At 38.7% G+C, this 69,577-nt stretch overlaps 12 protein-coding genes and 1 pseudogene across 13 annotated transcripts; 2 read left to right on the forward strand and 11 right to left on the reverse strand.

The window, feature by feature from the left end:
- Positions 1-6,354: 6,354 nt before the first annotated feature.
- LOC147320796 (uncharacterized) lies at positions 6,355-9,465 on the reverse strand. Its single transcript, XM_086307362.1, has 4 exons — positions 9,062-9,465; positions 7,749-7,851; positions 6,738-6,901; positions 6,355-6,375 (listed from the first exon to the last, which is right to left on the reverse strand). Exons 1-4 carry the CDS (start codon positions 9,263-9,265, stop codon positions 6,355-6,357), a joined length of 492 nt encoding a protein of 163 aa, XP_086163488.1. The 5' UTR covers positions 9,266-9,465.
- A 2,378-nt stretch (positions 9,466-11,843) lies between these two features.
- On the reverse strand, positions 11,844-13,469 carry LOC147320797 (claudin-4-like). Its single transcript, XM_086308997.1, has one exon. It carries the CDS (start codon positions 13,446-13,448, stop codon positions 12,843-12,845), a length of 606 nt encoding a protein of 201 aa, XP_086165123.1. The 5' UTR covers positions 13,449-13,469; the 3' UTR covers positions 11,844-12,842.
- A 5,329-nt stretch (positions 13,470-18,798) lies between these two features.
- On the reverse strand, positions 18,799-19,512 carry LOC147320798 (claudin-4-like). The gene has a single exon (XM_086307510.1). The coding sequence runs from the start codon at positions 19,510-19,512 to the stop codon at positions 18,943-18,945; it is 570 nt and encodes a 189-aa protein (XP_086163636.1). The 3' UTR covers positions 18,799-18,942.
- Positions 19,513-21,341: 1,829 nt separating this feature from the next.
- LOC147320799 (claudin-4-like) lies at positions 21,342-22,645 on the reverse strand. The gene has a single exon (XM_086307509.1). The coding sequence runs from the start codon at positions 22,608-22,610 to the stop codon at positions 22,035-22,037; it is 576 nt and encodes a 191-aa protein (XP_086163635.1). The 5' UTR covers positions 22,611-22,645; the 3' UTR covers positions 21,342-22,034.
- A 3,301-nt stretch (positions 22,646-25,946) lies between these two features.
- Positions 25,947-26,541, reverse strand: LOC147320800 (claudin-4-like). The gene is made up of 2 exons (XM_086307363.1): positions 26,285-26,541; positions 25,947-26,242 (listed from the first exon to the last, which is right to left on the reverse strand). The coding sequence occupies exons 1-2, from the start codon at positions 26,539-26,541 to the stop codon at positions 26,131-26,133; spliced, it is 369 nt and encodes a 122-aa protein (XP_086163489.1). The 3' UTR covers positions 25,947-26,130.
- Positions 26,542-27,127: 586 nt separating this feature from the next.
- LOC147320801 (claudin-4-like) lies at positions 27,128-27,933 on the reverse strand. Its single transcript, XM_086307511.1, has one exon. It carries the CDS (start codon positions 27,916-27,918, stop codon positions 27,340-27,342), a length of 579 nt encoding a protein of 192 aa, XP_086163637.1. The 5' UTR covers positions 27,919-27,933; the 3' UTR covers positions 27,128-27,339.
- Positions 27,934-33,706: 5,773 nt separating this feature from the next.
- On the reverse strand, positions 33,707-37,681 carry LOC147320802 (uncharacterized; annotated as a pseudogene).
- A 1,068-nt stretch (positions 37,682-38,749) lies between these two features.
- Positions 38,750-43,425, forward strand: LOC147320803 (pyruvate dehydrogenase E1 component subunit alpha, mitochondrial-like). 2 transcript variants are annotated; one of them, XM_086307512.1, is made up of 11 exons: positions 38,750-38,850; positions 39,240-39,308; positions 39,382-39,555; positions 39,753-39,879; positions 40,261-40,352; positions 40,475-40,567; positions 40,745-40,900; positions 41,403-41,474; positions 41,550-41,617; positions 41,993-42,101; positions 42,365-43,425. In XM_086307512.1, exons 1-11 carry the CDS (start codon positions 38,803-38,805, stop codon positions 42,527-42,529), a joined length of 1,173 nt encoding a protein of 390 aa, XP_086163638.1. In that variant the 5' UTR covers positions 38,750-38,802; the 3' UTR covers positions 42,530-43,425. The 2 variants fall into 2 exon arrangements, with proteins under 2 accessions (XP_086163638.1, XP_086163639.1); XM_086307513.1 differs by having other exon boundaries at positions 38,782-38,854; positions 42,365-43,424.
- An 11,868-nt stretch (positions 43,426-55,293) lies between these two features.
- Positions 55,294-56,655, reverse strand: LOC147320804 (claudin-4-like). Its single transcript, XM_086308999.1, has one exon. It carries the CDS (start codon positions 56,533-56,535, stop codon positions 55,969-55,971), a length of 567 nt encoding a protein of 188 aa, XP_086165125.1. The 5' UTR covers positions 56,536-56,655; the 3' UTR covers positions 55,294-55,968.
- A 1,002-nt stretch (positions 56,656-57,657) lies between these two features.
- LOC147320805 (claudin-like protein ZF-A89) lies at positions 57,658-58,466 on the reverse strand. The gene has a single exon (XM_086308998.1). The coding sequence runs from the start codon at positions 58,415-58,417 to the stop codon at positions 57,785-57,787; it is 633 nt and encodes a 210-aa protein (XP_086165124.1). The 5' UTR covers positions 58,418-58,466; the 3' UTR covers positions 57,658-57,784.
- A 600-nt stretch (positions 58,467-59,066) lies between these two features.
- On the forward strand, positions 59,067-60,428 carry cldn29 (claudin 29). The gene is made up of 2 exons (XM_086309003.1): positions 59,067-59,130; positions 59,360-60,428. The coding sequence occupies exon 2, from the start codon at positions 59,556-59,558 to the stop codon at positions 60,186-60,188; it is 633 nt and encodes a 210-aa protein (XP_086165129.1). The 5' UTR covers positions 59,067-59,130; positions 59,360-59,555; the 3' UTR covers positions 60,189-60,428.
- A 1,052-nt stretch (positions 60,429-61,480) lies between these two features.
- LOC147320807 (claudin-4-like) lies at positions 61,481-62,590 on the reverse strand. Its single transcript, XM_086309001.1, has one exon. The coding sequence runs from the start codon at positions 62,392-62,394 to the stop codon at positions 61,756-61,758; it is 639 nt and encodes a 212-aa protein (XP_086165127.1). The 5' UTR covers positions 62,395-62,590; the 3' UTR covers positions 61,481-61,755.
- A 1,919-nt stretch (positions 62,591-64,509) lies between these two features.
- Positions 64,510-65,663, reverse strand: LOC147320808 (claudin-4-like). The gene has a single exon (XM_086309000.1). The coding sequence runs from the start codon at positions 65,520-65,522 to the stop codon at positions 64,875-64,877; it is 648 nt and encodes a 215-aa protein (XP_086165126.1). The 5' UTR covers positions 65,523-65,663; the 3' UTR covers positions 64,510-64,874.
- Between the last annotated feature and the right edge of the window lie 3,914 nt (positions 65,664-69,577).

The following is a 69,577-nucleotide window of genomic DNA, read 5'->3' on the forward strand; positions in this document are numbered from 1 at the left end:
AGAGCACAAATGCCTGCAGAAAATGAAAGACTTCATATGTCAGTCACAGCAAGTGGTATGATAACTCAACTTTGGGTTTCAAGCCAAGCTGTTCTTTCTGCCAAGTTTCTCTTTTACATCACAGTGGGTTCTAAGGAAATTTGAGGATGTGTCTTATCTAACACGTCCTTTAGTTTCCATAGAACTGAAGAATGTTTAAAGAGGTTTTTATCTCAGTAAACCTGTGTGAAGTGTGTTATTCAATAGGCTGTATTTGACTTTTGATGGTGTTTTTGCACATGCCTGGATTACTTTACTAATGTTTTGAATTTAGTTTTTTTTATTGACTTTTTTTCCTATTTGGATTAGGATCTTCTTGTCTGTTTGTTTTTAGTTCCCTTGGTCTTTTCTATTTAGTTTTCACACACTGTTGCTGGTATTTTGGCTCACTCCTCCAGATCTCCTCTAGAGCAGTGATGTTTTGGGGCTGTTGCTGGACAACATGGACTTTCAACTCCCTCCAAAGATTTTCTAAGGGGTTGAGATCTGGAGATTGGTTAGGCCACTCCACTCCACCCTAAAATGCTTCTTATGAAGCCACTCCTACGTTACCCAGGCGGTGTGTTTGGGATCATTGTCATGCTGAAAGACCCAGCCATGTTTTATTTTCAGTGCCCTTGCTGATGGAAGTTTTCACTTAAACTCTCATGATGCATGGCCCCAGTCATTCTTTCCTTTACACATCAGTCATCCTGGTCCCATTGCAGAAAAACAGCCCCAAAGCATGATGTTTCCACCCCCATGCTACAAAGTAGATATGGTGTTCTTTGGATGCAACTCAGCATTCTTTCTCCTCCTACCACGGCAAGTAGAGTTTTGGCCAAAGCGTTCTATTTTGATTTCATTTGACCATATGACATTCTCCCAAGCCTCTTCTGAATCATCCAAATGCTCTTTAGCAGACGGGCTTGAACATGTACTGGCTTAAGCAGGGGGACACGTCTGGCACTGCAGGATTTGAGTCCCTGGCGGTGTATTGTGTTATTGGTAACCTTGGTTACTTTGGTCCCAGCTCTCTGTAGGTCATTCACTGTGTGGTTCTGGGATTTTTGCTCACCATTCTTGTGATCTTTTTGACCCTCTGGGGTGAGATCTTGTGTGGAGCCCCAGATTGAGGAAATTATCAGTTGTCTTGTACGTCTTCCACTTTTTAATAATTGCTCCCAGAGTTTACCTATTGCAGATTCAGTCTTCCCAGCCTCTACAATTTAGTTTCTTGTGTCCTTCGACAGCTCTTTGGTCTTGGCCATAGTGGAGTTTGGAGTGTGACTAAGCTTGTGGACAGGTGTCTTTTATACTGATAACGAGTTCAAACAGGTGCCATTAATACAGGTAACGAGTGAGCTGGACGACATGGAAGTGAAGTTGGACTTGATTGATTTGTTTCGCACGACCTCTGTAAGTGGAAGTTATCGGGCTGTTTTTTGGTTTTTAAGGCAGACCCTTTTTTTTTTTTTTGTCATTTCGGTCCGCACTCCATACCAGTTGGTGGCGGTAATGCACCATTTTGCTGTTTGCCAACCGCCAGTAAACCCTATACAGAAGAAGAAGAAGGTAAGGCGTGGAGGACAGAGGATCCTCTAACAGAAGAAGTTACAGGTCTGTGAGAGCCAGAAATCTTGCTTGTTTGTAAGTGGCCAAATACTTATTTTACACCATAATTTGCAAATAAATTCTTTAAAAATCAGACAATGTGATTTTCTTGATTGTGATTTACAGGCCTCTCTCATCTTTTTTTTTTTTTTCCCAATTTTTATTTTTCAAATGCCAGACAGTCATAAAGCACATAGGTACACATAGAAAAGATAGTCTCTCCTTTCTCTCTCTTTTTTTTTTATAACATTCAGAAACATAAATAACATGAATACCCCCCACTCCCTCATAATAATTTAAAGATGAATATGTTACAGAAAGATGGATTAACCCATTCAAAAAACAAACAAACAAACAAACAAAAACAAAACAAACAACAACAAAAATCAACAATAAAGTGCTAATAAAGTGCTAGTACTTATCCTTATAGATTAATATTACCATTAATCAACATTAGTTAATATTAATATTGGTGACTGCATGCTCCTCGGTCAAAGCAAATTAATAATGCTGGTATATCTTAAATGAAGTACTCTTATGAGGTGGTACTGCCAGCAATAGCAGGAAAATTTGTGCACGGTCATGTGTTGGACTACAAAAAGATTTCTCGTGCTGGTAACTTTTCTAAGTATTTAAGTAATGGTTTCCAGTAAGTAAAAAATCTATCCGACGAGCGTCTGAGGGAGAATTGTTTGTATCTTCTCCAATTTTAGAAGTCCAGACTTTGTTTAACGGTGGCTGAGATGATTTCCACAACAACAAAATTCTTTTTCGGGCAATAAGAGAAGCAAAGGCAATAAGGTTATTTTGGATAGCTGTGATACGAAGGTTATTTGGTGGTTTGCCAAAAATACCAATATGTTGAGTCGGAGTTAGATTTATACCTAATATATCTGAAATTGTTTTGAAGAATTGATGCCAAAATTCATACAGCCTGGGGAACGCTCAAAACATGTGAGTAAGGTTGCAAGGTGTCTGTGAGCATCTATTACATTTATCATCACATTTATCTGGATATAATTTTAACATTTTTTCTTTACTGTAGTGTAGTAGGTGGAAAACTTTAAATTGTATTAATGAAAGTCTGGCACAACTAAAAGACGAATTAATGGCCCCTACAGCTTCCTCTCAGAAAGACGCACGTGGAGTTGTGACTCCCATTTCATCTTGGTCCTATGGAAAAGAGATTCGCTAGGTGGAGAAACTAGTTTGTAAAGGTAGGAAATATGGCCCTTTGACAAAGTCATCTCTCTCACATCTTTTTAAGTGGGAGAACTTGCACAATTGGTGGCTGACTAAATACTTTTTTGCCCCATTGTATCTATAGAGTAACTTCTTATTATACTCATAGATTTAAATTACTCAAGTATTATAAGTTGTTATAAAGTATTATAAGTCGTTATGCCAGAGTGCCAAGCATGTTTCAGAGAAATTCTAACAGTTGCATCCTTCCAGTTCCACAAAATGCCATTACCATGGTGATTCACAGCTACGCAATTGAAACAGCTGGGAAGAACTGATAGTTAACAGCCTACTCTCTGGGATTTTGACAATGGATATACAGTATGGGATATACAAACATGCCAATATTTTTGAGCCAATTATCTGTGTTTCAGCAAACTGGCATACACCTTTGGTTAAATTTATAAGGCACACTTATGTGGCTAATAAAGTGGCCGCCCATTTTATTAAGTATGCCATTGTGCCTAGCCACTACAGCTGCTAACCTGTGTACCCAGCCAAATTATTAGGTACACCCATGGACAATTTATCAGGTACAGGCCTTGCTACTTTTTAAGTGCCAATTCTCCTCAGCTTTTTTAGCTAACCTATTTACTTTCAACCTTTTAACATAGTAACAAACCCATTGCAGTTTCTCCAGAAATTGCATTGAGTAATATTTCTGCTTTTGTATGTACACACAGTTGTGGAAGGAATGTTTACCAGTGGCTTTACTAGAATCAATTAGTGAAAATCCAAGTAAACATAGTCCACAAAATCACAGTATCAAAGTGAAATGTTGCGAGGCCATAGTATAGGCTGTCTGTTGACTGCCCACACTAAGCAGATCTAGCCCCACAGTGGGTCCAACAGTGCAGGGCATGGATGTGCCCTACATTTCACATCGGTACCAAGGCCCAGAATGTTGTTAAAAAATAAAAACAAACCAACTAAAAAACAAGAAGAGCTACTTTCAGCTATTCCCTCATTCACAAGGGGTTACAACAGGTAAGCCATTAGGTAACCCAGCTGCCTGCACATTTTCTTTGAAGTATACTATTTCTTGCACAACCCCCCAAGGGTTTTATGTCTGCTTCCAGGGAAAGAGACTTCAAAGGGTTCTTTCACATATTATGCAAGGTTCTATACCACTGCGCCATGAGCTCACTATTAAAAACAAACAACAAATTTTAAAAAACAGCCGTCATATCTTATCAAACGAGTTTGTCTTAGTAAGTGGAATGCAGTCTGATAACTTTATCTTAAGTTCTTTTACAGTATATCATAAGTATCCAGGTTAACTTCCTTTTACTAATGTTTTGAATCAGCTCCCTTTGCTCAGCTTCATATTCCAGGAAATATAGTGATGGGGTTTGGTGTGTTTTCAATTTCTCTAGTCAACTTCATTTGGCCAATAGCAGTTTTTCCCCTTTCAGGGCCCTATGAGGGTTTTCTGTGAGCAAGCCCTCTATGGGTTGCACATAGAAAACCCTCATGGAGACCCAAGTGGTAGAAATATCATCTTCTAACCCACAGAGGGCCCTATGAGGGTTTTCTGTGAGCAAGCCCTCTATCGGTTGCCCACAGAAAACCCTCATGGGTAAGTTGTGAACTGCTGTTTTTCTTTTGACTAGTGATTTGAGTTTTATATATATATATATATATATTTGTGGAATAATGTAGTAAATTACCAGGGAAAAAATATGAATATCTGATTCCTCATGCTCCCCAGCAAATGTTAATCCCATCCCATTCATTTTAATTTTACTTTCTCTGTGTCATGGTCCGGGGTCTGTGATCCAGTGAGTTGAATTGTTTATTATTTATTTGCCACATTATTGCTGTCGGTGTTTTGGTTTTGAATTTCTAGGTCCTAAGTTTTTCTTCCCTTTGCCCCCTCATGTTACTCTGTGCTCCCTCTGTTCTGTGCCTAGTCTACCCTGCCTGTGTGTTCCTTCTGTTCCAGTGTAGTCAGGTCTCTGTACAAAGTCCATGTCTCTGAGTCTGTCTCTTTGCATGTGTGTTCAGTTTCCTGTTTTATTGTGAAGGTCTGTGTCTTATGTTAGTGTGTGTTGTTTCCTTCTGCTTGTTGTTGGTTCGTCTGTATTGTCTCCGCGAGTCTCCCTGTTTCCTCTGCGTTCCTTCCTGTGTTCCTCTGCATGTCATTCCGTGAGTTTTGGCTTCAGTTTCATTTGTTAGGTTTTTCCAGTTTAGGTTATTTCTTAGTTCCTTTCCTCGCCATCTCCACTTTTGTCAGTAGTTTCTTCACTCATAATTAAAAGCTCACTCATCCCATCAATGTCAGTGCCTGCATCTTGGGTCCTGATTTTCACACCCCACATGGCTTGCCCTGGCAAACCGTGAAACTGTAAATGTTAGATTGCCTAAATACCCCCCTGTCTGCTAGATGATGCAACAACACTAGCAACTGTCAGTACGATTTAATCAGCAGCCACATCCATTAACATTCGCTCCCCCCGAATGATCTATGGTTTGCCAGGTTTTACTTTTGTGGCCTGGAAAATAGGCCCCAGAACCCTGAAATGATGTTAGTACTCATTCACAAGTTTTACCTTTACTTTTAAGAAAAGAACCCAAAAGAAGGAACATTCATAAAATTAACTTTAATTGCAGATAAGCTTGTTTAATCAAGCAACAGTAGCTGGAGTAAAACAAACAGCTCAAAAAGATAATAACAATGAAAACATCTTAATCATCTTAAAATGTATAAAAGATTATGAAATTTAAAAATAATCAAGTTTAAAATGTTGCTAAATATCTACTACTGGTCTTGATGTTGTTGTAGAAGAGAAGAGAGAGAACACCTTAGCAACAGATGGAGTCTCTTCCTTACCAGGCAGATTGATGCACATTCAAAGAACTCTGTACAAAATTCCCAAAACTTCCTCGAAGTTCCAATCCAACATGGTGGCAGTGAGCAGAGTAAATCCCCAAAATAGTCAATCCAATTTATAATCCATGGTGGTTTGGAAAAAGAAGGTGAAATCTTCTGGGTTTCTTGCAAAAAATCCTAACTGTGAATTCCAAGGTCTTCTAATTCTCCACTCAACAACACTCTGCAACAAAAAACAACTTCTTCCATCTGCATGGGATTTTTATACATGTTGTTCTCATCTCCGTTTCCCCTCTTTAACCCCACCATCAGCCCACATGACATTCACATTGTCCCAAAGATAAGCCACACCCTTTTGTTCTCTCTATAACCTTTCAGACAGATTAACTAAAGAAAAGTTCAATCATTCATTAAAATGGTTACATTTTCTCATACATATACTGTATTTCGTTGTACATTTATATGACATGAATGAATATGTTCTTCATCATGTCTCATTCAGTTTATATGCTGTTTTACTTCAACATGATTTCTCAATAGCTCAATCACATATAAACATACTTTTTCTCTTTATGACTGTGTTATGACTGTGTCTTTGACAATCTTACACACTCACTCACAAAGAAAGAGCCAAGGATGCACTATAGTCATAACAATGCTCCCACAATCTAGGTGAAAAAGCAAGGCATCAAAATTATTTCATTACTCAAACAACATAATCTTACTCCTCATATTGATTAGATTTATTCTTGATTATACTATGATTAGAATTAAGCATGATTAACTATTAGCAAAAACACAAGTAAATAAACTCAGTTTTAACACTTTTCCGTTACAAAGGCCGAATGTTGCGTCCTTCTATTCACTTTTTGGGTAAAGATAAGCTGGGGGATTTCAATCTTTCAGTCAATTTTTTTGGCTGCTCTTCTTTTTTTTTCAATTTTATTTCCCCCTTCAACTTTGGCCAGGATTTCAACTTGCTCCTCCAGGCCAACAATTTTCCCGACCAGCCTGGAAGCAAGCAAGTCACCATGACTCTCAGCAGCTTTAGCATGAGTCTCAGCAGCCGTACGAGCAACCAACCAATCAACTGGAAGGCATGAGAAATTAAGCAGTACCAAAAAATAACCTTGAGAAGCCACTGTGCAATAAAGATCAGTCCTTCTGGGGTGACTTTGCTGATGGGGAGATTAACTGTGGACAACAAACACAAGCAATGACATTTAATATAATAATCCTTTATTGTGTGTTTATTAATAGCTTTCCTATAAAGCACATCACTCTATGATTTGAATTGAATCAATTATTTATTGGGAATAATCATCTGAATGCGAGTCTGGTAGGTCCGATCAGCAGGTGGAGTGAAACACCAAGATTTTTCTTTAGTTTTACATTGAACAGAACATCTTACTATAGATCAGTTTCTACATTTAATATTACTTTTTTTGTTGTTTGCTTATGATTTGTTTTGAGACTCATTCTTACATCCTCACCCCCTGCTGACGTTCACCCGCACCAGTTTGAATATCGAGCATACAGAGGATGCAGTCATCACAGCTCTCCATCAGCTCTTACAAAACTAGACCAGAAAAAACATCCAAGTGAGAATGTTGTTTGTAGATTTGAGCCTAACCCAACAATCTGGGCTCAGTCAATTTGCTGTGCATTGGGATACTGGGTTTGAATCTTGAATCTTTTCTTTTTATAAAAAAGTAAGGCTCCAAAACAGCAAAGAAAATTCAGTACTGCAGCAACAGGCCTAAATGATTGTTAAAGGCTGTGGGGACACAGTCCTTCCTCTGCCAGTCACAATAGCAGTGCTATTTCTGAAATGTCTAAATTACCCTTTTGTGCAGAAGGAACAAGTCTTCCATCTTTACATACAGCCTATGCTTTCTTGGTGCTATCTAAGCATCTGCTCCCCAGAGCCTGGTGAGTGTAAATGGTAGGTGAAGGGCAATGCCACTTTTTGAGCATGTCTAAAATTAAAACTTCATTGTAGTTTTCTAGTCACTGGCCCATCAGAAAAAAACATCCTTACCTTGAATTTCATTAGCCTTCAGGAATTGTAAGATGTACTGTAGTACTGCATTTAGATGATTAGCCACACTTTCAGCAACCACACCTATAACCTGAAGGAAATCCTGGAAGGTGGGGAAACAGGGGTTAATAGAAGTAAAAAGAAAAAAAGAAGGGGGTGGACAGATGGAGACATTGTAAGTAACAGCCTAGATTTACCTCATTTATACCTCATATTGCTTGCATTTACTCAGTGTATCAAACAGCATCTACTCATGTGAATTGTCAGTTTGATCTTGTTAGACATATACAGTAACTGTGGGCCAAAACAAACACACAGTTATCTATGAAGAGGGGTTACTGATATTCCATTTAGGAATGTCCATAGTCATTAAATCTATATATACACACCATGCATTAGCAGTGGGGTCACAGTTTGCCTCTGCTTTTTTCCACTGAGACACTGATAAAACAGGAATGGAAATTTCTTAAAAACCATGTTGTCTTTTCACATCTTTATATAAACTGGTGATTTTGGCAAAGTATAATTTTTTCTCTCCAGCACACATTATGTTTGCAGTGTTCCATTTACAACTCCCTTCAGCCAACATGGCCCTGCTCAGTGACTCCAGGTAAGCTAAACATGCCAGAGCAGGGAGTAGGAGTCAGAGCAAAGTGAGAAATCCTACCTGAATGATGGCCCTTTGTTTGTTTAAAAAAGTGTGTGGGCTTAATGTCGACATTGATAAACTTTTATTATCCTTACTTTTTTTTTTCTCAATTTTATTATCCTTACTAATCCAAAATAAACTGGATGAATGACTCAATCAATTGAAAAACAATCCAAGGCCTTTTTGTTTCCATTCTTGGACCCAAACAGCAACATTCAAGGTAAACTAGAAGGCAGCTGTATTGCTCAGTAAAGTAACAATGCAGGTCAAAACAACAAAATTTTAAACTATAACTCTTCTTAGAAAAGCACACGAGGGACACAGTACATGTCAAAGTGCAAGTGAACACTCTGCTGAAGTTGCTTATTAGCACAAAGCACCAGAGACAAAAGACGGCCAAAATAAAACAGGAAGAAGCAACACGCTGGAACAGACACGAAGAGGGAAAGATAAACAAACACAGAGACAAATCAAAACTTGATTCTCAGAATAAAGAATTAAACACAAAAATAATTCCAACTACAATGAGAAAAAAATAATACAGAATCATAGCCTGAAGAAAAACTATACAAAATGAATGAATGAATGAATAAATAAATAAATCAATGAATATATAGAGATAGTTTTTCTTTAAGATAGATAGATATAGAAAGATAGCAGCTACCTTCTCCACCGACAGCAAAGTCTGCTCCCCTACTAGCCTGCCCAGGTAGGTCCTTCCCTGCCAGGCCAAATCAGCCACGGTTGCCCGAATCTCCCGCATCTTCTGGGGTCGACCCTCAAACTCTGTTGCTTCCAAAACTGCAAGCACGAAGAAAACCAACGCAAAAAGTCTGCTAAAATGCCCTCGTAGGCAACAGAAGAACATTGTCGATATTGGCTTTATCGCTGACAGCTAGTAAATAAAATACACCTCTTAATAAAAAAGTATGCGATGCGCCACACTGACGTTAAGGCACCGTTCTGACTGTAAAGCACTTTGAGGTACAACACAGGTGTTTGGAAACCCTCCTCCTAACTGTAAAAAAAACCTCTGAATGCCCGCCTCTTTTTTTATCTTCATTTTCCATGAGTGTAATCACCTAACGTTTATTCAACCAATTTGAGTTAAGAGAGATATCTGCCATCTGCTGGACCGAGTCTGAAACTACCTTTTGTTTCTCTTACACACACACACACACACACACACACACACACACACACACACACACACACACACACACACACATATATAGATCTATATATAGATATATATAGATATATATATGCAAAAGTAAAAACTTAGATTAAACATTTGTACTGCAAACATGGCTGCTTATTTGAATCATGTTACTTTCCTGATTGACAGAAAATGATGTGATTTCTGCTGCAATACAATTTTCCTAAGCGTACAAATAAAATATCTAATTTGTTGTTTTACCCGGGGCACACAAAGGAGGTGAAAATCTTTTTTCTTGTTCTCAATAGCGGGTTGTGCATTTAAAGTAGGACTTGCACAGGGCAGCTGTTGGAGTACCTAACCTCACAGTCATTGTCATTCATACGAGGACGGGAGCTGCAGAGGAGGCCTCCTCCCAGGAACAGCAGTCCTGCAGAGCCCCAGCCGATGTGTGTTCTTGAGAGCTGCAGTAATTTATCTGCATGAAAGGAGTCAGGCAGGAAGTGGTTTTTTAGGTGCTTGTAATAATTAAAGGAGAAGTTGACTGCGTCTTCACTTCATGGTTACGTAGAAACCCTGAAAGCACTGAAAGTAGGTTGAAATATAAAGAACAGCTTAGAGATAACCGCAGTCCAAACAGCAAATGCCACAAACGTTTGTAGCAATGGTTTGATGCTCACTTTACTTTTTCATTTCAAGCTATGCCTAGAAGAGAAGAGTAATGAAAAAGTAACAAAGAAAATAAGACGTCTTACTTTGGCTTTTCTTTTATTCGATTTTTGATTTGAGGATTTATCATTAAAGGATGATTGTGTGTCTTTAATAGACTAATAATCAGACCTGGCACTAAATTATATTCTAAACTGGAAAAGAAGTGGCCTCATAGTGGTTCCTGTATTTCCCCCCACTTGCGAGGCTTCACCTTGCAGATATTCTGTGTCATTGCTATTATTCTTCTTCTTATTATTATTACTACTTTTTAAATTTTCATTTCATTTCATTTGTACATAATGTGAATTCCTAAAAATATTGTTAGTTAAAATAACTACAAACTAACATATGATTAAAAGCCCAAAGCTAATTTTAGCAAATTAAGTGTTTAATCAAGCCCTTCCCCATATCATTATAATGAAAGTAAAAGTTTTGGAATTGAAATCACCCACTACACCAAGGGTCTCAAACTTAAATGAGCCATTGGCCACTGCTGGAGCTGTCGCTTTAGTGTTCAATTAGAACAAAAACAAAACAAACAAACAAGAAAACACCAACACATAATTCCTAAAATGTGGTGTTTGTGTGTGTGTTTTTTTAAAATATAACAAGGCAAAACTGCAAACATGAACGCTGATTCTTTTCCTCCCTCCTAACTAACTGACGCCTTTCATTGAACTACCAAATAAACACACTGGTACTCTCTTTCTGGTCAGACTGCGTCAGTGCTGTTGGGGGTGGGGGTGGGGGGGTGTAATACATATATATATATATATATATATATATATATATATATATATCGGATAAAATAAGTTAAATGTCACCGTTATTACTGTCCGGCCGGAAACAGCGGGGGTGTCCAAATTCAGAGGCTGCATCCTCCTGAGGACCCGGCCTTTGCGCTCTAATTGGGCCGGGTCCACTGTTCCCCTCTGTGTGAGTTTGGACCTTTCTGGCTTACTTTGCAGGCTGTGTGTTTTTCTAAATTTTTACTTTCCTCATTTGTTCTTTTCCAGTCATCACTGCCATCTGATTAAGTTTATATGTTCCGATAATTGCTTTCGTTTCTTCGTTTAATCACCACTGGTTTTTGGTTCCATCTCCTTTGTATCACACATCAAAAGAAATAAAAATGACTGTGTGTTTGACTTTATTCAGGGTGATAAAATTTACCAGAACTGTAAAAAGTGTTGGACATTTGGACCCATTTTAAATTGAGTAGTTTTAACCAAAGATTTGAACCATTATTCTAACCCTATAAAACCTGAACCATGACATAATTGGTAGAATTTTTTAATGCTGAGTCTCTTCAACTTTGTGACAGAATTTAAAAAAAAGAAATTTCATAAATTGCATTAAGTTCGATAGATGCTGAACACGAAACAAAATGACTAAGTATGTTCTAATAAAACTTGGAAATAAGAGCTAAGTGTGGTAGCGTTGTCTTTCATCTTTCATCTCATTCTTGAATAAAAAAAGTCTACAAAACTCATTAGTCTTTCAAAAAGGGAGAAGTCTATAAACACAGACTTGTTTGCTCATTTTATTTCACCTTTTGACAAAACCCCCCACCATGATAAAAAACAACAACACATGAAATCACCTGCTTGTAAAAATGCTTGATAATTTTTGCTGCATATGCAATACAACAAACACAAAACAAATACAATCTGAAAACTATTCAGCTAGAAAATGCAAATCTGTGACATGATCATTAATATTGAACCAGTTAATTACAGAAAGACTAAAATTCATGTACTACAAACAAACCAATAAAAACACAGAATATATTTTTAAACTGATTTCAATTTAATTCGCATCTAGTCCCATAAATATAAGAAATACTCCATAAACTGAAAACACGAATTACTTTTTACTCTGTTTATTATACTCTTGAAAAAAAAAAGAGTGGCTATGCTAAGATTAAAAAAGCAAACACATGATCTTACATGCTTCTAATGTTTACCTTAATTTCATATTACATATACATTATAAGAAAGACACAAAAAACAGAAGAAAACTATTCAACAAAAAAAGAAAGACCAGTCAAAGATGAGGCCTAGACTTCTAGACTTTAATCACTGACTACACAGTCAGATTTCATGGCAGTTTCTAATGCACATCCTTTGAATTTCCTAAAGAGCCCAGAAAAAAAACTCAGTGAGAATAACCTATATAATATATATTACACAGCATGAACAACAAAGAAATGTGAACTAAATCTCTATCATGGTGTAAAATATCTTAGAAAATGTATTGTAATTTGCTGTATTTGAATCTCTTTAAGCACACAAAGAGATTCAAAACACTGAACTGTGTTCCCTCAATATATTCTGGATGCAAGTAAAAAGTAAGAAGTAAAAACTTCAGTAAAGTTAAACACTTGTACTGCAAACATTGCTGCTTATTTGAATCATGTTACTTTCCTAATTGACGGAAGTACGATGTGATTTCTGCTGCAATACAGTTTTCCTAAAGCGTACAAATAAAATATCTAATTTGTTGTTTTACTCAGGAGAAAAACAGGAGATGAAACTTTTCTTGTTCTCATTAGTTTTGTATTTAAATGTAGGACTTAAACAGCACGATGGTTGGAGTACCTAACCTCACAGTCAGTGTCATTCATACGAGGACGGGAGCTGCAGAGGAGGCCTCCTCCCAGGAACAGCAGTCCTGCAGAGCCCCAGCCGATGTAAAGCGATGATCCCAGCTCCCTCTTCAGAGAAGCGGACCAGAGTGGGTTGTAGAAATCCTTAATCATAGCGTGGGCTGTCCAAGTTACAGGGATTAGGAGCAAGACACCTGCAATGATGACGATAACCCCAGAAGCTATAGTCACATTGCTATTTTGTCTTTGATGCATTATACAGTTACTGCACCTGTACCCAACTACAGCAAACAGGATCCCAAAGAACCCTAACAGGATGGCGATGATGATGAGCGCTCGGGCAGCCTGCAAATCTTGAGATAAGGCCAACTCCGAATCATAGACCTTACACTGCTTCTGGCTCGTACTCTGGACCACACAGCTCATCCACAAGCCCTCATGGGTTACTTGAGCTGTGACGATGTTGGTACCAATGAAGGCTGTCACTCTCCACATGGGGAGCACGCAGGTGATGATGCTCCCCAAAAAGCCGATGATAGCCAAGACCAAACCCAGAAGCTTACAGTCAGCCATCGTGATGAGATCTGCTGATCTCTTCAAAGAGGAAAGATGGTGTGTTCTTGAGAGCTGCAGTAATTTATCTGCATGAAAGTCAGGCAGGAAGTGGTTTTTAGGTGCTTGTAATAATTAAAGGAGAAGTTGACTGCGTCTTCACTGATGCATGCAAAGTTACATATAAAGACCAATCACTCCCCAAAAGAACATTTCATACAGAAAATCTGTATGTTAGATATTAGCAGATTTAAAAAATCAATCAATCAATCATTTGAAAAAGATATGGAGTTATTTATTGGATGACCCACACAGACTTTTCAAGAAATCTGTGAAATGGTAAGCGGACTGATTCTTCTTTTCTACTTTCCCAGAGCACTCAAAGCGCTTCAGACAACATGCCTCTTTCACTCATTCACACAAGCACTTTTTTCTGTTCTTAAGTGCTTTCTAACAGTCACACACATTCAAAAGTGCAATGGATGCATCCCCTTGCGTTAGATAACTTTCTGGCATTACTCCATAACTCTGAGCGCTGTTCCCAACATCAATCATTTTAATTGGGTCCTTTTGACAGTTTTAAGGGCAAAAGTCAGATATCAAACATACTGCAGACAGAAAAAAATGAATCCTCCTGACAGCTTTGTCAGGTTTGCTGCCAGGGGTGGGCTACTATATCTGTTAAAGAAGGGTTTTTCACAACTTTGGCAACTGGAGACAGGCAAAAAGTGTCCCCGGTGCACTCTCAGGTGGTCAAAATTTCTTTACTTCATGGGTTAGAGATGGGTGGTTCACCACCTTCTGGCAGCGGATAGGCTCCCAGGTGCAGCTTAGTGGGACCAAGTTTATTTAACTCTTTGTTTGGACTAGTTACCACTGGCCATAATACAATCAAAGGTTACTTTTTGTTCCTAATCACTACACTTCAGACAGTATTGATCACATATGCTCATTCAACAAGTGGCACAAACTTCATTAATATACTTGTGAATAATATTTGATCTAAAAGTGTGGGTCTAAACATCCAAGTGTAGGTATGTATACAGTGTATACGAGTACATATGGTGACATAGTACATATGTGAGTATATGTTCAGTGTAAACAGGTATATATGTCATGGTTGATTTCCATCCTCTACACCGAGAGTACACTGTTTATACTGTCTTTATATTGGACACTCTAAAGTTGGTATGAAGGTGGAATTCAGTGAATGGATCTCAGCATCATCACCTAAAATTCATATGAATATCTGCTGCACTTGATGTAACACAACTCTGACCCAACTCTCCGCACAGGTGATGATGCTCCCCAGAAAACCGATGATAGCCAAGACCAAACCTAGAATCCGCCTACAGCCAGCTGTCATGATGAAGCTAAGCTGATGGTTTTTCTTGAAAGCTGCAGAAAAGACTTCTGCAGGAAGTGGCTGAATCTGGGTTCCTCACTTAAGCATTACATTTTTTACTTTATACTCTGAACCACATCTCTGTATAACCAACCTGAGTGCCTTCTTGGTAATTACCATAGTGTTAAACTACAGATTATCTGTTTCAAATTATCAGTGTGACGTTGTTGGGTTGTTCAACTTCACAACTCTATAATTGTGAAGCTTTCAGACTCCCAATCACCACACCACTGCCTTTGTGTTTGTAACATCATCATTTGTTCCCTTTTCTCTTTTTGCCTCACCTCACCCTTTTCCTCGCCTTGCACTGCCACAATGTCTTTGCTTCAGTTTCACTGAAATGTGAGATTTATTGACAGCAGATGGTAATGTTAAGTTCCTGGAAAGGACATATGGCACACATGGACTGACATGTTGGTGGTTTGAATGATATCAGGTTTATCTTTATCTCGGGAAGCCCTCTTTGCAATTTGTTGCTCCGTTCCCTGTTCAGCTTGTGATCATTTTGTTTTAGCATGAGATAGCATACAACTATTACTCACTTTACTGAATTGTAGAGGGGGACATCCAAATGCTCTGTGACTTGTGTCAAAGTTATTTGATGAGTACATTAGTTTCAAATTAGTATATAAAATATGTGAACACTACTTTTCTGCATTTACAGTACAAAACAAAAAGTATAGCAAAAACAAAAATCCTAAACAGCCACATTAGCAAATGCAGACCTTGAATAATAAACAAATTTAAAAAACAAATAAATAAGCAAAAAAGAAAAATATTTTCAGAAACAGACAATCAGATAAGACCGTGCAACTAAAGATAAATATGTGTATTATAAAATATTGTGTATTGTTATGACTGTTTGTTTTTTCTTTGCTAAAGAAAGGCATAGTTAAACCTGCTCCACTGTATCTTTTTGATGCTTACACTTACACATCCAACTGCTACTACATCATTTTAATATTGAAAATGATCTATACCAAAATGTGTGTGTTTCCTTCCACCCCTATAAACAAAACATCAAAATAGTAAAAAAAAAAAAAAAAAAGGTAAACTTTCTTTGGAAACAGACAAACAGCAATAAACAAATTAGATCAGTCAGTCTTCACATGTAAATGCTGGGTTTGATTCTAATCTGTTGAAGCGTGAAACATTTAGCAGAGGAAATAAGCACTGAAAGTAGGCTGAACTATATAAAGAACAACTTAGAGATAACCGCAGTCTAGTGATGGGATTTCTGGCTCTTTTTAGAGAGCCGGCTCTTTCGGCTCCGAACCGGCTCCGAACCGGCTCTTCTGGTTTTTTTGTTGCTTTAATTAATTTCTTATTAACAATAATATAAAATTATGCACAATAGGAATTACTAATGTAAAAAAAAGGGGTTTTATTTATATATGTTTATATATAAATATTTATGGTGGCCTCTTGAGACAAAACACGTACAAACTCCAAAACACATTTCTAGCGTTAACTGAACTTCCAAAACAGAGCTACCCAGATCACTCAAATTACACAATTGAAAGCATATGTGTATTGTTTGTGTATTTATACACAAGCACTGTATATATTCAAATAATTTAAAAAAGAAAATGTTCATTTACCTGTTACTACCACACACCAAATCGGGTCGTTGGTACTTCCTGGCTTGTGTAGCCACTAGGTAACAAAAGCTCAACACTGCCCCTAGCATCCTGGAGCACTTCTGTTGTGATTTGTACGTGCTTTGGAGTTTGCACATGCTTTGTCTCTAGGGGCCACCGTAAATATACTTTTATTTATTCACTCCACATTAAAATAAATAAATCATATAAGACAAAAACTAACTATTCACAGTTCAACTTTTAACTAATTAAATTTTCAGCTTTTTCCTTTTAAACTAATTTAAAGTGAAACAACACAAAACGCTGCAAACCACAACACAATTAAATATAAATTAAAATATGAAAACAAAAAGAAGATGCACATTCTCTGTCATATGGGCCTGCATGAATAAACTTTCTGAATCCTTTATCATCCGCAACTGAAAATAGTTGTGGATGATTACTATACCTTTCTAATGTGACCCTGGCTCTCTTTCTCTCTTGCTCTGTTCCTGTGCTACTGCGAGTGTAACTACCGCCCCTCCCCCCCTCTTCCCAGCGTAAAGTACAAGGCTCGCGTGCAGAGTGAAGCGGAAAAAAAGTGCGAGAGAGAGGGTGAGAGAAAGAAAAAAAAAACAGCTCGCGATAAGGAGCCGGCTCGCGTCGTCCACGTCAAAGATCTGGCTCTAAGAGCCATTTTGGACTGCCACATCAAACAGCAAAAGCCACAAACGTTTGTAGCAATGGTTTGATGCTCACTTAACTTTTTTTTTATTTCAAGCTATGCCTAGAAGAGTAATGAAAAAATAATAAAGCAAAGAAAAACATCTTACTTCAACTTTTATTTGATTTTTGATTTGCGGTTTTCTCATTAAAGGATGATTGTGTCTTTAATAGACTAATAATCAGACCTGTTTGGCACTAAATTATATTCTAAACTGAAAAAGAAGTGGCCTCATGGTGGTTCCTGTATTTCCCCCCACTTGTGAGGCTTTGCCTCGTAGATATTCTGTGTCAACAATATTATTATTATTATTATTATTATTATTATTATTATTATTATTATTATTATTATTATTATTATTATTACTTTTTGGCTTTTCATTTCATTTGTACATAATGTGAATTCCTAAAAACATTTTTGGTGATTAAATCACTACAAGCTAACATATGATTAAAAGTCCAAAGCTAATTTTAGCAGTTTCAGTGTTTAATCAAGCCCTTCCCGGTGTCATTATGAGGACTGTGAAAGTTTTGCTTTTTAAATCACCCACTACACTAAGGGTTTCAAACTGAAATGAGCCGTGGGCCACGGCTGGTACCGTCATCTCATTGGAGGGCCACTTTAGTGTTCAAGAAGCATAAAAACAAACAAACGCCCACAAATATTTCTGAAAACGTCGTGTTTTGTTTGTTCTTTTAAATTTTGATTATTGTATAACAAAACAAAACTGCAAACATGAACACAATTTCTTTTTCTCACTCTTAACTAACCGAAGCCTTTCATTGAACTACCAAATAAACACATTGGCGCTCTCATTCTGGTCAGATACGTGGCAACACTTCTGCTATAATTTTGTTTGTATTTAACAAAATAAAAATGCAGACATAAATGTACACGTTAGTTTTTGACTGTAGTGAAAATTGTTTTCTTTAGAAATAAGTCTCTCACTACTGAACTAACACTGTGAATCCCTCAACAGGTTTGTGCTCTCTGCTCATATTGCATTCATATTAATTTTTTTTCTTTTTAAGAACTTATTTTAACATTGCACTCAACAACAAACAAACTCTCGTAACAAAAAAAGTAACTTCAAGTACCAAACTGCATTATATTTCGTCACGTCGATATATGGGCTGCAAGTACGGGTGACGTGTGCCACAAGTGGCCCCCGGGCCACATGTTTGAGGTCCCCGTATTATACTGTATTCCATTATCAGACTATTTGTAAACAAAAAACATGAAATACGTCTTTATGAGGGCACACACTACTGTTGGCTATACTATTATTGTAGCACAAAGTACCTTGAGGTACCTGCATAAATAAATACAACTGAACTGAATTGAATATTTCTCTCTCCCTTGACCCACTCTTTATGCAATAATATACACAACTCCTTAGTATCTTATAAATGAAGACATAAACACAAATTGTAATCAGACTCTTTATTTAGATGTTTGAAAATAAAGAGCCACTGCCATCAGATGCAACGAAGAAATGTCTGCTCTCACATGCTTGTGAGTAAATTTAATGTACATTTTAATGGTACATGCTCACACATTAAACAGACAAGCAAAAACCAAATATAAAAAGAAGTATTTAAAAACAGCAAGTAAGACAATAATCCAAATCACTATCAATATTGAACCAGTTTAATAAATCATAGATTTAAACTTGTGGCTGCTCAGTCAGATTTTACAGAAAGTTTAAATACACAAACTTTACTACTCATCCAAATCACACATTTAAGTTTCAAAGAGCTTTTACTCTTTCTAATTAACTGCTTTTTCTTTTTACAAGACCCTGATTTACACAGAGGGAGGTTGGGAGTACTTAACATCATAGCTAGTCTCCTTTTTGAGTGGCCAGGAGCTGCAAAGGAGACTTCCACCCAGTATCAGCAGCCCTACAGACACCCACCCGATGTGGAGCGCAGCTCCCATTCTGTATTCTTCATTGTAGGATTCATGAGCTATGGTGATTGTGGTCCAGCAGACTGGTATGAGCACCAAGACACCTGCAATGATGAAGGCAATTCCAGAAACAAAGGCCTCTTTAGTCTTTTGCCTTTCATCCTGATCATTGGTGGTGCAGTTGCCCCCTACCACACCAAGCATGATGCCAAAAACATTGATGATGATGGCCATGATGGTGAGCACTCTGGCAGCCTTCAGTTCTTGAGGTACATCCAGAGAAATATAAGCTTCACATGCTGTCCTGTAGTAATAGTAATAGTCCTGACTCTCACAGTACTTCCACAAACCCAGCCCATTATTCCGAGCAAATTTCCAAGTGGAGCCGATGCAGATGGCCATGCATCCAAGAGAGCCGAAGATGGCAAAGACCAAACCCAGAAGCTGCCTTCCACTAGCCTTCATTATAATGATTTCTTGGCGTATTCTTGAGAGCTGCAGTAGCTTATATGTGAGCAAAGAGCTGAGTGGGAAGTGGTTTGTAGGTGGTTTTTATAACCAGAGATGTCTGTAGCTTCCTCAATGAGTATTCACATATTTAAAGTTTGCTGATTATTTAGTACTACCCTTTAGCTAAAAAACTGTTTCTAAATGAAACATAGTGTTACAGAGATGCATGTACCAAAAGAGGCACAAAGATATAATTGCTTATTTTATCATTTGAAATATTTTGAAAAAGCTCTTTTTTTAGTCGAATGATACTAACTGTTCTAAATGAACTGCTATATGTCCCCAACAGATAATAGTGGAAAAAATAACACTACTTCAGGGGTACTTTAGTTTCACTGTCAACTTTTCATTTATTAAGATTGAAGGTGATAAAACACAACCAAAATCAAATATTTTTCACTGAAAAGTGTGAAATTTATTCACAGCAGATGCTAAAGTAGAGTTTGAAGGAAGAACAGGTGATTTTCAGAGTGACTTCACTGTCTCTCTGGACTGGCATGTAGCCATGTGTGTGTGTGTGTGTGTGTGTGTGTGTGTGTGTGTGTGTGCGTGTGTGTGTGTGTGTGTGTGTGTGTGTGTGTAACGATCTGGAAGCAAATCATGTGTGGCGAGTTAAGGACCCAGGAGCAGGCGACACAGGAAGACAGGAACTTAATGAAAAGTGAAAACATGTGCCAGGAGTAGAAATAACTCAGCAGGAAAAACCACGACTAAACTAAGTAACAGAAAACTAAAACATAACAATACAACAGAAAGAAATCATAAACTTAAAATGCTGGGTCGAATGACCCAGAACCATGACAGTGTGAATATCAGTCTTCTTTAAAGAGAAAATGAAAACACTAATGGATTCTCACACAAACACTTTCCTCGTGTTTGACAGGTAAACACACTCACATTATAGACATTGTAGACTTCTAAGTATTTATAAAAAGTAACCAATCTAATGTGGTAATATATGCTACTATATGTATGATTTCCACCGATGTACGATCTACAGTAATTTCTTTATTTTTGTACAAGTTTTCCCAAGCTTCTCCAATCCTGCTTTAAAACTGGAAATGCCACATTTCCCTGTGGGTAAACTAATAATAACAGTGTTGGTATAATTGAATATATTATAGGATAAGAAAATGTTATAATTTAATTGTTAAATATGAATTAAACATTTCACAACACATTTATTTAGAAAAAGACAAACAGACCATCCAGTGTCTTTTTTTCTATGTTTGCATTCAGAGGTGAAAAAACACCAGCATCTCACACACTGAGGTTATAATTTGGCATGCAAAGGCAAACTACTACATGTTTTTAAAGTGGAAAAAAAATATCTACACAAGAATTTTTGTGTTTCCCCTCACAACTAGAACAAAACATTAGCATTAAACAAATGTTATCAGTCTTCACATGTGAATGCTGGGTTTGATACTAACATGTTATTTCATTTCATTTAGCGCAGAAAATGTGTGCAGAAAGTAGGTTGAACTATTTATAGGACAACTTGGAGATAGCAGCTCAATGTTCTGTGGCAGTGGTTTGCTATTTAATGTCAGTTTAGTTTAGCTTTGCCTAGGAGCACTTTCAAAGTAATAAAGAAAATCAAAACTGACTCTTCTTTCATATGATTTTTAATTTGTGGTTTAATGTATTACAAAATAACTTTCTTTAATGTTGAACTAGACTGCATATGCAACTACATTTATTAACTATGATGAACATGTGTTTCCTGCAGTACATGTAGCCTGTTGCTTGAATGATAAAGCGTAACCACAGACCGACACACACGTATACAGACACTAATTGCTTGGTTTTTACAACAAATATTTTACACTGTAAATTAGAAATGCAAAAAATGAAGCTCAACAGTGTTGTCTTTATTAAAAATATTTTCCTCTCCTCTTGATCTTCAATGAAAAAAAACCTTAATTCTCATTAGTCTTTTAAATCATGAGAGATCTACATAAACACAAATACATTCTGATTATGTTTATTAAACCTTCACAGAAAAAGATCCATCATGATCAGATAAAAAAAGTAAATATACACCATCACTTATAAAATTTTACTGGCATGCAATCTTACATAAAGAAGGAAAAGAAAAGAAAAATGAGGACACTATTCACACCGTGGATACAAATCAGTGACAGCAGTTCAGTGATGAAAGAGTAATCACAGACCTGACCTACACTTAAAACATTGGTTTCCCTGTCAGACTTTTTTGAAAGTTGAAATGAAGAAGACTACCTAGAAAAACCCCTGTTTCTATACCTATGATATAATATAAAAAGAGACTAAAAGAAATATTTGTTTTACACAATTACACTGCAAACATTTTTGCCTGTTTTGGTCACATTCCATGCTTTATTTTTTTACTCAGTCAAGAAAAATACAGTAAAGCTTTTCTAAAACATTTCTCTTGATCCCTAGAGACTGTATACATTTAAATTTATTTAGTTTATAGAAGTATTTATATATTTTTACACAGAGCTAGGTTTGGAGTATTCATTCTCATTACTGCGTGAACAAAAGAAGCAGAGGAGGCTTCCTCCCAGTAACAGCAGCCCTGCAGATGCCCAGCCGATGTAGAGTGAGGCTCCCATCCATGGAGGTCCGTAGTAAGACGTTTTCACCATGGTGAGAGTTGTGATGGTGCTCCAGCAGATTGGAATGATCACCAGGACACCTGATATGATGAAGATAATTCCAGAAGATATAGCCACTTTGCTATTTTTCCTCTTATTTGACACCAAGTTGGTGCAGTTGCCCCCGACAACACCAACTATGACTCCAAAGATCCCGACAATGATGGCGAAGACGATGAGCACTCTGGCAGCCTGCAGGTCTTGAGGTAAGGCCAGCAGAGAATCATAAGATTTGCACTCTGTTGTTGGTCGTGGATAGTAATGATAATCAAAGTTACAGGACTTCCACAAACCCTCTGATTTCCTCCACTCAGGGGATCTCCATGTGGGGAGAGCACAGCTTATGATGCTCCCCAGGACTCCGAAAATGGCCAAGACCAAACCTAGAAGCTGTCTCCCGCCAGGTTTCATGATGAAGTTTTCTTGAGCTCTTCAAAGAGGAAAGACAGTGTGTTCTTGAGAGTTGCAGTAATTTAGAAAAGAGCTGGGCAGGAAGTGGTTTTTATGTGTTTTTCATGATCAGAGGAGCTGACTAGTTTCCAACTCACTAATCATGCTGTTAAAGGAAAAGACATATTGTTGCCTTTAAGCTGAAAATGTTCTCTGAAGGAAACCCAGACTCTCAGAGAGAGTAAAAAGTATAATTAGAAAAAGGTTGCAAAGGAAATCGCAATTTTTTGTTAATTAAATCTAAAGAAAATTACAATTGGATTATATTTTTTTAAAATGGTCTGTGGCAATCCTGGTTTAAGTTAATTACATTAAAGTATTTAATGATTCAGCATTTTGTGACTAAATACAAACAAAATCAAACATTATTGTTTCCTCATGAATAGAGGAATATAAATTCCTTCATTCTCACTGAAATGTGAGATTTACTCATAGCAGATACTGATGTAGAGTTCCGAGGAAGAAGATGTGACTACAGATTATCTTCATTACCAGTAGATACTTGTAGTTCAGTCACTGATATGTAGCTGCAACGATGATAACAGACTCATCTTCATCACCGGATGTTCTTGTTGCAATTTGTTGCTTTGTGCCTGGTTCAACTTGTGATCATGTGTTTTAAATGAAGTGGCATGTCCTTTATGCTCAGTTTACTTAAATTTAGAGGGGAACATCCACATGGTCTGAAACTTTTATTCAGTGCAGTTTACTCATCTGTTGGCTCGTACTCAGATGAGATCATCTAATGATCTTATGTAATCCATGTGCTTCTGTGTGCTCACATTGGATACGTTTTAAAAATCTTCTTCAGGAACTAAAGTTGGTTAATGTGATATGTCCAATAAATTTCTGTCATAAAATTGTTTTTATTGAAACTATATCATCTATACTCAACCTATTCAAGATGTACATGGTGAGATTAGTTGTCTCACCCACACAGAACAACCAAAAGTAAAGGAGCTGCCAGTATACAGGGTCTCTGACTGTCTGTCTTTCTTTTCTCTCATTTTGTGTTTAACTCTCTTTTCAGTTTCAGTTAATTTAGTGATTGATAGATTTAATTGTATATAGGTAAACTGACGATGGCCGAGGCCAAATCAAGAAACTGTCTTCCACCGCTTCAAAGAGGAGGGGTGATGTGGTCTGAGTGCTCCAGTTATTTAACAGTGAGCGGCAGCTGAGCAGGAACTAGTTTTTATGTGGTTTTCACACTTGAAACCACTCGAGTGGCTTCCTTACTCGCTCGCTCACATTGCATGAGAAAGCACACATTAGATTGTACTGATGCTGCAATCTCCAAGCCACAAATTAAATATAGATATATTACTTAGAACATGTGAATACCAATGTTGTTGACAGCCATACGGCACATTATAAAATATGACTGTCATTTAAAATAGTTTTGACTTCTCTTGAATTATGGATAAAAGAAGAGCCGAGTATGAGAATGCAGGTAAAAATAAGACCTTTGTGCAGTAACTTTTCTTTTGCATGAGAGTTGGAAAGAGTTCACTTAGCTCTCAGTATCTGCACATCGTGTGAAAATGTCATTTACACTTTATGCTCTCGTTGCACTCTTTATAGGATCTCAAAGTGTATATATTTACACATGCAGCCTCCTCTTCTCGTGTTGGTTAATTGGACTCTCACCACCATATGTGTAAATTTAAGTGTGAATGGTTGTCTTCTGTATCTGTGTTAGCCCTGTGACAGACTGCCCAGGGTGTACACTGCCTCTTGCCCTAAGACAGCAGGGATAGGCTTAAAGCCCTCCTGCAACCCTGAAAAGGATGAATGGAAGGATGGACATAGTGTGTCCTTGAGAGCTGTAATTTTTATCTGTGAGGGAAGATCTGAGCAGGAAGTGGGGTCATACGCTGTCAATTTTTCAGTCAGTGTTCTGCTTCTTCATAAATAAAAACCAGTTCATAAGCAACTCTCCCCACAAATTGTCAACATAATATTTTCACCCCAAAAATATGTGTTAAAGGACCACTGCGGTACCCAGATGTCAGAGAGAACTGCCAAAACACGTACATCTGTAGAGGGGGCAATCATAATGAGGTATTTCGTAATTTGCAGATTCAAGCTGCTCTTCATATTTTTTGCCACCAGATGTCACCAAAGAGGACTGTGTTGAAAATCTGTGAGTAATTCGGTGCTTCAGGAAGCTTTATTTGACCATATCTACTTAGCCTTATACCAGATTTAATGACTCCATTCAGAAAAGGTGCAGAAAGTTCTTCTCAAGCAGGAAGACTCCTGCTGTGGGCAGACCAATGGAACAGAGCAAGTTTTACTGTAAATTTAAACCTTAAACTACAAAGTGAGCTCAGCGTAACCAGGGTAACTGTCAATTATCTGGGTTCACTTTCCCTAACGCTGGCAAACGGGATAAGCAGTCACACAAAGTTGGATATCAACTTGCTAATTTTAACCACGCTGTGCTTTTCACATTAATTTGTTTTTTAAATCAGAGACCGGAAGAAAAATGAAGGAAAAGACGAAAGCGTTTGTATTCCTTTTTTTCCTGTCACAGTTTTAGTTTCTGAATCTTTAGGACGAGCACGGTTTGCGCTGGTGAAATTCAGGAGAATTCCTTCAAAAAGGTGTTGTTAGCATAAAAATCTGGTGTTGCAGTCTTGTGCTTGTGTCAGTTACTAGTGTTTTTATTTCACAATATAAAGAATATAGGGAAATATATTTTATCTGAAATCAGATAAATGTGAATACATCTTCACAGCATTACAAGTACACGTGATTGTTTATTTTGTTTGTATTTTCACACATATATTTACATTTATTCTGAAATGTACTGGTAAATATATTGAAATGTATTAAATATATATAAATCCTTATATTTTCTTTCTTGTTGTGTGTAACTGGAGTAGGCTAAGCAACCGTCAGCAAAAAGCCTGCTGAAACGGCTTTGCGGTTAATGAGCTTTGCGTTTAGCCACTTTAACAAAAAAGGAACCAAAAAGAGAAATAAAAAAATACACATCATTTTACATGCTCAGAAATATATATTCTCATTTGAGATAAGTCTTACTTGTATACAATCACATAAACAGATGATACTAAAAGATAAAACATAGACTTAAACCAGTGGATACAGAGTCAGATTTTATAGCATTTTTAAATGCACATGCTTTGTATGATTTTACACAAAAAAGGAACGTCTCTTTTCATACAACAAAGTGAACAACACAAATAATAAATTTTTAAAAAATGCAAAGGTGGTTATAATGGTGTAGGATACAACAAAACGGATTTAGAAGCAAGTTACATAACCAAACTGCAAAATTCTTCTTTTTTAATCTGATTTTATACTTTGTTAATCTACTCATTCAAAGGACAAAGTAAAGATGAAAACTTTCAGAAAACCTTTTTCTTATTTCCAATAGACTGCTCGATGTATAAAAATAAGCCTTATTACATATGGCCTTGCTTACATGGTAAGAGTTGGAGTACTTAATGTTTTAGTCAGTTTCTGCCCTGCAAAAAAAGGAGCTGCAGACGAGGCCTCCTCCCAGAGACAGAAGGATGGCGGTGAACCAGCCAATGTAGAGCGAGGTTCCCCACTCCATCTTCCTAAGCATCCCATGGTGAGGATGGGTAGGATGGCAAGGAGACTGGGTAGGATGAAAATGATCACTGATGGTATTGGCTGTCCAGCTGACTGGTACGAGAACAAATAGGCCTGCAATGAGGTAGGCAATTCCAGAAGTCAGAGCCATTTTGCTCCTTTGCCTTTTAATTGGCACAAAGTTAATAAACTTGCTCCCAGCTGCACCAAGCAGCATCGCAAGGAGCTCAATGATAATGGCAATGATCATAAGTACTCTGGCAGCCCTCAGCTCTTTAGGTAATGGTATGTGCTCGTAATCCATACACACACCAAAGGATGAGTTTTCTGCGAATTCACATTTCTTCCACAAACCCTCTCCACAGCAGGAGTACACTGTGGTATCTTTGAAGTCTGCTATGATTTATATTTATATTTAAATTAATTACTTTTTCAAAGTAACTTGCCCAACACTGGATGCAATACATTTAAAAATCCAAACAAAAGAAAACAAACATTTTTTAATTGGCTTCTTTCAGAAAAACAGCCACCAAAAAGACATCTTTAAAAACACTAAGCAAAACTCAAAATGCCCAAAACATGATCTCATTCTCTTATTAACCGACAACTTAATGTGACAATTTTACTGTTACAATACAATCATACCTAATCAAAAAACTGCAAACAAATACTGCAGAAAGGTATTCTCAATGCAACTGCAAATGAATAACACAATCAATATTGAACAGTTTAATAAAGAAAAAGTCAAAGATCAGATCTGGATTTAAGATACACAATCATGTTTTATAGAGGTTTTGAATGCACATGCTTTTGATCTTTAAAAAGATAACAGAAAAAAAGGGAAACTGTGTCCAAATTCTTATAGTAAATAGCATAAACAGTAAACATAATAAGAAAAACTGTCTGGTATAAAATACAACAAAATATATCAAGAATTAAGTTACATCCACAAATTGCCGAAAGTTTTTCCTATTTTAATTACATTTTAAACTTTCTTGTACTACTCATTCAACCTTTTTTTTTTCTTTTTAACAGACTGCTGGATTTCAAAGCTTAGGTTAATATGAGTAACTAAGTAACTGCTCTTTGTAAAAAAGACTATTTACAAAGAGTGAGGGTTGACGTACTCAACATCTTGGTCAGTTCCATCTCTGCAGATAAAGGAGCTGCAGAGGAGGCCTCCTCCCAGGAACAGAAGTGCTGTGGTGATCCAGCCAATGTAAAGCAAGGCTCCCGGTTCACTCTTTACACGGTCACCCTGCAGAACATAGGTGATGGTGATGGTGGTCCAGCAGACTGGTATTAGCACAAAGAGGCCAGCAAAGAGAATAGCAACTCCAGAAACCATAGCTATTTTGCTCTTTTTCATTTCATCTGGCACAAAGTTGATGAATTTGCTCCCAACAACACCGAGCAGGATCCCAAAGACACCAATAATAATGGCAATGATGATGAGCACTCTGGCAACCTCAAGGTCTAGACTTCCATATTGTTTGCACTCCACATGCTCTGCACTGACGGTATCACAGGCTTTCCACAAACCTTCAGATTGCACGTTGTTCGATGATTGATGGTCGACTTTATGCACTGTCCATGTGGGAAGAGCACAGATGCTAATGGTCCCCACAAAGCCAATGATGGCCAAGGCCAGGCCCAGAAGCTGTCTTTCACAAGCCACCATGATGACGCTGAAGCACCTTTACTCTTCAAAGAGTAAAGGTGATGTGTTAACAGGAGATTCAGGAATTTATCTGAAGAGCTGAGAAGGAAGTGGTTATCATTTGGTTTTAATACTCAGAATTTGACTGTGGCCTCCACGGTTCCTGTTCACACTTCTACAGGAGATGACAGCTTTTAGTGTTGCCTCTGAGTTGAAACTGGTTTCTAAAGAAAGTGACACATAACGGCAAAAAATAGCACACAGAAGAACTAATAATAATTTGAATTTGAAAAATGCAAGTAGTATTTGATTGGAACCTACTAAATGTGCATCATCATTGCTGAAAAATGCCACATCTCTGTTACAATTTTAATCTCAGTGTTAACTTTTTATTCACTTAGAAGTTTATCACAAAGTAGAAACAAAGTCACTAAGTAAATTATTTCAGTGCAAATAAAGAAATCAAAATTTGTTCAGGATCACTAAAATTTGTGAGATTTATTCACAGCAGATTGAGCCTTGTGTTGTTATATTGTTAATCTCAATCCTTCTGAAGAAATGCTGTGTTTAAATTAAAGTGGAAACTATGATTGAGAACTTCATATACATGTGAGATCAGTAGTCTGTGTGTGTGTGTGTGTTTAATGCATGGAAGTAATAATTGCATACAGAATATATTTCTGAAGCAGTGGGAGAAAGATGAGAAACAATACCCTGTGTGAAAAGCAGTTTCACTGCAGGATATAGTGTGAGAAATACAACCAAACAAAGCAGGCAACACATTAGGCACCAAACCAAACCTTTTAGTTGGGCTCAAAACAATTTCATTTCTGGTGTTATATCACGCCTGTTTACTGGCAACAATTGTTAATGTTTTTTAATTCCTTTGATTTTCTTTCACTTTGTTTGTGCTGTTAATTGTTAATTCTTGTATATTTTAATCTTTATGTTTATGTTTTACTAACAGTTTTCTTCTTTCCTTTCTCTCCCGATTTCCCCTACAGAAAATTAATGATACGAATGTGAATGTCGTGGTCCTGGCTCTTTTGACCCAATGTTCTTCTCAACTTGCTGAAAAAACATTTTAACAAAAAGTCTGTTTCATGCAGAGTGGCCAAGATGCTGATGTTGTTTCATAACCAAATAGTGCAGCCTATAGTGTTAGGGTGATTTTGGTAAAAGTTGTCATTGTACTTAAATTTGTAAACCTTGTCCTGAACTGCATGTTCAGATATTTTTCTATCCCTTTCTTACTTGTAGGATGGTGGAGGAGGTTATAGCTATAGTGTTTAACTGCAGGCACATTTCATGTAAGGTCCTGGTTTTCTTATTTGGTAAGGAATGTAAGGACACTGTTTTTTTTTTAGTTGTCTGGGATCAGGTGAGGAGCTTTCAGCTCTAAGACCCTGATCCGATCGGCTCCCCTTGCAAGTTGAAATAGATTGATCTCTGATTGTCTTGCTTTGTTTATGGGGATAAATCTTTGAACCAGCGAGGCCTGCAAGTGCAGACCTAGTGTTAGGGTTTTTTGTTTGGTTTTTCTGTTTTTTGTTTTTAACAAGAGAGAAGACAAATATACTCCAATTATAATGTAGCGGCACGAGGAGGGGAGGAAAGGATTTGACTGGGGCAGGTTAACACTGAACCTACATCCTGTCGACAGACACCAAATTGTAGCGGTGCGAGGGATTACGGAGGGGCGCTACCTGGGGGAAGTTACACCCCAGGAAAGAATATTAGATTTTGCGCTGCATTCACAGACTTCACTACAATTAACCCCCGGGATTTGAATCATTGTCCTGACTATTGACATTTACTGCCAAGGTCTAAACGGTAGGGGTGCAACGATACACAAAATTCACGGTTCGGTTCGATACTTTGGTGTCACGGTTCGATATTTTTTCGATACAAAAAAATGTTCATTCTTTTTTAATTTGTCATTTATTAAAATTATAAATATATATTTTAACTCAAAAGTACAGTTTTTATATGTAATGTTGCTGAAACAACAAAGTAATAAAATAAATAAATAAATCTATCTGATCGAGAAATCACTCATCTTTGGAAAAGAGAGTTTATTACAGAGAAATTGCTCTTTCCAAAATAAAAGCTATAGTATACGCTTCTTCTGGGCTATATTCTCAGCAGCATATTAAACATATCAGGTCCCCATAAGGAGAATCATGTGCTAATGGCTGTCTAAATGACTCAGGTAAAGTTTGTAGCATGCGTGCTTGTTGTTTTTGTCTGCTTCCACTTTGCACTAGGATGATGTTGGAGTAAATGTGCAGTGATATTCATTGTGTTCCCACTAGTGCTGTCAGCGTTAATCTCATTAAAATGACATTAAAGCCATAACGTCGCAAATCTTCGTTAACGAGTTTCCGCGGATCGCCCCATGTGTGGGGCTGGATGGCGTCAACACGTTAACGATCTAACTGCGTTAACGCACTAGGTCCCACAAATGTAACTGAGCATTGCGTGGCACATCCAACATACTGTTTTACTTTTGTCCATGACGCGCTAACATCAGGGTCATGCTTCACATGAAAACCAAGATAGTTCCATACGCCAGATCTGAATGAGGGTGGGGGAGGTTCAATTTCGGGTAGCATTGAGGCAGTTGCCATGTTGCAACGAGCTTAACTTCTGTCTCGCTAGCTTGCGCTGCGCTCAGTGGATCTGCGCCCGACAGTGCAGCCTAGGCGGAGTAGTCGAACGCATCGTAAGAAGAAAAGTTGATAAAATAAGTAAAAAAATTTGTATTGTTCGATACCGATACGAGTATTGTTGCACTCCTACTAAACGGGGTAATTGTATTGGGCACCAGTACCTGGGGACTCCCAGCCTTGATTGCTCTACTCCCTGCTACCTGGCGAAGATTATGCGGATTCGAGTGTGTCCCAGCATTAGCCCAAGTAGTCCTACGTAAAGGGGCTACACCATTCTGGACGTCAGCAATACCTGGCAACGGATTTGTGCAAACTGACACCACAGTGGATGTTAAGGGTTCTAGCTAGCCTGATCTACGTGGGCGAGGAGTCTCCAGTCTTGGTTGGCAATTTCTTGGGGCCAGATTAGGTTCAAAAACCAATAAAAACCACTCACAACCTTGCATAGGTTCCTCTATAGGGGCAGTTTCTAGTAGTTGAACTGGAGCACTGAAGGGACAAAGGCTCTCAAATTCCTTCTTTAATTGTGAACAGCGAACATGTTTCACGTGACTCGGGTTATCTACCAGAGCAACAGTGTACATGGACCCATTTTGGTAAGGGGCCTCAAGCACTTTATACACCACTTAACTCCAAACACCCTGAATTTCATGACGGCCTCTAAGCCCAACTTCCTTCAGGTAAACCAACTGACCTTCTCGCAGGGGAGCATCCTTTACACACTGGTCGTGGCACGTCTTACGCCAGTTAGCTGCAGGGATTTGCTTTGGTCGGGATGCCAGCAAATGACCCACATAAACATTAGGATGGGTTTGTGCATCTTTAGCCGACTCCTGGCACCACTTTTGGCTGTTTCCATACATCCCTAACCAGTATCACCATTGAGAAACCACATCTACTGTTCTCCGAACACCCTGATAACCGTACTACAAAACCTGACCCTGAAGGGATTTGGGCAACAATACCTGCGGCGCCTCTCCTCTCCTACGATGACGCCATCCCGCTCCACTGACCTACGCCACTGCCTGGCCAACCCGAGAGCCCGCCTTGAAGTGCGACCACGCTCCTTGGCATCAGGCCACCATCTCGGTTTCCAATCAAGGGGTCAGTCTCCTGTAAAACACGAAGGTCAGACAATGCATACCCAGGGAAGACAGAGGTAGTGGCTTGAACAGCAGGGGTTAGTGGTTTCCTACCAATAACCTGGGGCAAAGGGTCAGGCACCACAGGCTGTGAGCCTAGGACGCCCCAACCGAACCTCGACTCAATGGTTCACCGGGCGGAAGTTTCCCTGAATGGAAGAGCAAGCAACATTACTTGAACAGGCCTGCGCTGGATTGCGTAGGCATAACTGTGGGCTCGCCAGGGCACTCTCTGGCAAAATGCTCAACCTTCTGGCACCGTCTGCAAATTACGGCCATATTACAGGATATGGCAGGATATGGTTAGGATAAGCACTATTCAAAGCAGCTCCTTGCGAGCTAATTCAACTGCTCTTGCTGACTTTTAACAATCTCTTTTAACTCCTGTAATTCAGATTCATAGGCTGCAATACCTGCCAGACTACCTCTAAAAGGCACCTCCTGGACAGTGTGCTGAAATCCTAACACCAGGGGAACCGAGTAACTTCTATCCTTCCCGCCCCCTGGCATACCTTCACGCTCCCATAATATAGCCTCATATTTGATTTGTCTGTGCTCAAACCATCTTCCCCTAGATTTGAGAATCATAGACTCTAACTGCTGGGTTGAGATTAAATTAAGTTCAGTTTGTAAAGTTAATCTTTGTTTATACAGATCTGGAGAGGGGGTTGTAGAATGTTGCTCATCCAATTGCGAAATAAGGTGTATCAATTCAGATAGATGTTTCTGTTTTCTAGTATATGAACAGTATGATATAATATTGCCCCGTAAGAATGCTTTTAAGTTTTCACAAACTGTACTGTAGGCCATGCCAGGCGTAATGTTTGTTCTTATAAAGATATCAATTTGTTTGGAATGATATTCCACAAACTCTTTATCTGACAAAAGAAGAGGATTGAGTCTCCAGGAGTACACAAAGGGATCATCCGGGAAGCTGAGTTCCAAAACAAGTGGACTGTGATATTACTGTGCTATTGTATTTACAAGTCTTGAAGCAATTTTTTGTCGAAAAAAAGTAATCCATATGAATCTTTTCTCTGATGAGCAATCTAGTGCTAGATCCGTAACAGTATTCATGGCTCTTCCAAGGACCAATTGGTGTGTATCAATCTGTGGAAGGGAAGAAAGTAACTGAAAAATTTTGAGTCATTCCCATTCGGAGCACTCAAAAAAAGTGAAGTATTAAAAAGGAATCCTGTCACAACTACATAGCGACCACCTGGGTCAGCTGTTGTGTGAGAGACTATAAATGGAATATTCTTATTGATCAAAATTGCTGCGCCTCTGGCTTTACCATTAAATTTGGAATGAAAAATGTGTCCAACCCAACTTCGTCTTAATCTGGCATGGTCATTATTCTTAAGGTGTGTTTGTTGAAGAAATGCTACATTTCAGTTGACTGCTCGCTGCAGTCTCTGAGCAGCTAGCCTTTTTTTTTTTAGCAGACTGCTTAGGAGGTATTTCACTTCAGGATAAGCCAAAAAGACGGAAAAAACTACTACTAAAACAATGCTGACTTTCTTAATAGAGCTTAAGGAATCTCTGAAATCGGGCCACAATAGGTGAACCATAAAGTAATTTAACAAATAACTGGGACCTCGTGGTTTGCGCGTCTACTCCATAACGTGCACCTTACTCCGGCTCCAACACATCAAATCTTGAAGCGTGGGATACTGTTTGTCTTTTTTATTTTTACTTGTGGTGTACTGTGAAGGTACGCTCTGTAAGGCTGCATCTTTAGCCTGAGTATGAATCTCAAAAAACACTTCCTCCATTGAGGAGACAAAACTATTCACAGTAGATTGGCTTAATCCTGCTGCCCTGAGCTGTGCAACAGCAGAGGCACACATATCCAAAGTGCTCTTATTTGACCTTTTCAACTTTTCAGATGTTGTGGGTGTTTCTTCTACATTAGTTGACATCACCTCCCCTGTAATGCTAACTTCTTTAACTTCCACATCAGGCTGTAGATTAACATCAGTGTCAACCTGTTGGTCAAAAATAGTTAACATGTTTGGTATTTAAATGTTTTCTAAAACCTGTGGTTTGGATGTTGTGAAGCAGGGTGTTGTAAGATGTGCCAAACACAAAATGTGCTTTAAACAGTTCATCAAAAGCACCAAGTGAAGAGGTAGACTTGCATGGTATGGCATTGTTGTCAAGAATAATGAAGAACTGGTGGATGTCATTCTTTTTCACCCCAACAGCCAGGAGGTAGGGTTGAGTGCTGGTAGTGATGGCATCAAGGTGCTCATGGATATTTGCTCCAGTATGAAAAGACAAATACAGACAAGCAATAAGAATCAAGTGTTTCTTAAATTGGTAATTCATAACACAAAAATAGAAAAGAAACACAAACCTTCTTGAAGACAACAAGATGCCGTTCTGTTTAAGAAGCTGATACATTTCCTGGTCTCTTCTGACCCTGACCGGATGGTGGAATCAGATGTAATAGCAATAGAATTGCTGAGAGGTCACTGTCCCAGCCTGCAAAAAATATTTGTTTTTAATAAAGTTGAATCATCATCATCAACAACACATTTCAATGCATCTGCATTGACAAAATGTTTGAGTAGACCCAAAATACAAAAAGGATAGCTGTTCTGTGACAAACATTATATATGCTATAAATGTGCTAATCCAAGAAACAACAGCTTGTAACAGCAGTCTGGCGAGGAAGGAGCGGCTAGCCGGTCCAGCGGGCATGTGGTGTGGAGGTTAGCCGGATAACACGGAGCCAGTCAGTTAAATTAAACAACAGACCTTTATTCCTTGTCAGCAACATAAGACCATACAAGCCAGGTCTCCACGGCTCTACACTGTCCGTACATACATGTGCGGGGATCGGTAGTCGCCGGTGCCAGGCCGTTACAATGGTGAGGTCTATCCTGAGAACAGAACACGAGCAGCATGTAATGGCTGCCACGCTATACTCACACACCCCCTAGGAGACTCCCCCCCTAGTGGTGCTATAACCCAAAAGGTTTGTTACAAGCTCACCAATGTCAACATTAAATTCAGTGGCATCCTCAGGAGAGTCAACTGCCAGCAAGAGTTTTTTCAGGTCACTGGTTGAAGGAAGCTTTCTGCCTTGTTGGATAATCTTTCTTTTGAATGTTGTTGGCCACCTTTTCAGCAACCTGCCTGATACATCCTCACCAAACATCAGTACAAAATCCTGTTCGATCTGTAACAGGGATAGAGAATAGAGAATTATATCTGCTATCTGCAAAAAATAAAATGTGTTTACATTGTCAAAGTAATGACAAATATTCACCAAGCCTTTGATATCTTTGAAATGTGGAAAAACAGACAGTATGTTGCTTGACAGCAGGGGTCAAGGACCATGTTGTGTCGATAAACAAATGTCAACTTAATCTTCTTCTTTACTGTGTCTTTATCAGCTGAATGTTTCATCAGAGAGATTGCTTCCTTGCACTCATCCTCACTCAGTAACTTCTCTGTAACAAACTGCAACTCTCGTCTGACAGTTGGCCCACCACACCGGACTTCACCCGATGATCCATCTCCTGGTGCTAGACAATACGAAATACAGCTTTATCAAAACTAATAACAACATTTGATAACCATTATTAATACAGTACCACAATTTGGAACTGTATACTGTATTTCCACTGAATTATAAGTGTTACCTCCAGATGATAATCACCTCCCTTTAGCAGTCCATCTCTGTATGGTTTTTTATCCTCCAGGCCAAGTAACCAGTGCCACTTTCGCAATCATAATAATGTTCCTTGGAGAGTGACATGTACAGACATTTTGTTTATTCATTTATCAGTTATGTAACAATGAACAGTTGATAAGGACGTACATTTTGGCAGGATTTAAAATGATTAAATGCGATTTTAGTTGTATCAGTTATTACTGTGAGCTACTTACATAGCCATTTTTGGAGTACGGGTCACTGAGGTAAGGGAAAAAGGTTACAATTCCTCTGGCATACATTTCTTTTACCTGTCGTGGTGGTGATGTACTGCAAGATCAAAAGGAAAAGGACTAGTCAGCTTCCCTGGAATTAATAGAGATTTAAAATCATTTGAAAATGATAGTAAAATCAAAGGGCCAGAAATAAATTACCCATTTTTTTCTGTCAAGTCAGCTACCAGTATGTTGACCATTTTTCTTCTGGTTTCATCCACCAGGGACTTTATATTTGATTGTATTCATTTATTATACGTTCTCCACCAGGTTTGCTGGTGAGAATCGATTCCAACAATTGGAAAACACAATAAAAAACATTCTACATGTTGATATAACCACAGTTCAGAGCACTTAAGCTACAAACAAAAATGATACTGTTAGAAGAATGGGGAACTCTGCTAACTCTTACTTGCTTAGCTTCTGCATCCAGCTTCTGACGTTTCCTAAAAGGGCTGTCTGAAAGGATGACCGTATCCTGTGAATCTGATGAATGTGGCGATAATAACTGGGACTGCTCAGGAGACACTTCTGCAGAAGCTGCTTCCAGTCAAAGCTACATGGGAGGGACCCAGAGAGAGTTTTCCTCATGCTTTCATCCAGAAGGTGCTGCTAGATTTGTACTTGCATATTTAAAGTTTGCAGTGATATTTTGTTTGGATTCTCCTACCTTCTACATTCTATCCAAACTGCCACTGGCAGCTTCTGCATGTTGAGGCAGCAGGCTGGCACTCCATGGAGCCCATATGTTATGGTTTAATTTGCAGTTAAATCCCCAGGTGATAGCTTTACGTATAGGTTAAGCCTGTTCTGAACTCTGATGGTTTTTTAGGACACATCATGTTTTGAAAATCTTGGCTGAAGCACCTCTCTCCGCCTTGTTGTCACATGAGGTGGGAAGTAACAAAGTACAAATATTTTGTTGGTGTACTAAATTACAATTTCCAGGTACTGTACTTTCCGTGAGTAGTTTTTACTTTTTATTTTTACTCCATGCATTTTTAAATAAATATATGTACTTTCTATTCCTTTTCAAAACAGTCTTGTTACTTTTGCTTTAACACATTTGGGGGTAATTATTTTATCATCACGTCAAACCTATTTGAGCCTTAAGAAACCAACAAACATTAGCAAACTGCACACAAATTGTTTGTGTGCAGTTTGTCACAGTGTGTTGCTAGCTAAAGGTCCAGCTGCTATATTTCACAGGAAGAGAAAAAAAAGAGCGCTAACTTCACTCAGAGATGGAGAAAGATAAGAAAGCGCACAAGAGAGGAAGAAGAGAGGTTAGATTCAAAGATAAGGACGGCTTATTTACAGCTTACGTGTAAGTCTTCATGTTTTTAAATCAGATGTGACATTATGTTTTTTTTATATTGTGAAACATGCTGCAAAACAAGGCACACTAACAGCTATTTAACCCTTTCATTATGACAACCTCAATCTGGATTATTCATGTTATGCATGGAAAGATTGTAGACTGTACCTAATCAGTTTCAATATTTTATTAGTGTATCGGTACTTGTAGCTGAGAGTCTATGATGGATTTGATACAGGGCAGGAAATCAAAACCAAATAAAAATAAATGAGTGACATAGATGTAACCATTTTACTGTGCAGATGAATGCTTATAGCCTGTGCAAAGTGCATATGCTGTATAGTAGAGAGAACTTATTAAACTCTACAAAGACATTTTTAAAAAAAATTAAATGAATGTGGACAATGTGGACAGTGGTGGTTGGCACTGTTGTCTCACAGCAGGAAGTGCATTCAGTGATCGTGTGTGTAAGTTTCAAGCTATAAACCGATCGCCTGCTCAGTAGATTCCCGGGTCATACACTTGGCTTGGTATTGCGACCTGGGGCGCCTCTGTCAGTGCGCCCCAGGGTGGCTGTGGCTACAATGTAACTTGCCATCACCAGTGTGTGAATGTGTGTGTGAATGGGTGGATGACAGGTTGTGTAAAGCGCTTTGGGGTCCTTAGGAACTAGAAAAGCGCTATACAAATACAGGCCATTTACCATTTGCCATCTCCATCACAATTTAATGGCTGAAGATCACATTTAATAAAAACTGATGATGTTGTATTGTTTTGCTTCCCAGAGCTCTGCTCTAATTTAACCTGTTTTTCTTCCTTTCATCAACTTTAATTCATTTCATGAAAGTGTGCAGTGATGTTTTTTCTCCTAATTTTTTTTACAGGATCAGGATCTCTGCAGTCTGATCTCACTCACCAGATTTCAAAAACCTCGGGCATCTACCTGGAGGACCAAGGACACACCGAGGTGAAGTTATAGCCATCATCAAAGTTTAATAGCTGAAACAGCTTAAAGAAGCATTAAAGAATTGCACTGTTATGCTATATAGGTGAAAGGTTTTATTGCAGATATGAAACTAATGGTTGTGATTGATTCTGTAACACAAATTTATACAAATGCCTTTACAAAGTGGATGAACATACTGCAGAAACGTATAGGTCATACCTAAAAGGGCATTTAAACTACCATTATGACTGGCAGGGACCACATCCTCAGCTGGACTGAGAATATTTCTTCAAAGACATGTAGGATGTAACAGAAACAGATCAAGGCCTGAGACTGTGGTTACGTCAGTATGACACCAGCTCCCAAGTTAGACAGATCCTTTATTATGTTTTATTTTATTTTAAAAATTGATTTCAAGGATCCTAACAAGCTCATGCAGCAATTTTCCTTGTTTAAAAAGTATACAACACAGTATGAAATGTGGCAACCACAGTGGGCCAAACACGGCTATGGCCAAGTTTTATCACACCAATTTTACACCTTCTACACAATAATTTAACACCCTTTATTCAATAAAACACACCCCATTTATCACGGCACACAGATCACCTGAGAGTATCAGGCTCTTTATGATCATCAATAGTATGCCTACATTTTCTTTTAAAATCAACAGCATCCAATCCTTTAATCAGTAAACTGTTAACGAACTCCACTCCTTCCTGCAGGTGCAGTCACTTTACCCTGATTACCTCCGGTGCTTTCACTTCACTCTGTGCTATGCACATCAGAGGGATCGCCGTCAGCTGTGTTTTTTAGCTGCCAATATTTAAGACAGGGAAGAGGCCCTAAGCCACAAGGACAGTTGTGTCTTGGGTTAGTGTAGGCGAAATGTTGGCCAGTATTGCAAGTGTGTTTCGAGTGACTGCCTGGAAGAATGCAAGTACTCAGTTTTTATTTTATTGTGACCTGAGTTAAAATCTTTGTTTTTTGTTCTTGTTTTTATTTAAACATTAAAGCTTTAGTGCTAAAATATTATTTGCACTGGATAAGAACTTTTAATTTGTTTCAGATGATGGCTTGAGACTACTGGAAACTGACAGTTGGCTTAAAGACTGTTCAGTGCATGGCTTAACTACAAACCTGGTTCTACAAAGGAGACATTCTTTTGGCTTGTTGGGGAAAGAACCACTAGTGTTTTAGTTGCATTGAGTGATTAATGGGAACAGCGCTTGAGGAAAAAATGTCTTGGAAGCATCATCTCTGTGGCTGTCTCCATATGACATGCATTGCTTTTAAAGACTAAGTGCTTAAATTTGTTTCAACAGGGTGCTGCACTGATTATGTCAGCACGCACATTCACTGATTTCACAACTTGGGCTACCTTTGAAATAAAGGTAAGATTGACAGTGAGGTCTTGAACACAGACTGGCACTTGGCACTTTGACCCATGGGTATTTGCTTCTCCAGAAATGTGACCTCTTCCTGCTGGATGAGGGCCCTGCCACTCAGGTGGTTTTGACTCGTGATGAGGGTCTGCAGTACTACCGCACAATGCAGGTCATGAGACGTATGGAGCTGAAGGCAGATCAGCTGTACAAGCAGAAGATGATTAGAGGATTCTGTCACTTGTATGATGGCCAGGTTGGGTTTTTTCTTCATCTACAATGAAACTCATGGCTGGTATACATTGAATACCTGCTAAAGATCTGAAACTGGCTTTGAACTGCAATCTGATTGCAGATTGCAGTAACACAGTACTATTATTGTAAAATACTCTTTGGCTACTCTTCAGAATCTCCCTTTAGGTCCAGACACGTGAAGTTGTTTTCTCATAATAGGAAGCCTGTGCTGTTGGTCTTGAAGCCTCAATTAACTTGTCAGACCACCTGATCACAGCATATCGTGTCCATGGCTACACTTACACCCGGGGAGGGACTGTCAAGGAGATCATGGCTGAGCTCACTGGTGAGTTGTTGAAGACTAAAGATCAGTAAACATGGGACTCATTTTGGCAACTCCACTGTGAACGTGGCAGTTGTAAGTGTTCAGTTCTTGCCAGAGTAACTTGACAGGTTTTTAATATTTCCCAAAAGTCAAGCTATTGAGGTTCAGAAACTTAAAGATTATCCTAAAGAGCCCAGTACATGGAGTACTACAGTTACAAGATGACAATAGAAATGTCTCCCTAATTGGATGAAGGTGGCACAATTGTGGCTTGCCCTTGGTGGTTTACTCCCTGAGATTAAGGCTCTAAGATGTTTTTGGCATCACTGAATCAAGGAACAAATGGCAATAAGTACTCTGAGATGGAAATACTTTATGTCAACTAATGTTTTCCATGCACAGGCAGAAGAGGTGGAATTGCAAAGGGCAAGGGCGGCTCTATGCACATGTACTGCAAAACCTTCTATGGTGGAAATGGAATTATTGGTGCTCAGGTAAATGTCATCTACGTGTCTTTTTGCCTTCTATGGTTTAAACATGTCATTGGTTTGGAACTGACACTTGTTGTACATTTAGACTTTAACACTAATGTCCACACAATGTGGGATTTCTCTAGGTTCCTTTGGGTGCTGGTGTTGCACTTGCTTGCAATTACCTGTGCAACAATGAGCTGTGTGTCTGTCTCTATGGTGATGGTGCTGCCAACCAGGTATGTAGTTTTTATTTTGTATGTAAATGGGTTGAAGAGCAACGCTTGGCTCTGCACGGCCAGTATCTGTCAAATATGTGCTAAATGCACAACATGACTAAACTCTAGGAAGTCTTGAAGCTGTAACTTCACAACTTTGCAGGACAACCTTTAAAAAGCCTTGTGTATATTCAACAGGGCCAGATCTTTGAAACGTACAACATGGCTGCTCTCTGGAAGCTGCCTGTTATCTTTGTCTGTGAGAACAACCGCTATGCCATGGGCACCTCAGTGGAGCGAGCTGCAGCCAGCACAGATTACTACAAGAGAGGAGAGTTCATTCCTGGTCTGAGGGTAGGGGGTCTGGCGTGCTTCGGCACATCTCTCATTACTTGTAAAATAGTGCAGCTCAAAATGACAGTTGCTCTCATTTTGCAAAGTCTTGCACTCTTTAATCAAAATGCCAATTATTCAATCTGGGTTTGTTTAGTTAAAAATGCATGTCTGAACTCTTTGTTTCAAACACAATGCAAACTAGCTGGAAGTGAGAAATGGCAGCCTCAAATGGTCAGGTAAATGGCCTGTATTTTGTATAGTGCTATACTAGTCCCTAAGGACCCCAAACCACTTAACACATTCAGTCATCCACCCATTCTCACACACTAGTCTAATGTTGAATTCTGAAGTTCACTATCAGACTGCAATACAGAAAAGTATACCAAGTCTGACTCCTTGTAGGTTTGACTAATTTAAAATTTGTCTGGTGCAACCATGGACTTGCATATGGACCCTGTCAGTTTTTTTTTGGTTTTTTTTTTTTGGTAAGATGAGATTAAAACTCAGTAACTGTGCACAGGTGGATGGAATGGATGTTCTCTGTGTCCGGGAAGCAACCAGATTTGCTGCTGATCACTGTCGCTCTGGGAAGGTATGTTTAAAATGCTTAATTGTCATGTGCAGGATATGAAACTTGTCTCGCTGAAATTCTTTGTCCTTTGCTCAGGGTCCTATTCTCATGGAACTCCAGACATACCGCTATCATGGACACAGCATGAGCGATCCTGGACTTAGGTAAACATCTACTTGAGCCAGCTTAAGTTGCTGCAACTTAAGCTGGCTCAAGTTCTTGTTTAATCTTACAAATGTCCTTTGCCATTCCTGTGGCTCTGATCTCTGCTCCTTGGTCTCATGTATGCCCTCTGTAGTGGCTAGTTCTGCCTACAGAATTTCAGTATCTTCTGCTAGATTTCTCCATTTGACAGACTTGATGCTTCAAAATAACTTTGTTAAGTCTATCAGTTTCTAATCTGCATAGAAATGGCTTATTGAAAATTTCAAGGCACTAATTTTTCACTTTGAGCATCTAAATCACTTTTAAATGCTCAAAGAACATTTTTTGGCAACCCTTGTGCATCCCTACAACTGCTGCACCATCTCCCCCTCTAGCTACCGCACACGTGAGGAGATCCGGGAAGTGCGCAGTAAGAGTGACCCCATCGCCATGCTAAAGGACCACATGCTCAGCCACAACATGGCTAGTGTGGAGGAACTCAAGGTAGGAGATGCAGAAATCAAACTTATGAGCAACACTTCTGACAGTTTAGACCTTTTCTTTGCAGCGAGTAATGGAAGTCTGACTAGCTAAGCATACTAACATTTGTGATCTCACTTGAACTAGTATTAATGGCATGCTTTACATGTGAGGATAATGAAAGGGCTGCAACTCCATTTAAAATGAGATCCTCCAGGTTTCATCACATGTCTTGCAGAATTGCCTCCTATACTGGGAGATGCCTTGTTTAACTGTCATTTCTGTAGGGAATTGATGTGGAAGTGAGGAAGGAGATTGAGGATGCAGCTCAGTTTGCCACCACAGACCCAGAGCCCCCACTGGAAGAACTGTGCAACCACATCTTCTACAATGAGCCGCCTTTTGAGGTGCGCGGAACAAACCTGTGGACCAAGCTGAAGTCTCTTAGCTAAAGCTTTTGACAACCGCCTGTCCTTAATGCACACAATGTACGTTAAACTTGAGCCTCACACCAGAGAGGACAAGATCAGGTTCACTTTACTACCTCAAGTCTTGAAATTGCTACAGTGAAGTGTTAATGTTATCAGTGTAAGACTTATACCTACATTTATGCTCTTCACCATATTTACATTGGCCAGAAATGTTTAGTGATTGGCTTCTGGTAGATTTAATCTTTTTACTTCAGCCACATTCCTTAAATCTCTGACTAGATTATTTGCTGTGTAATCTAGTAATTTTTGAGGTGCTGTAAATGTTTAGTGTCAAAGGATGTATGACCTTAACATGGCTTTGTGCTCCATATGCTTAAAGAAGTCAAATTGAGAAAGTGCTTGTCTTCACATGGTAACTTTTCTTGACACAACTGTCTAAGGTTTAATCTGACTCAAGTTGAGCGGATGTGTTTGCATAGTACTCAAATCCTGAGGCCCTTTAAGAGTGGATTCATTTCAGGCTTGACTTGAACTAGAAATGTGAACCCTAACATTGGGTGACAAGTTTGTGCATCTGAAGACTTAACATGCTTCTGTCACTGCTGGATTTAGACTTCAGGCCAACTTTAACAAACTTTAGGCTTCAATGTCTTAAGATTATGGTTGCAGCTCTGACAAAGAACAATGGTCTATGAATGTCTAGTCTCAATACCTACAAAACTAAGAGGAAAATGGCTTTAAACTAGTGCATGATCAAATTTTATCAGAATGGTCTATGTAGCCTTCTCTAAGGGACACTCAAGAAATACCCTACTTGATCCCTTTCCAAAGAAGTCGCTAATTTTTGTAGCATTAGCACACCAGTACTTCAGGTTTAGTCCCACTCATCTAAACTAATGTGGTGTATGGTGAAAACCCTCCAGGTTGCAGCTATCCTTGCAGCCACTTCATGTTTTCTTTTTCGCTGTGGGACTTCCAGGTGCTTGCAGCTATTCTCAATGTCTACAGTGTCACCTTCTGGTAGTGGAGTCTCCTCAGGCCTGATTACCTTTCATTATGATTGAGCCTCTATTTCTCAGTTGCCTGCAGTGAAGTTGGACCCCTTCCAAACATTACACATTAAGTCCCATTAGAGATGGGGCAGAACAGGTAGCTTGGAAGCCAAACAATGAAATGTACAATGGAATGGTGGGGGCTGGTAGAGGATAAGTATGTGAATGGAAAACTAACTTCTCAGCACAACAATAACATGCATTCACACCTCAACACCATAAACTCACGTGACAAGCAACATGGGTGGGTATGTGGTGCAAGTTTCTACATCCAGATGAACAGAATCAACTTTCGGGGAAACTGCATTTTTCGCAGTTGGTCTAATGTCCGTCACTGGTCACCTGGTCTATCAATTTCTCGTTGAAGAGCTGTGAGCTTCTCCAAGATCTTATCCATATTGCGTTCAATGAGCACAGTCTGAGTACTCATGGCCCTTCCCATCGCTTCGATCAACGCAGCCAGCCTTGTGGGGTTTTGAACAGCTGTAACCGCTTTCTTCAATAAGCCAGAGCCCAGCCAGTTCCAATCAGCAGGAACCCTGTTATCATGGCTCTTAATAGGTATAAATCTCAATCGACAGTCCTCCCAGGCACACAACGCACCAATTCCTTCACCCGTCCATTGTGTATCCGACAGGAAACGTCCCTGTAGGACGGTTGGGCTCTTCCGAACCCAGGCTGCTTGCCGAAGAGAGTGTGTCAATTGCATTAAGAGACCAGTCAAAATCTTGTTGGCTGAATTTTGGGGGGGGGTTTCATCCAAAGGACAGTGAGAGTGTAAAGAAGTATCCAATTGGCAGTTTGCTTCAATGCTTACAGTTATGCAGAATTAGGAATGCTCTTTGTGACAGGTGGGTACTGACATGCATGGCTGCAGCTGCCAGCTGTCTTCTAGGCTTCACCTCTGCTAATCCTGCATCTCTGAACTGGACCTCGTCAGTATTTGGGGTCTCATAAGCTCTCCTGTGATATTTAGTTTGCATACTTGGATTATTCAAATAAACTTTTAATATATTATGCTAAATCTATACAGATTTTTCTACATCAGATATGATAGTACGAATTAGTCAACCTGTATTAAAGTCTCCCTCTACAGCCTGTTGTTTCATAGTTTCAGCAATGAAATTAGATTTAAAAATAAACATAGATGACATTCTGTCCCCTAGGCATCCACCAAGATCCCACTGTCTACAGTCATTCAGTAACACTCAGAACAATATGATGATCACTGGATAATGTTAATAAATATCTTTTCCAAAATATGAAAGTTTTCTACATGTCCTAGTTCAGTGGTCCCCTACCTTTTTTGCGCCACGGACCAGTTTGTGCCCGACAATATTTTCATGGACCGGCCTTTAAGGTGTCGCGGATAAATACAACAAAATAAAACTAGTACCGGTACCGAAAAAAAGATTTATTCATAACACAACCAGAAAAACAGAGTTAATGGAAAAAAACGATAACAAAGTAACGCTAAAAACCAATAAAAACCCTGAAATCCATAAGTTTCACACCCGAGTCTCAACTCTCACGGACCGGTACCGGTCCGGGGGTTGGGGACCGCTGTCTTAGTTTACATTATGAAAGAATTTATTATGAGTGAGAATCTCTTGATAGTCTAATACTTTCCCGCTAAACAGTCATCTTCTACTTCGGTTAGGTTTATTTTAACATCCGTTTATTAAAACGTATGTTTTGCTTTTGTTTTATTTTTTACTGCAATTCTGTTAGAGTAGCTTTTACTGTTTAGTGCTTTTAGTGTAAAAACAACCTGGTTGTTAAAACTAAGATAAGGCAGACGCAGAGAAACGTAGATGCAAACGCTGAAGAATCTACAATGGCAGAAGCACAAATGAAAATGGTCACCAGACCCAAGGAAAAAAAAGTGCAAAAAAACGAAAAAGTGCCTGAGGAGCAGTTACTCGGGCATATACTCGGGCTCTTCTTGATTCGCAAAACAGCATGGCTGAGGAACAAGCCCTAAAAATCAAGAAATGCAAGAAAACACTTAAGCAACTTCTGTAAGAGGAAACCCTGAATCCTTCACTATTTCAGAAGCAAAGGAGGACATGAATATGGACACACAGGGAAATGTGAATAACCCCAGCGGACAAAACCCTAGGCCTAATGGAGGGACTTGGCAACATCAGCCCTATTTCAAATTTAGATTTCATAAGGGCAAAGGCCAGTATAATCCATGGGACAAGATTTCTGCTCTCAGACAGCAACTGCAAGCTTCCCACTATCATCAGAACCAGCTTTTTTTGGAAACTGGAAGTTGCTAACAAGGTTGCTTTATATTACCAAACTGGATGACGTGATCCTTTCCCTGCAGCAACAAATCAGCCACCCTGCAACAGAGCGGAGTCTGCCACTCAAACCACAGAGGCTTCACACACAGACTTTGTAAGCCTGAAATCTTCTAAGGAGGTTGAATTTGAGGTCCAGTGCAAGAATCAACAAGAACAGATAGAAATGCTCCAGCAACAGCTCCTAGAAGCTCAAAATCAACTGAAGGAGCAGTCAGTTAAACATGGGTAGGATCAAGAGACACTCAACACAGAAATCAGGGACCTTAAATCCCAGCTCTGCTCCAACAAGGCCCTTGATGATTTGAAGGTAGAGACTCTTGACCGAGAGCTGAAAGAAGACTCTTTAGAACAAATTGAAGACAGACAGAAAATTATTGCTACCCAGCTGGCTGAACTCTAAACTGAAATTAAGACCCAGAGGAAAAAAAACAAAAAAGAAGCAAATCTGACTGCTTCGACTTATAATTCTGTTCATTTTATGAGTATATCTTTCTTGATATGACTGCATTTGAATGTAGATCAGAAATCAGGTGAGCATCAAAATGTAGGTAAAAACGGGACTTTTATGCACGAACATTTTAAGACGGAGCTCTCACAATCCGCACATCAAACACGTCTCTGTTCCTTACACTTTATGCTTTTTCTCAAAATCTTCTAGGTCAGGTATACGTTTCCCATTTTCTAAATGATCTCAATGATTCCTGATTATGACACAAAAAGTACCACAGATAATAAGCTCGTTTGGCTCTTGGCGAAGGCGGTCGCACTTTTCTCCTCTCCTCCTCTCCCTTATCTTTCCTGCTTAGCTCTTATGTCCTTGTCTAGTCTCATGTTTTTTGTATTACTTTCCCTGGAACACTCTCTCACAGTCTGTTCTCTAAAACCTAAACAGAATTATGGATTTGATTTACAATCGTAAATGGCAAATGTGTGGGATATAGTTCCAAGAAGGCGAAAGAAAGTAAAAAAAAAAAAGCAAAACAGACTTTGGAAAAACAGATTAATCATTTGGATACAGTGGCTTGCAAAAGTATTCGGCCCCCTTGAACTTTCCCACATTTTGTCACATTGCAGCCACAAACATGAATCAATTTTATTGGAATTCCACGTGAAAGACCAACACAAAGTGGTGTACACATGAGAAGTGGAACGAAAATCATACATGATTCCAAACATTTTTTACAAATAAATAACTGCAAAGTGGGGTATTGCAGTATTACAAAATTCATGTGCACATGTTGTTTCTCCGTTTAACAGGTGTAAGCTACATTTGTGAGTGTATAAAAAAAATAATAGAAAAAGACTCATGGAGTCATGACAAACCTGATGTTAGAATTTAAAAAAAATATATCTTATAACTTGTTTTGACCAATCGGTTATTTCATATGACCATTGAAAGTTTATCCAAGCTATACCTTTTGAAGTTTCCTCCAGTGAATTATCACAAAACAGATGTCATCCAAGGTACCCATGTTTGTTTCTGTTAATCTGTGTCATGGTGCAACTTTTGCCCCCCAAAACATTGTTTTATGGGTGATTTTTATGAAGAATTATTCTTTTTTGTACCCAAAACTAAGCTCTTTATATTGACTTTCTTATTCACCCATTCAAACAAACACTCGTGCACCACCTTGCATGGTAGTTCCATAACAAGGTGTTCACCTGCCATTGGGAGCAAGCTGGGGTTCAGGGTCTTCTCCAAAGACACTTCAAGGGCTTCATTTGGCACATCCTGATAATAGCTTTTCTAAAGCTTTTTCCGAGCACGTGCCAAGTGCTTTCTCAGAGATAATATTTGGAATTACCTCTTTAATGTTTTAAAGTCTTCACATTATGAAGTGCCCTGAGATTAGTGACTTGGTGAATTGTTATTAATGTGATACACAGTAGCAAAAGAATAGCTCTACCACATGGCTGTAGCTCAGGTGGCACCAGGTTATCTACTAACTGGAAGGTTGGTGGTTCAGTCACTAGCAGGTCCAGATATCCTTGAGCAAGACACTAGCCCCAAATTGATCGCTGACCCATCCGTCAGAGTTTGAATCATAGCTAGAAAGCACTTAAGCATAGCAAAGGGTGCTCAGAGTAGAAAAGTGCTGTTAAAAACACAAACAAAAACAAAATTTACCATGAATTACTGTACTTTGAGTGTTTTTATTTTGGAGCAGGGAAAAGACAAATTCAAGCTGTTTACTTTTTGATGACTTCTTTAGGAATTCAAAATGGCTCTTGAATAATATTAAGATATATTTTGTGTTCAGTTGATTATTTGTTAATCAGTGTTATTTGCTGCACCAGCAGAATATGAATGTGATATTCAGTTGATGCCACTAGGTGGGAGCCTATGACCTGTAATGAGCATGTTGGATCTCGGCTGACTGCTTTAGGTGAAGCCTTACTCTTTTATGTGAAACCCTATTTGTGTTGCATTCACAAAGTCTGTGATGCCTCTTGCTCTTCTAATGTTTAGTGTTTAAATAATTGTTTAAATATTTGACATGGTGTCTGTTTTACCTGTGTTTCTGTGGTTATGCTTATTTCTTTTTGTTTCCTTTATGTTATTAAATATTGACGTCTGCCTTTTTGTTCCTTTTTTCTGTCTCCTGTGTTTTGTGCTGTGTGAGTTTGGTCCTGGTGCTTATTTTCATTTTAATGGTTGTATTGAATGTCTTCAAATCCACAATTTAAAGAATCTTGATGCAACTGTTGTTTTGAATAATAAATAAAGTGTAACTGAAAAGAACTCCCTGTCTTATGTGGAAGGATGACCATCATGTAGCTTTCTGTATTTTATATGTGGATGAATATTAGTTATCGCCTATTATTACACTGTGATCTTGAAGTCATTTTTGACCAGGATACATCCTCCAGTCCACATGTTAAAACAAATATGCAGCACTGATTTCTTTCACCTGATTACTGAGCAATGCTAGAAACTAGTTCATGCTTTTGTTAATTCAAGGCATGACTATTTTCATTCTTTAGCATCAAGCTCTTTTAAAAGCTTTCAGTTGGTCAAAAATGTCATGGCAGAAGTACTAATCGTGTTGACAAATGGAGGCCTTATTTCTCCCAATCTCCATTTCTCTTAATTTGCAAAGTTAAGACTGGATCAGGTAACTATTAGCTGTGTTGCTTTATATTTGAAATGATAGATGAAGAGGTGGAAAAACTATATGGATCACCAAGCCACCTAATCTGCTCAGTGAATTTTGTTCCAATGAAAAGGAGTCAAACAATACCAGTGGCAATAAAACCTTTTTCATCTCTTTCAACTAACTGTGGCTTATGTGTTTCATAGCCTGCACAATGGTGTTCAAAGAGAGAACCGAGGTATGATGACAGTGACTTTTCAACCTATCCTGAAAATAATCGAGCCTCGGATGGATCATAATCGAGCCTTGGATGGATCTCAGGCATAATAGCAGTTAATTTTCCATTTTGATCTCTTATTTAATAGTATCGCACTGCTGTTTGCTCTTGCTCTGATTAATGTATTTACAATATTAATCAAGTGAAAACAATGAAATATTAAACAAATTAAATGGTTATAATTTCAGGCATTGACATTGACAGCACACACGGTTTCAACCGTATGACCTGGAATGTAACACGTGATTGTTTTTAGTGGTGGACCTTCACAAATACTTCACTGAAATCAGCTAATACCTTTATCCCTTGAAAAGATGTAAGCCTAATACAGGTTAAGACAAGAATGCTACAGAACGTAACATCAAAATATTGTTGCACTGCTTACAGTTCTACATCAGATTATCATGACTTCCACTGTAAAACTGCCACTGGATGCTTACATGTGCCATAAATTTGTGACCTAAATTAATTGTTTTTTCTGATTCTAACAAGCTGTGCCTGCCCAGTTAGTACCTTACCCACAGCTGAATATTGAATATTACCTCTTAGTTTGCAACCATGCAATAAATTGCACAGGGTTGCAAGATTGGGTAACTCATGTCGAAATAAACTGACTGTGTTTAGAAAAGTTTGTAGTCAACATTTGTAGATTACCCATAAAAGTAACCACACCCATAGGGGGATTATGTTCACACTAAAGTACCTGTAAACTGGTTGAAAATTTTGTGACTCATAATAATTTTTAAATGCAAGGACATTAAAACTAAATGGGGGGTGGGGGTGGGGGGGGTGGGGGGTGGGGGGGTGAGTGGAGACAGCTGGAGTACCTGGAGAGAACCCACACAGACACAGGGAGAAAAATGTGCAGCTAACAATAGTGAAGGAAAACATGGTGACGTACAGTGGGAATAAAATTAAAGCTTGGTTACAATGGTGAACTTGTTTAGATTTACTGAGTGGTAATACATAAATAACAGTCTCCCTTTTATGTCCATTGTTATATTAGTCAGTTTGATGGATTATGTGAAAAGGTTCCTTGCTTAGATGCTGATTTTATTCTTTGTTCTTTCTCTGTTTGACTATAAAATAAGTAAGATATAGACCCACTAACTTAGAGTGAACTCTCACATGACTACATCTTGTTGCACTGCACTGTTTTTAATGTATTTTGCATTGTGCTTCATGTTGTTGTGTGCTATTTATTTGTCATCTTTTCAAGCTTTTTTTAGTTGTTAATTTTTTAGTTATATTACTACATATTATATTGTGCCTTATGTTGAGGTATTTCAATGGACTGTATTTTCATAATTGGAGTGGCAATAAGCATTAATCTTTGTTTTTTAGTAGAGGGGTGATGAGCTGTTACGTTTATTTAGAAAAAGGCCCGCTTTAGTTAAAAAAAAAAAAATATCCCAGATGTCCCAGCATCAGGCAGGCACTTCAATCCAGCTTACATCAAAATTTGTAAATATTAATCCTTAGTGTGTTTCTCATTTCATGCAATAATAATCTGCTAATACAGTACAGCCACTGTACCAAAAGAAGCAAGCTGACTGTGCTGTGTAAGTAGAGAGAAAGCTGCTGGCTTTAGCTTTAAAGGTTAAGACAACGAGCTCAAGATATTTAAAAGTTGTCCCGGGATGGGGAGCTTTAAACCTGTCTGTAAATGTAAATTGTTTATGTTGAGTGCTGAGCCTCAGAGACAGTTTGACAGTCTTAGTTTGCTAAATGAAAAACATTTGAAATACATTTCATGTAAGACAAAAATGCATTAAAAAGCAGAAATATAATGTATATTTTTTGGCTTGTTAAAATAAAATGGTTATCCAACAGAACCAACCACTCTGCCATTTTAAATTTGTTTCATGTCTTGTGCTTTTATGATTGATTAAACTGCTTGCTTTTAATTATTCTGCTGTGTACAGTGTCCTTGAGTGTTCTCAAAGGCACCTCCAAAGAAATTGTGTTATTATTATTTTTTCTCTATACATGACAACAGGAGCACACGTTTGGACAACATGTGTAGTTAAATTAGACAATGACTGCCAAAACACATTAGTAAATATAACACATTGTAGAAAAATGTTTATCAAAAGTCTGAAGCAGACTAAATGGACAAAACAAGTTCATATTTAACCAGGTTTTATTGTGCACAGGAAATACGTACAAAAGCCAATGAGGGGATGTAGCAAGGGTCTCAGACGTCGAGGCACTGAAGCAGAGGTGGTTAGGTGCAGAGCTGTGTTGCAGATGACTGATGTCATCAAATAATTTGTGTGGCATCTTATTGAATGCAGAACACCTGATTGTTCTGTAAACAGTTTGAAATTGTTTTGTTTTTTTAAACAAAAGGGCAAAAAGTAAATGGCTGCAAATAACGTTGTTTGCAAAACTTATGCATACAATCTTAAAATTGACAATTTATATTTGCATTTAAAATTATGAAACATGATTCAATAAACATGTTTGTGGTTGTTACAGTAAAGAAATATAGATTTTTCTACTCAGATTTGATCTAAATTCAGACAAAAAAAAAAACATACATTTTGTTAATACAGTATGTCAAAATTAAAATATAACTGTAAATTCAGACACATGAGGTTGTGCTGAAAAGAATGATACCAAACAAGGCAAAGTAAATAGTTTTTACAGGGAATATGTAGAGATCAAATCAAAAGTACTCAAAAATGGTGATTTATACCCTGGACCCCAGAGGGTTAAACATTTTTCTTAAAGTAACGCAATAGTTACTTTTCAAGTAATTAATTACTTTTAGAATCTTGTAACTAGGTTACTAACTCAGTTACTTTTTTCCAGAAGTAACTAGTAACTCTAATTTCTTTTTCAAAGTAACTTGCCCAACACTGGTAAAAGGTGAGGTTTCAACCTGGTGATTCCAAGAATCCAGGAGTGACGAAAGGCGAGTCCCGTGAGTAGTGGCATTTCCAAGAAGGGGTTTGCAAGCAGGTTTGGAGATTCTTACCAGGTGCAGCCACTGTTTATGAGATTAAACATAGGTGAGGTTAATCAGATGCAGGAAAACTAACAACCAAAGAAAATGAGGGTACATGCAAAGCAAGGAACAACAAAACACTCCCGCAAGCCGCAAGGAGGCTGTGAGGTCATTGACAAACTGACAGGACGGCGCTGGCCTTATGAGTCAGCTGCTGAGTGCTGTTGATGGATTACAGGTGATAGAAACAGGTGAACACCCAGAGCTCCACCCACATGGGCGGACACAGTAAACCACAGGATTCAAGCAGAATAATACCAGATACACTTGCATCATGACAATATTATTGCAGAACTGATGATTTGTGGTCTAGATGCTAAAGCCATTTACTTTACAGCTCTATTTGCCGCATTTTTCATATGATGTGAAGTTCAAGATAATAATACATAATTAACGTAGAGCTTCAATCAATGTCTGAAACAACTGAATTCTATCAGTGAACACATTATTGTACTCTGACAACTACAGCACTGTTTTGTATTTGGTGGATAACACTGTCTGTTCCAGTACTGATTTCTCTTCTTGTTTAGCATCTGTGGGTGGTGCATGTAAATATTGTGTACATGCAGAATACATCAAGGGTAGAGTGATAAATTTGATCCTGAGAAACTTTTCAATCCATACCACAAGATTTTGGAAAACTAAAGAAACTAACGTTGCTTCATCAATATGACAACATGTAAACACCATTAGTTTTTCCACATTTCACACCCATAAGATACAATGGCAAGTGTTAACAAATGACTATATTAAAATTCTTTTCAAATAAAAGGAATCGTGGCTAGAAGGAGAAGCTTGCATCAAAATGTAAGCAAAAAATGAGACTTTTCATATTCTACATCTTGAAAGATTACCCAATGTGCACTTTTTAATGTTTTCTTCAGTAAATTATTATAAAAATCAAAGATGAAACATTCACCGTACCAATTCTTCAAATAAAAACATGAAGTAACTATAAATGGCGCTTACAGTTACCACGTGGATGCAGGCACAGAGAATACCGGCATGGCCAGTGAAGATGAGGCAGAACCAGGTAGCTCCAAACAGAAGGCAAACCGTGTTATACTCACAAAGAAAATGGCGACTCAAAACACTCCAGGTAAATGACACCCAGCTGAAACACTTCACGAGTTGCCCGAGATTCACACAATTTACAGAAAATGTAAGGACGATAAATGTCTCATATGAGATGAGATTTTGGTCATGTCGCACATCCCTAATTGCACTTTCTACATGAAAGTATCTCAGAGGCTCAGTGCTCAATATCAACCCTTTCTATGAGTGTAAAAGCCTGAAAACCTGACTGTGTAGCCCAGAGGTGTTTGAATATTTGTTTTATGCGTACATTCACAAACAGCTCAGAAGCTGCCTCTTTTCAAAGGATGTATTCATATCATTATTGAGCTCCTTGTCTGTTGTATAACAGTTTAAGAAAACATCTTTCTCTCTACTTGAAATTAAAGGAGATGAGAGTCTGTTGAATGTCTTTTTCTTTTTTTGGAGTTGCAGTGGATGATTAAGACTTGCTTCATGTGGTTCATTGCTTCAGAGCTATATTTTTTAAATGGGTCAGCAGGACTGGCGGCAGGCTGAAGTGGGGGGCTGGTGCTGTGGCTTTTGGATGTTTTCAGAGTGTTTTGCATGTGAACTGCCACATGCAAAACATGTGAGAAATCTTTTGTGGGATCAAGTGTTGTGACTGCAAAGTTGTCAAGTTCATGCATGTCACATAATATACTCCACCTTTTGGAGTAGAAGAGCTAGGAGGGTGGAGGGTATGGACTGCCCTCAGAGCACTCAGAGCCCTCAGAGCACCAAGCCAATTGACAGAAACCCAGCGATTCTCTTTGAGTAAGCTCTTGATTTCTCCTTCTTTCCTAAATTAAAAAAAATCTCACACTGACCACTTCCTGCCACCCCTCCTCTTTGAAACATCAGTAATGCTTTGTGATGGTGACAGGTAGCAGGGGTTGAGTAGGCTTGTAGGGTACAATTTGTATGAGCGAGATGCAATGCAAAGTCAACCTCTTACATATAGAATTTCTTGATATGTATTCAGTGAATATCTGCTCTATGTAGTGAACAGAAAACATACCAGATCTTAAAATGTGGATTTGGTGTTGTGTAGTATTTGGTCTGGTTAGGTTGACCACTCATTGCTAGGTTGGCTTCCCAGCCCCTTTATGTGCTGCAGAGTCCACAGACAAGAAACAGAAGCCCAACTCACTCCCAATTTTTTTTTATAAGTTGTTACACAAAATGAGACCTTTTACTATTGCAATTTAACTGACTAACCATCAAGCAGGGGGTCTTTGGAAATAAAAATCAGATCAGACAACTTATTACAGTATGTTTAACTGAAGCCAAAGTAAAAACGTTTTATTCATATTCATATTCATATTCATATCGTCAATATTTGCAAGTTTCAGGCCAACTAGCTTTGAGCATGAACATCATGGGATACATTCTAGTTTCAACAACAGAACTGCACCAGTATATCTACTACATAGAGCAACATAAAAGAAGAATTGGTACGGTGAATGTTTCATCTTCATATTCTGAAATTTAATGTTTGAGAATAATGCATTTTGTCATCATTTCAGTTTATTTTGAAAAATCTCAACAGGATCTTCAGCTTTATTGTGAAAGGTTCATGTGGAAAATAAATAAGCGGACGGCGGAGCTCCACGCTGAGTTTACCATTGTTGTTGCTAACAAACCAATGTATAAAAACAGTCGCTTATCCGTCTGTAGTGTGGTTATTTTAAATATAAGAAAAAAAGAGAGCTTTAAGAAGTTAATGTAGCCACTACGTGGACCATCAAAACGATGAAAAAATATTGCCGTAAACAGTTTATTTTGCGACACCACGAAACAAATGATAGCGTATGATATTAAACTATAAATGTTTTCATATCGTTATCCGATATATATCGTCATATCGAACAGTCCTAAGTGCAATTAGCAGTTTTACAAAATAGAAATAAAAAGACAAAAAATAAATAAATTGTCATCCAAAGTACAAATATACAGTGAATTTTTTATTTTTGTTAAGATACAAATACACAAAGGGTTTTTTTTTTCATTTACAGAGTACAACATGCACAAACAATGAAGAACACATAGTTTAAAAATGTTACAAAGTCTACCACTGAATTCATACCTATTTTTACCTAATTTTTTAATAAACGGTAATAGCTTATTTTTCTGTAGCTGACTGGTTTACTTCATTTTGTCTAACTTCCACTAAAACTATCACTGAAATTCACTGAAAGTATAAAAGTATAAAAAGACTTTTTCACACATGCAGTAATACAAATATTGCGTAAGATTATGAGCCTTAAACAAATACTATTCATTAAAATTTTTAAAACATGTGCTCTACACAGCATATCCGACATTTTTTCAGTAAACATTTTTTATTATCATATGCAACATACATACAATCCAAGAGCAGCTCAAACAGACTTCATTTTCCTTGTAGCTCTTTAAAAATATTAAAATACATAATTATACATGCAATTTACTATATTAATGTGTCACATTTCATTATGATTTGTTGTAAAATTTCAATATTGTGCAATTACAGGTTGACAAAAATGATGAAAATAGAAGTTCAAAGCCCAAAACAAAAAAAGTCTTTGAGAGTGCACACATTGTCTTGTGAATTGTTAACTGCAGCATGTATTGGATGTTCTACGGCATGTTCTCTCATCCTCTACAGCATCTGTAGGTGGTGCACAAAGTAATTCCTCCAATGACAAGGAGTGCTCCAGATACCCATCCAAAATATATAGAAGCTCCCAGCTCTCCTTGACTTCCTGTTGTGGCCACAGGATTATAAAACCCTGTGATGATGCTGTAAGCCGACCAGGTGACAGGAATAATACACACGATCCCTGCTATGATAAACACCACACCTCCTGCAATGCCGGCATTGGATTTGGTCAGTTGGTCATAATCAAAGAAAGAAGTGCATTGAGCTCCAACCACTGTGAGCCCGATGGCCACCACGCTGACAGCAATAGACACGCAGATTAGAGCCCTGGAGGCTTGCAGCTCTTGTGGTAAAGCCAAAACCGAGTCATAGTTTTTGCATTGTGACTGACCCGTGCTCTGGAACACACAGTTCATCCATAAGCCTTCCCAAAACACCTGAGCAGTGATGATGTTTGACTGTATAAATGCCGACACCTTCCACATGGGCAGTGCGCAGATGAGGATGGTGCCAAGAAAACCGAGGATTGCCAAACACACACCAACGATCTGAGTCTTCATGTTTTCAGAAAATAAAGTCTATATTTAAAGTAAAAAAAGCAAAAAAAACATCAGAATCAACCTCCAGTTGAGTTTAAGATCATTTTTACTTCCAGTTGTCTGTAAATGCTGCTGGTTGGGTTTTGCTTTGTTGTTTTGCTCCTCAGGTATGAGAAAGGCAACAGGGAGGGGACGGTGTTCTGTGGCAAGTTTCCTGTTTGTCTTGATTCCTGCTTGACCTGAAAAACTAGTAGAAGGCCATTAACAGAAGCAATCGTGTATAAAAACTTGCTTTGTCATTACAAAGGATAAACAGATTGCTCATTTAAACCAGCAATATAGAGACTGCAGAGTTCATGAGGTATACTTCTTGTATTTTAAAGTACTTTCACATATTACCAGAATGCATGAAAAACTAGACCAGTATCAAATTACTGATGCATTTTTATGAATATTTCTTTGCACTTAAATGTTTTAATCTTACTAAATAAACAAAGCCTATGTTAGCTCATGACCTCTTTTTACAAAATCAAGTCAGCAAGCAAAACTGGCAGACAGATACATCACAGGCCCCTGAAGATTTTTTTTTAAATCTATATCAGATGGGATGTCACCTAGTAACCACATACCAACAAGGTAAAATTGTCAATCACATAAAGTCCCAAAGCACAATATTCGAACCTGTAGCCACAAAGCCTTCATTACATGACATGTTACCTAGCAACCAGCAATTAAAAGCAGACCAAACACTCCAGCATCAAACATACCAGTTGTATGTCAGACGGGCCAGTTAGATTTTTAGCTTATTTTGTACTACTGCCCCCCCTTCAAACACAATATCAATTCAAGTGCACCTCATGAGTTTATAGCGCATTTTTGCTGATTCTGGTTTGGCATTTGTTGCCTTTTAGTTTAAATTCTGCAAGACAATTTGCACGCAGTTAGCTGCCTTCTCTAGATTCCTAGAGTTTGCGTTTTAGTTGTGAGCTGGAGTGTAAAGTCTACCATGTTTGCTAGAAAGTGCGGTCTACAAAAGCAGCCTTTTAGCTTTTACTCATTGAAACCCTCCACTAGAGCAAAGTTTAAATTTATAATATTAAAAAATAAAAATAGGGGGAAAAGAAAAACGCAACCATAGTCAAGTTAGTGAAAAGAGTTTTATTAAATCAAAAGTAAAGTAAAAACACCTAAATATTTAGTCCATAAAAACAGCCTAGTCCATTTCTCTTGAGGGTGACAGTCTACAGCCGTTCCAACCTCTTGCAGACATTTAAACATATGCTCCACCACCTGTTGCAGTGCGTGGAGCAGAGTATTTGACAGAGTAGCCACCATCTTTAGGCTGCTTGCACTGACAACAAAGGAGTGCACCTCCAATGATCAGGAGTCCAGATGAAGCCCAGCCAATGAACAGCGATGCTCCAAGCTCTCTCCTCTGTCCGTCAGACATGATTGGGTTGTAGAAGTTCCTGATGACCTCATTAGCAGACCAGGATACAGGGATGAGGCACAGGATGCCACCAACAATGAACACCACCCCCGCAGCAATGGCCACCTTACTCTTGGCAGTCTCCTCTTCAATGCAGTTGGTGCACTTTCCGCCTGCGATGGCAAGCAGGAGTCCCATTAGGGTGACCAGGATGGAGATCACAACCAGAGCACGGGCTGCCTGCAGGTCTTGAGGAAGAGCGAGCATGGAATCGTAGACCTTGCACTGCATTTGGCCGGTGCTCTGCATTACACAGTTCATCCAGAGACCCTCCCAGAAAACTTGTGCTGTCACGATGTTGTTTCCAATGAAAGCAGACACCTTCCACAATGGCAAAGCACAGGTAATTATGTCCCCAGAAAAGCCAATCACTGCCAAAATGATGCCCAAGATCTGAAGTTCTGCAGATGCCATACTGTCTCTTCTGGTGCAACAGAGAGCTGTGAGAAAGAATCAACTGGAAACACAACAAGACAACATGACTGCCTCAACTGCAGCTTTTATATCCACATGGGAGGCTCGTGGTTTCTCCTGATTGGTTATTCAGAAGTGTTCAAAGTGAAAACACCTGTGGTCATTAGGACTGACCTCCTGCCCAGTGATAGCTGGCATATGTCCCAGATCCCCTCCAACCCATTTTCTTATGATAAGCCAATAAGAAAATGGATGAATGTTTGCAAAAGTGCTGTGAAAACTGAAATGAAAAGAATGTTTAGAATAAAAATCTTCCACCTAAATTAATGTCTTTTTCATTATTTTTTTGTGGGTGTTTTTTGTGAGGCTATGATTTCACTCAGACAAAAGTAGCAGTTTTACCAAGAACATAACAATGAGAAGAAGAGTGATTTTAAAGATTGCATTTTAATATTGACTTTAGTATCTCGTGTAACAATATGAGATCATAATGATTGCTTTTGGTTTTACATCTGATTTCATTTTCTTTTACCAGTGCAGCAATCAAGCTGAGTGAGTCCACCTGTGGTAATTAGGCGTGAGGCATTGGCTTGGGGGAAAAAAACAAAAGAAACAAACAGTATTAAATTAGACATGCACCACGTTGGTTGTTTCTCAACCTGTGATCCTCCTTGGTATGGTTGGTTTCTCTTTTAATGAGCCTATCTTATCAGGTAATGGGTTTTAATAGTTTTCTTACTTTCTTTCTCCAGAGGCAATAAAAATGTTTACCCTTCTTTAGAGTCGCTGCTCAGACATTTGAATTTTTTTTTTATTAAACCTAACATGATGTGGTTGGGTTTGTGCATCATTCCATATATTTAAAATTAATTAAAAAGAATTCCCCCTTGATTTGTACTGTTAAAGCTTCTTTTCTTTCTCTGGGCTCTGTTTGGGGACAAGTGGGCCTCTTTGTTGTCAAGAAAACCTCTGAAATCAAATGGAGCGTGATTGATGCAGTGGAGCCAGAGCCCACCCAGAGGAGGGCTGTATTCTGGGGGGATTTGTAGGTCATATAAAACTTCTGCTGAGAGTGGACTCTTATTTGGAAACCCTGCAAAGAACTGACTCGTCTAAAAAAGGGGGGGAAAAAGCTGTTATGCCTTCTTTAGGGTTGCAGATTCTGGGTGTTGGGCTGGCTGTGCTTGGATGGATTGGAAACATACTGATCTGCATGCTGCCCTTGTGGAAGGTATCTGCTTTCATTGGAAATAACATTGTGGTGGCTCAAACCATCTGGGAAGGACTCTGGATGAGCTGTGTGGTGCAAAGCACCGGCCAGATGCAGTGCAAGGTCTACGATTCCCTGTTGGCCCTGCCTCCAGACCTCCAGGCAGCTCGAGCCATGATTGTCATCTCCATCCTGTTTTCTTTGTTTGGCCTGCTGCTTTCTGTGGTTGGAGGTAAATGCACCACCTGTGTTGGGGACAAAATGGCAAAAGCCAGAGTTGCTATCTCTGCAGGCTTTTTCTTCATCCTGAGTGGGGCTCTGTGTCTTGTGACTGTATCGCTGCCTGCTAATACCATCATAAAGGACTTTTACAACCCCATGGTTCCAGATGCTCAGAGGAGAGAGCTGGGTGCCTGTTTGTATGTGGGCTGGGGTGCAGCAGGGTTACTACTGATTGGTGGTTCACTTCTCTGTTGTCAGTGCCCAGCAGGAGACAACCGCTACAGTGGTGCGAAGTACTCGGCACCTAAATCAACAACACCCGGGAAGGAATTTGTCTAAGATTATATTGCATTACATGAGAAGTGGATGAGCATGACCTCTTTCACAAAGAGTACAAACCTGTTTCTTATCACAGTGTATGCATAGTGCAGGTGTAACTAACACTATGGCCTTTTGTCTGTCAAAGTGTGTGTGATGTTAGATTACTGCAGGATTGGTGTGCTGGGTTTTTTTTTTTTTCTAACTCCTATATTAAAGTTCTTTAAGTGATTTTTAACCAATAAACTGTTTATTGTCACATGTAATTTTTTAATTGTAGTTATTCTGCTTAATTGACTAAGATGTTTTGGGATCTGATTCCCCACCACCATCAGCAGATCGACCCCTCTGGTAGTTGTTTTTACAATTCAGACTTGGTTTTCAAACACAACTTGTGATAATACTTAATTTCCCAAAAATATTAAAGTTAAGATAAATTCTGCATTGCTTTTACTTTTGAATGTATATACCACTTTGCCAAACTTTTTTTTTTTTTTTAGGGGGGGGGCTGTTTTTAAATTTGATGGTATTGCTACTTTTACTTTATCCTCTTGCTATCTCCCAAGAGGCCAAAACTGGTCCAGGAACAGTGTTTATAAATCACAGTGATGTGTTTGTGTTGTCCTCACTGGTTTCAACTGAGAATCAGGGAACAAAAAAAAAAACCCATTCAGGTGGTTCAGGATATATCGTCTTTCCAAGACTTGGCAGATGTCCTCTTACTGGGCAAAGTGTAAATATCCATTCTTTAGAGGTGAAAAGGGGTTCCCTTAGTAACACGAATCTGAACAACAGACTGTCCATTTTACTGAAGACAGGAACTGTAAATTCCTGTCTTTACTACACGGCCAACTTCCTAGGAGTCTACTCCCTTGAAATCTTGAACGCTTTGTCATTAGAGGTTACTAAGAAGTAGCTTATAGTTCCAGTTTGGGTTACAATGTGTCTGTACTCTGAGTTCCAGGAAAGAAGGAGGAGCTGCATGAACAAAGCTTTGTCTTTTTGGTACTTAAACCCTGTAACACCAAGTGTGTCACATTTGATGCACAAGTTTTACAGACCTCGACGTCATCAGTGGGATCTTTTTTTTTCAAACCCTAAGTCACTCATGTTTTTGAGCTAAACTGTGAACAATACAACTTAGACATTATATGCAAGTTGGGTTTCTTTTTTCATTTGTCACAAGGTTCAATAAGGTTCAGATAAACACTCCCACTTCAAAAGGTTCAAATTTCCTGGCAATTGAAGGCTCATTGTCCATTATTAGTGGGAGCTTTAAAAAATTCTGCATACAATCAAATCCATTTCTCTTCACATGCAACTTACAAGATATATATGACAAACTTGGTGGTATTCATGCAAAACATTTATTTGTGAAAAATACACATTTCATCTAAAAATAGCATTGACATTCATTCAGTAACCTAAAATATACTTAAAAAAAGAATCAAGATATGATCAAGGCATGTATGAAACCTATTAAATGTAGTAAAATGTGATCTGTTTTTTTTTTTTTTATCTGCCTTCAGCCTTCAGAATTGTTCGAGTACACTGCTGTGCCTTTTTATTAGCATTGTAGCTGAGACACTCACACATAGTCAACATTTGAAGATATGCTTCTTACAGGTGTGAATTTGGCAGGTATGTAGGGTCTGCCACCAACTTTTGGGGGACAGCTGCTGCAGAGAAGACCACCTCCCATCAGCAGCACCGCAGCAGAGCACCAGCCTATGTAAAGTGAAGATCCAAGCTCCCTTCTTTGAGCCTCAACCAATAGGGGGTTATAAAAGTCGCTGATTACTGCATGAGCTGACCACGATACAGGAATCAAGATCAGCAAGGCGGTTATTATGAATATCACTCCAGCCACGATGCAGGTTTTAGCTTTGGCCACGTCATCCTCCATGCAGTTGGTGCATTTTCCTCCGATCACAGCCATGAGGATGCCGAATATCCCAACAATCACAGAGATGATCACCATGGCCCTGGCAGTCTGCAGGTCCTGAGGCAGAGCCAGCATGGAGTCGTACATCTTACACTGCATTTGCCCCGTGCTCTGGACCACACAGCTCATCCACAAGCCTTCCCAGATCACCTGGGCTGTGACGATATTCGCCCCCACAAAAGCGGTGACTCTCCACATGGGCAAACCGCAGGTGATAATGGCGCCCAGCCAACCAAAGAAGGCCAGTAAAACACCCAAGATCTGGAGGCCCTGAGAAGCCATGAAAATGCTGCTGTAACAGATTTCTACGCAAAATTCAAGAAATAAGAAAAAGAAAAAGTTGGCACCACAGAAAATTGAACCACACTCCAGTCTTGTATGTGCTGCAGATACACCTGCCTGATGATGGATTTGCTGTGGTCTAATGTTCCTGTGCCTAGCTGTGAGAAGATAGATGCTTGCTGCTGTGTTTCAGGGTGGAGTTTCTGTGTCCTCAGACAAAGCGGGAAACTGGAGACCTGATATCCACAGACCTTATTCTCTAGCTTCCTTCATTGTCCTCACACAAACAAGCTTTATTCAGTCGTTCAAGACTTCAACAGTGGGAACAACAGTGCTATCAGATCCTCAGGTGTCCTCACACAAACACGCACACTCTCTCTACACACACACCTACAAACGTGCATGCACACAAAGGTAAGGTCAGTCTCTGAGCAAAAACAAACTCGTACGAGAAGCTTCTTCAGTTCTGGGGTCAAATGGTGGCCCTGTGGGTGTGTCCCTCCAAAGAGGGACAATGGAGCCTCTGATGATCCTCTACCTCTGACCCAGTATGAACCTTCCAGATCCCTCAGGTCATCTGGATCCGGTCTTTTATCAGTTCCCAGAGTCAGAACCAGACACGGAGAAGCTGCATTCAGCTTTTATGCTCCATATATCTGGAACAAACTCCCAGAAAGCCTCAGATCAGCTGAAACACTCAGTTTATTTAAATCCAGGTTGAAGACTCACCTGTTCTCAGCTGCATTTGAATGAAGCACCAAATCCACACTTTTAAGCTTAAATTTCAAAACTTACATTTAACTACTGATTTTATCTACTGTTCTGATTTTATCTGTTTTGATTTTATATACTGTATTGTTTGTTTGTTTGTTAATTAGTTTGTTTGTTTGTTTGCTTGTTTTAATCAATTTTAAATCATGCTTTTTATTTGTTTTTGTTTCTAATGTCTTTGTAAAGCACTTTGAATCACCTTGAAACAATCAGCCAAGGTTTCAGGTGAGCTAATTGTGAAACCTGGCCCCACCCTTTCATGTGATTTCCTGTGGTCAGATGGCCCAGGATGTGAGTGGGCATTAAGGCATCTGGGAAGGGATCTCAAAACTGGATTATAGATGGCAGAGAGTTGGTGTCGTAAACCCCCGCCTCTGTTCAAAGATGGTCGCTCACAATGAACAATGATGGCTTCTTTCACTCCTCTTTCAAACCATCTGTTTTCTCTGTCCAGAATGTGAACATTGGCATCATCTAAGTAGTGACCTTTGTCCTTTAGATGCAAATGGACCGCCGAGTCTTGTCCTGTGGAGGTGGCTCTTCTATGTCTTCAAGCAACTCCAGACGCTTTTCTTTCCAAGCTCCTTAGACTACGATGACCTGGATGACTGAAAACCTTCACAGACCTTCACAGACATAAATTAAGAGCTGACTGTAGCTCAGGTGGTAGAGCAGGTCAGCTACTAACCAGATGGCTGGTGGTTCAGTCCCAGGCTCCTCTAGTCTGCATGCCAAATATCCTTGGGCAAGATACATCCATCGGAGTGTGAATGCCTATGAATGTTATGTAGTAAACACTTACAAAATGTGATTGGCTGAATGAATTAGTTGTGTAAAGTGCTTTGAGTGCTCAGATAGAGTAGAAAAGCGCTATATAAGAACCGTGGATTGTTTTACACTCCAGAAATGTTTGCTTACTACAAGACTTTGTTTCTTTTTAAATATTTACTCCCCTAACAAATAAAACTTGGTTCTGTGACTACATTCAAAGTCCAAATACCTTTGTTGTAGGTTCACAGTTTAACCAGACAGGCCGGTTTCCAGCCAGTATTATGCTTGCCACACCCAAACCTGTTCAACCAGAAAGTCGGAGAATGGTTGCTTCTCACATACTGTGACGTTTGTTTTTTAAGCATCCTTGTTTTGATTATGCCGTGTTACATAATGAACATGTATGTTACAATTAATATACATTAAAAATGTGTCAAACGCACAATAAAAAGAGTATGGATACTGTAAATACACTGTTTTTAATGTTAGAATTTCCTTTAAATGTGATTGTGGGTGACCACTGAATGAATCCTGTTGAACACAAACATTGAGTGGAAACAAAAAAACAGTAACACATATTCTCAGATTTGTAAACAGTAAAAATATTTATTTACAGTAGAAGTGGTGCATTGAGAATTTTGTATACATAGTTCTGAAAAACAATCTACAAGCACAGGAGCAAAAGTGAACATTTTAAAAAGATACATAAGCATATGGATATACTAGACTTGTTAGCACTTACACAACATAGTACTTTTGACACAAACACACACACACACAGCTGTAGACTATGTAGACTTGGGTGTGGTTCCTTTCTTGGTGTTAACATCATCTCAAAACACTCCAACACTCTCATGAGGAGTCACGTTTCATCAAGTAACCTGAATTACCAACACACACAACCCATAAACTCTGGTGCATCTGTCCCAGTAAATATTTCAGACGTAGCCTTTCCCAGATATTGGTGCTGAGGCATCAGACCTAGTGGCAGCTGTGTACCTTGCATTGTAGGGTTCTTTTTCTTTTTTGGGGCAGCTGGCACAGAGTAATCCCCCTCCGATAAGCATCAAAGCAGAAGCACCCCATCCGATATACAGCGAGGCACCCATCTCTCTCTTCTGGGCCGCATTCAGAAGAGGGCTGTAGAACTCCTGGATAATAGTGTTGGCTGTCCAGCAGACAGGGACAAGGCAGAGGACCGCAGCGATGATGAACATAACCCCAGCTGCGACAGCCACTTTATCTTTTTGCTGTTGATCCTCCACACAGTTGGTGCATCTTCCTCCAGCTACAGCAAGCAGAATAGCCATGACGCCTACCACAATGGAAATGATAGTCAGGGCCCGAGCACCCTGGAGGTCTCCGGTGAGGGCGAGCATGGAGTCGTAGACCTTGCATTGCATCTGGCCTGTGCTCTGGACCACACAGCTCATCCAGATACCTTCCCAGATGACCTGTGAGGTGACAATGTTGCTGCCAATAAAAGCAGTGACCCTCCACATGGGAACAGCGCACACAACGATGACTCCAATCCAGCCAATGATCCCCAAGGCTGCACCCAGCATTTGGAAGCCAGCAGACACCATTTTGGTCAGATTTGTTCTTCAAGCTGCTTCAAACTAAAGTCCTTTCTCTTTTCAGAGGTTGCTGATAAAGCTCTGAGTGCGTATCGACGTTCTCACTGTGGAGTGATACAGGCTGTTGAATATTTGTTTCTTCCTTGCGATGAAGTCTGCTGAATGGGTGAGGAGTGGAGCAGGTACAAATGCCTGATGGAGGAGGGGCAATGGAGAAACAGCGAACCGTCATCAGCACCTGCTCTTCAGGTCCACTCCCTAAATATAAAGTTTCACCTGAACAGGTGAGCCGGTGAGCAGGTGGGTGGAGTGATGTCCTGAATGTCTGGTGACTCAGTCAGTCTGAAATGACAACACCTCTGACCAAAACTTCCGACTAACCAAAAATGGTCATGTGCTCAGTGTTTTTGTTGTGTTACACCTGCGCTGATAATGGATGGCATCCCGCTGGAGTTCTCTCTCAAGTAAATGCACATAAATGGCCTTGCAAAAGACTCTCTGGAAGAACTGTATCTTTCACTTTACAGCATGTCAAGAGGTTGAGGGGGATGGACACAGCTCAGGACTGAGGGGAATATTATTCTTTCACTTAAAGTTAATTCGAATACTTTAATTGATTTTAATATTAAAAGTGTAGTTAAGAGTACAATCATTTGCTTGATTAGGCTTTGACTATGTCCCTAAAAACAATAATGATCAGTTTTAATCTCATATGAGTATTAATAATCTTTGACAGGAAATTATCTTCATCTGCTTTTCCCAAAGTCCCAACGAGAGAGTGATATATTTCCTTATAATTAGTTTTTTAAGAAATCATAAATAACACAAACAGTTTTTTATAAAATACTATCCAGTCATATGCAAGTCGGAGTAACAAGTAATATCACAAACTGCCCACCTCCTATTACCAGTTTTAATTTGCTTTTTATATAAAATAATATATTTATATAAATATCTACTTGTACATACTTGAGAGTAAATTTAAACAGAATTTCTCTTACTACTATGGCCCACCTGCAGTACCTTTGCAGCCCACCAGGGGCCCCAGCCCACGCTTCGGGAATCCCTGACCTATTTTCTTAGATAACTGCATCCAGTGTAAAATACAAAGGTTCAGATAAAGTAAATTAAGTAAATTAAGAACAGTAAAATAATTAAATCATAAATTGAAATGAAAAGAACAAAGTACACCTAACTGTTTGCTCTACATTTGTGTTTGACCTCGAATGAAAAATTAGCAGAAATAACATGTAAGCGAAGTAGTGTAAATCTTTCAAGCACTTACGCTTCACCAAATTCATGAATTACTGGTGTGTGGGGTTTTTTCAAAGAAGTGCACGTAGTGTAGGGTGTCACTTACAGTCAGCATGAAGGAAAACAGGAGATGAACCAGCTCCAGATGTCACTCTTCCACTCTGTTTGCTTTACAGATTGTGAGATTGTTGCCTCTCCCAGTAGCTCAATACTGACGAACTCATATTATCCTATAACATTCTTGTGTGTGATGTGTGATATCTAATCAACCTATGCTTCCATAAACACTTCACAAGACACACCTGTTGTCCTGTCACTTCTGTTTTCTCAAACTGTTCCTGGAGAAAGAAAAAATAATATACAATCTTATTTCTGAACATGTTTGGACACTGTCTAAAATGTCAATAAAACAGATAATGTGATTTGCAAATCTCCCAAACTCCTGTTTTATTCTCTATAGAACATGGGGAACATGTCAAAAGGAAAAAAGGGTCATCCAGCTTGTCAACAGCTCTCAGTGTAAAAGCCAGCATCTCTGAAGGTATGGCAGTGCCTTTGGATATAGTAGCTTTCAGGTGGCATCTTTTTCAGAAAAGGCCTTGCATATTTAACAAAGACAATTCTAAAACGCATATTGCATCTATTACAGCAAAATGGCTTCATAGTAGAAGAGTTTTGAACTGACCTGCCTGCAGTCCAGACTTTTTACCAGTTAAAAATATGTGGAGCATTACGAAATGAAAAGAAGACCCAGAATGAATGAACTGTTAGTCCTACATCAGACAGAGATGGGAACACTGTGCTCTCCCAAAAAGTTCAGCAGGTGCTTACCTTATTTCCAGATGTTTACACACTGCTGTTAAAAGAAGAGGCAATGCTACAAACTGAGATATGTTGCTTCAAAATCAGCAGATATATTTCCTAAAATATTGCATTTCCTTAAACAACTGATATGTTTTTTATGTTCTATTGGGGGTTTATGAGATTTACAAATCATTTCAGTCTGTTGTTATTTACATTTTACACAGTGTCCAAACTTTATTTTTCAAATAAATATGTGATTTATGAAGTGGGAAAAATATTAAGAAGGCGTACAAACTGCAGGCTGAGGTTGGAGGTGAGAGAAGCTCTGTGAGTGTTCTGAAGCTCAGACTGAAGGCCAATTGTAAATGTGAACATACAAGAGCTTTTTGTTTGCTGAAGGTTACAAGAAAAGAGCTTTTGTTGTGTATGAAGCTCATTTAGGGTGAGTGGATGAAGGCATCAAAGAGTAGTCAGTGAGGTGATGTACAACATATTTGGCATGTCTGGATTTTGCAGCTATTGCAGCAAATCAAAGCATTGAAATCAAAGGAGAATGATAAACTCTGTTTTGTCTGCTATGTTTCCCCTTTTATCTGTTATTCCTCGTTGTGCCCAATAGGTGACAGCAGTGTCTATTTTTGTGCTTGTGCATGTATGGCATATGCACACGCAGTTGGTGATGTGAACTCTTTTTCTGCGTAACCAGAATCTGAGGTTGCAGTTAGTAGAAGCAGCCTATTAATTTGAAACTTTGCATTTACAGAAAATAATATCAACTTTAACCTTTTTTGCGATGCAGTACATGTACTAAGAGATATATGTCTGGAAGATTGTGAAAGTGTGCTATCACCTGTGCTCAAACATCCTTTATTTCCATTTCTTATGTGACCATAACTCTCTAAGCACCCATTAAATGCAAGGCTCCACCCTCCTTTAGAGCATTTATGGCTTTGTAGCCAACGTTCTGCTTCTAGAACAGAAGAACAGACAACAAAGGCTGCCTGTGGAAATCACCATCTCTCTGTGCACTGAACTGCTTGAAATGAAATGGGATTGACAGTTTGCTGGAAACTTGAAAAATCAGTATATTTGAAAAAAGAATTTTTTTAAATCGCCTAAACATACAAACAGTAAAAATAAAGTAAATGAAGCAAAAACCGTGTTTGTACAGTTCTAACTAGCTTAAAAGTCAATATTTAGTATATCCACCTTCATTCTTCAGCACAGCCTGAACTCTCTTGGGAAAAGTTCCTTTTAATTTCTTTAGTCTTCAAGAATAATTTCCCAGGTTTCATGAAGGACATTCAAAGCTCTCAATGTTGGCAAACTTTTCTTCCCATTCAAGCTCTGGAGAGGCCAAAATGGCTAATAGTGTGTTTGGAATCGCTGTTGTGCTTAAAAATGAAGCTGCTATCAATCAGACGCTTTCCAAGTAGTACTGCGTGATGGATCACAATCTGACATTTTTCTGCTTTCATGATTGAAGAAATGACTTTCAGATACTGTAACTTCTTTTTTTTGTTAACCACTTGTCCAATTTTCTCATTTCCTCATGCTAACATAAGCCAAATTTCCAATCTTTTAGATGTAAATTTGGTTCTTATTTGAGTTAGGGGCCTGTTTTTATCCTTCAATGATTCCTTTGTAGATATAAAGTGGCTTTACAAAAAAAAAAAAAAAAAAAAACATTACTGAAATGTTTTTGTCATTGAAAATGAGTGAAAAAGCAAACACTGTCCAAAGAAAAACTTGAGAAAGACCTTGGGAAAGTCCAGAGAACTTTTGATCAAAACCATTTTAAAGCATTCAAAGAAATCTGGAAGCAAAAAGAGTGGATGAAGAAATGGCATTAGACTTTTGCAGAGTACTGTATCTCAGTGAGAGCTTGTGATTAATATCTTAATATGAAAGAAGCTTTTTAATGTTTTATATGAAGTAGCGCTGCAGACAGTTCAATCTGTAATCTGGAAAGAGATAAATACTCAGTTAAATATGTTAAATATAAA

This window comes from Aulonocara sp. 'chitande type north' Nkhata Bay, linkage group LG10, assembly GCF_057382095.1.
Source record: "Aulonocara sp. 'chitande type north' Nkhata Bay isolate Kocher_YH1m ecotype deep benthic linkage group LG10, A_spYH_male_GT1.1, whole genome shotgun sequence".
In the NCBI taxonomy this organism is placed as follows: Eukaryota; Metazoa; Chordata; class Actinopteri; order Cichliformes; family Cichlidae; genus Aulonocara; species Aulonocara sp. 'chitande type north' Nkhata Bay.

Bases quoted from the DNA above. Each gene is read 5' to 3' on its own strand.
- LOC147320805 (XM_086308998.1), bottom strand. From the start codon at position 58,417: ATGGCATCTGCAGAACTTCAGATCTTGGGCATCATTTTGGCAGTGATT.
- LOC147320808 (XM_086309000.1), bottom strand. From the start codon at position 65,522: ATGGTGTCTGCTGGCTTCCAAATGCTGGGTGCAGCCTTGGGGATCATT.
- LOC147320799 (XM_086307509.1), bottom strand. From the start codon at position 22,610: ATGAAACCTGGCGGGAGACAGCTTCTAGGTTTGGTCTTGGCCATTTTC.
- LOC147320798 (XM_086307510.1), bottom strand. From the start codon at position 19,512: ATGAAGGCTAGTGGAAGGCAGCTTCTGGGTTTGGTCTTTGCCATCTTC.
- LOC147320796 (XM_086307362.1), bottom strand. From the start codon at position 9,265: ATGTTCTTCTGTTGCCTACGAGGGCATTTTAGCAGACTTTTTGCGTTG. The intron at 7,852-9,061 runs GTAGCTGCTATC...CCCACCTTCCAG, and splicing joins CTTTGCTGTCGGTGGAGAAG to GATTTCCTTCAGGTTATAGG. The intron at 6,376-6,737 runs GTGACTTGCTTG...TTTTTCACCTAG, and splicing joins TAAAGCTGCTGAGAGTCATG to ATTGTGGGAGCATTGTTATG.
- cldn29 (XM_086309003.1), top strand. From the start codon at position 59,556: ATGCCTTCTTTAGGGTTGCAGATTCTGGGTGTTGGGCTGGCTGTGCTT.
- LOC147320804 (XM_086308999.1), bottom strand. From the start codon at position 56,535: ATGAAGACTCAGATCGTTGGTGTGTGTTTGGCAATCCTCGGTTTTCTT.
- LOC147320797 (XM_086308997.1), bottom strand. From the start codon at position 13,448: ATGGCTGACTGTAAGCTTCTGGGTTTGGTCTTGGCTATCATCGGCTTT.
- LOC147320801 (XM_086307511.1), bottom strand. From the start codon at position 27,918: ATGGTGGCTTGTGAAAGACAGCTTCTGGGCCTGGCCTTGGCCATCATT.
- LOC147320800 (XM_086307363.1), bottom strand. From the start codon at position 26,541: ATGGATTACGAGCACATACCATTACCTAAAGAGCTGAGGGCTGCCAGA. The intron at 26,243-26,284 runs GTCTCCTTGCCA...TGGGATGCTTAG, and splicing joins GATCATTTTCATCCTACCCA to GAAGATGGAGTGGGGAACCT.
- LOC147320803 (XM_086307512.1), top strand. From the start codon at position 38,803: ATGTTGGCCAGTATTGCAAGTGTGTTTCGAGTGACTGCCTGGAAGAAT. The intron at 39,556-39,752 runs GTTGGGTTTTTT...TTCTCATAATAG, and splicing joins GTCACTTGTATGATGGCCAG to GAAGCCTGTGCTGTTGGTCT. The intron at 40,353-40,474 runs GTAAATGTCATC...GGATTTCTCTAG, and splicing joins ATGGAATTATTGGTGCTCAG to GTTCCTTTGGGTGCTGGTGT.
- LOC147320807 (XM_086309001.1), bottom strand. From the start codon at position 62,394: ATGGCTTCTCAGGGCCTCCAGATCTTGGGTGTTTTACTGGCCTTCTTT.